Source organism: Falco rusticolus, chromosome 18, assembly GCF_015220075.1.
Source record: "Falco rusticolus isolate bFalRus1 chromosome 18, bFalRus1.pri, whole genome shotgun sequence".
Taxonomy (NCBI): domain Eukaryota; kingdom Metazoa; phylum Chordata; class Aves; order Falconiformes; family Falconidae; genus Falco; species Falco rusticolus.
The window spans coordinates 4,845,630-4,908,567 of NC_051204.1; the positions used below are offsets into that span (position 1 = coordinate 4,845,630).

General features: G+C 66.1%; 9 protein-coding genes across 19 annotated transcripts in view; 5 read left to right on the forward strand and 4 right to left on the reverse strand.

The window, feature by feature from the left end:
* Positions 1-1,023: 1,023 nt before the first annotated feature.
* Positions 1,024-10,214, forward strand: TBX21 (T-box transcription factor 21). The gene is made up of 6 exons (XM_037410867.1): positions 1,024-1,789; positions 8,130-8,284; positions 8,376-8,494; positions 8,578-8,736; positions 9,304-9,365; positions 9,465-10,214. The coding sequence occupies exons 1-6, from the start codon at positions 1,338-1,340 to the stop codon at positions 10,111-10,113; spliced, it is 1,596 nt and encodes a 531-aa protein (XP_037266764.1). The 5' UTR covers positions 1,024-1,337; the 3' UTR covers positions 10,114-10,214.
* Positions 10,215-10,629: 415 nt separating this feature from the next.
* Positions 10,630-18,546, reverse strand: OSBPL7 (oxysterol binding protein like 7). Its single transcript, XM_037411443.1, is given in 24 exon segments — positions 10,630-11,129; positions 11,234-11,356; positions 11,436-11,562; positions 11,638-11,779; positions 12,407-12,551; positions 12,643-12,721; positions 12,816-12,879; positions 12,964-13,101; positions 13,657-13,934; positions 14,018-14,108; positions 14,683-14,814; positions 14,892-14,972; positions 15,188-15,312; positions 15,425-15,554; positions 15,654-15,746; positions 15,839-15,942; positions 16,029-16,149; positions 16,242-16,274; positions 16,276-16,362; positions 16,435-16,548; positions 16,669-16,722; positions 16,874-16,996; positions 17,221-17,421; positions 18,470-18,546. Coding segments are annotated over 23 exon segments (2,586 nt in total). The 5' UTR covers positions 17,314-17,421; positions 18,470-18,546; the 3' UTR covers positions 10,630-11,020.
* Positions 18,547-19,045: 499 nt separating this feature from the next.
* On the reverse strand, positions 19,046-21,254 carry MRPL10 (mitochondrial ribosomal protein L10). The gene is made up of 5 exons (XM_037411454.1): positions 21,198-21,254; positions 20,841-21,010; positions 20,278-20,442; positions 20,003-20,147; positions 19,046-19,738 (listed from the first exon to the last, which is right to left on the reverse strand). Exons 1-5 carry the CDS (start codon positions 21,232-21,234, stop codon positions 19,488-19,490), a joined length of 768 nt encoding a protein of 255 aa, XP_037267351.1. The 5' UTR covers positions 21,235-21,254; the 3' UTR covers positions 19,046-19,487.
* Positions 21,255-22,260, forward strand: LOC119158964. The gene is made up of 3 exons (XM_037411455.1): positions 21,255-21,682; positions 21,772-21,868; positions 21,944-22,260. The coding sequence occupies exons 1-3, from the start codon at positions 21,424-21,426 to the stop codon at positions 22,197-22,199; spliced, it is 612 nt and encodes a 203-aa protein (XP_037267352.1). The 5' UTR covers positions 21,255-21,423; the 3' UTR covers positions 22,200-22,260.
* Positions 22,261-22,707: 447 nt separating this feature from the next.
* LRRC46 (leucine rich repeat containing 46) lies at positions 22,708-24,808 on the forward strand. 2 transcript variants are annotated; one of them, XM_037411452.1, is made up of 5 exons: positions 22,708-22,835; positions 23,024-23,133; positions 23,851-23,920; positions 24,209-24,369; positions 24,503-24,808. In XM_037411452.1, exons 2-5 carry the CDS (start codon positions 23,121-23,123, stop codon positions 24,784-24,786), a joined length of 528 nt encoding a protein of 175 aa, XP_037267349.1. In that variant the 5' UTR covers positions 22,708-22,835; positions 23,024-23,120; the 3' UTR covers positions 24,787-24,808. The 2 variants fall into 2 exon arrangements, with proteins under 2 accessions (XP_037267349.1, XP_037267350.1); XM_037411453.1 differs by lacking the exon at positions 22,708-22,835 and having other exon boundaries at positions 22,879-23,133.
* Positions 24,809-24,899: 91 nt separating this feature from the next.
* Positions 24,900-27,712, reverse strand: SCRN2 (secernin 2). 3 transcript variants are annotated; one of them, XM_037411449.1, is made up of 9 exons: positions 27,670-27,712; positions 27,086-27,257; positions 26,806-26,987; positions 26,517-26,716; positions 26,218-26,433; positions 25,931-26,096; positions 25,613-25,790; positions 25,317-25,486; positions 24,900-25,199 (listed from the first exon to the last, which is right to left on the reverse strand). In XM_037411449.1, exons 2-8 carry the CDS (start codon positions 27,254-27,256, stop codon positions 25,328-25,330), a joined length of 1,272 nt encoding a protein of 423 aa, XP_037267346.1. In that variant the 5' UTR covers position 27,257; positions 27,670-27,712; the 3' UTR covers positions 24,900-25,199; positions 25,317-25,327. The 3 variants fall into 3 exon arrangements, with proteins under 3 accessions (XP_037267346.1, XP_037267344.1, XP_037267345.1); XM_037411447.1 differs by having other exon boundaries at positions 24,900-25,486; XM_037411448.1 differs by lacking the exon at positions 27,670-27,712 and adding an exon at positions 27,629-27,647 and having other exon boundaries at positions 24,900-25,486.
* Positions 27,713-32,769: 5,057 nt separating this feature from the next.
* On the reverse strand, positions 32,770-33,870 carry SP6 (Sp6 transcription factor). The gene has a single exon (XM_037411451.1). The coding sequence runs from the start codon at positions 33,868-33,870 to the stop codon at positions 32,770-32,772; it is 1,101 nt and encodes a 366-aa protein (XP_037267348.1).
* An 11,686-nt stretch (positions 33,871-45,556) lies between these two features.
* Positions 45,557-58,219, forward strand: SP2 (Sp2 transcription factor). Of its 8 annotated transcripts, none has more exons than XM_037411115.1 (7): positions 45,557-45,811; positions 46,615-51,638; positions 52,241-53,194; positions 53,785-54,088; positions 56,257-56,431; positions 56,510-56,703; positions 57,155-58,219. In XM_037411115.1, the coding sequence occupies exons 2-7, from the start codon at positions 51,576-51,578 to the stop codon at positions 57,253-57,255; spliced, it is 1,791 nt and encodes a 596-aa protein (XP_037267012.1). In that variant the 5' UTR covers positions 45,557-45,811; positions 46,615-51,575; the 3' UTR covers positions 57,256-58,219. The 8 variants fall into 8 exon arrangements, with proteins under 8 accessions (XP_037267012.1, XP_037267017.1, XP_037267020.1 ...); XM_037411120.1 differs by having other exon boundaries at positions 45,558-45,811; positions 51,563-51,638; XM_037411123.1 differs by lacking the exon at positions 45,557-45,811 and adding an exon at positions 46,040-46,080 and having other exon boundaries at positions 51,563-51,638.
* A 3,225-nt stretch (positions 58,220-61,444) lies between these two features.
* PNPO (pyridoxamine 5'-phosphate oxidase) overlaps positions 61,445-62,938 on the forward strand; it is a 2,638-nt gene continuing 1,144 nt past the window's right edge. The window contains exons 1-4 of the mRNA XM_037411124.1: positions 61,445-61,577; positions 62,237-62,361; positions 62,457-62,556; positions 62,750-62,803. Coding sequence (XP_037267021.1) covers positions 61,533-61,577; positions 62,237-62,361; positions 62,457-62,556; positions 62,750-62,803 — 324 coding nt within the window. The 5' untranslated portion in view covers positions 61,445-61,532. The remainder of the gene's footprint in view (positions 61,578-62,236; positions 62,362-62,456; positions 62,557-62,749; positions 62,804-62,938) is intronic.

Genomic DNA, 62,938 nt, shown 5'->3' on the forward strand with positions numbered 1-62,938 from the left:
GACAGGCGGGGGGTGGCACCCAGCCGTCCCCCACCCCTCCACAGCACTGCCCCACTGGGAATGGAAAGTATTGACAGGCGCTGAGCTGGGGAGCTGCCAAGGGAAGCGGCCCCTCCAGAGCAAAATGCCACCATGATGGCTCCAGGGGACATGGGGACTCCCCCCGGCACAGAGGGGTCAAGGGCAGGTGCCGGGAAGGCCTGGCCTCAGGGTGGGCACAGGAGAGGGCACGGCTTGTTTGAGCTCCCTGGGGAACTCGGACCCCCCCCCAAATCCAGCAGAAGGGGAGGAGGCCAGGAACCGGACGAGCCCCCAGCCCTGGTTCCCAGGGGCTCGACCGGCCCAAGCCACCCCCTGTGTGACACCCCCTTACTGTGACACTGGGGGGGTGTCCCAAAATATCCACGTGTGGTGGTGTGGGGGGCTGTGGCGACACCCAAGACCCACACAGAGGCTGCCCCAGTCACCCCAGGGAGGGAAGCCCCCCACCTGCCCCTCCCCAGGCCCGGGCAGCACCTCTGGGCAAACAAGCTAATTAATGGATTAATTAAGGGTCCTGGGAGGAGGGGGGGCAGGGTGTTAAGTGGCCCTGTATCATCCCAGAGCTCCAAAAGATGGGCAGGAGCCCAACCCAACCTCATGGCCACTCCATGCTCTGTTGCCCCACAGTGTCCCTGTCCCCTCCTGTGTCCCCACCCCTGCCACTGTCCCATGCCCCCCCCCTCCCCTCCCACCTCCCCACTCCCCCAGTTTCCCATGTCCCCGCGTGTCCCCCAGCCCCTCACACGCCCCGTGTCCCCCCACCCCTCCCATGCTCCGTGTCCCCTGCGTGTCCCCCCGCCCCCCGTGTGTGTCCCGCTCCCCCCGTGTCCCGCTCCCCCGTGTCCCGCTCCCCGCCCCGTGCCCCTCCCCGCCCCGGTGGGGGCCGCCCCCGGGGGGGGGGCGGAGCTCCCGGCGCGGAGCCGCTTCTTTGGATAAGAGGCGCGGGGCCACGGCGATGGGCAGGTGGAGCGTGTGAGGGCACCGGCAAGCGGCACCGGCGGGGCAGCTCCCCCCCGCCCCCCCCCCCCCCCCCGACGGCACTTTTGGGGGCTTTCCGGGTGTTTGGGGATTTTTTTTGTCGGGGTGTTTTTTTTTCGCCCCTCTTTCCCTTGGCTTTCCCCGGGCCGCCACGGCTGGTCCCCCGCCCCGCACCCTCCCCGGGGCCGCCGGGCATGGAGGGGGCGGCGGGAGCCCGGCGAGGTGGGCACCGCTGAAGGGCGCCGGGCTCCGCGTCCCGGGGCCGCCGGGGGGGCCCGCATGAGCGGCTGAGCGGGGCCGGTGCCCCCCGCCCGTCCATGGGCGCGCTGGAGCCGGGCACCGGAGCCCCCCGCCCCGCCGTCCCCATGCTCAGCGCCGCCGCCAGCTTCGCCAAGGAGCCGCCGGGCCCCCGGGACGCCGCCGCCGCCTACTACGGTGATGGGGGGGGACCGGAGCAAGGAGCACCCCCTCTCCCTTACGGCACCGCCGGTGGCTTCGGCGCTCGGTTCCTGGGGCCGTGCCCGCCTTACCGGGCTCCGCCGCCCCCCGCCGCAGCCCCGGTGGAGGGTTACGCGGGCGCGGAGCTGTATGCGGGGGCAGAGGGGGCGTACGGCGCCGGGACCGGGCCGCTGTGCCCCCGCACCGGGCCGCTCTGCGCCCTGCCCGGGTACCGGGCGGCCGGTAAGGTGCAGGTGATGCTCAACAACTACCCGCTCTGGGCCAAGTTCCACAAGCACCAGACCGAGATGATCATCACCAAGCAGGGCAGGTGAGCCGGGGGGGGGGTGGGTGGGGGGCACCGGGGGGGGAGGGTGTCCGGGCGGGGGGGTTCTTTGCGGGGGGGCACCGGGACAGACCGGCAGCAGCACTGGGACCCGTACAGGCAGTGGGGAGGGGAGGGTGGGGGTCCGGGGTGGGCAGGGGAATAGGGGGTGCTGGGGTGGGTGCGCTGGCAGTGGGGGTGCGGGACAAGCCGGGGGGGCTGCGGGGTGGGGGGTGATCAGCACGGTGGGGGGCTGGAGGTTCCTGCCTTGTCACCCCAAAGTGCTGGAGGTGTTTGTGAGGCTGGGGGTCCCCATCTGCCCGTGCAAGGGGGGGGGGGGGGGGCTGTGTGTGCAAGAGGGGATCCCCATACCTGTGGGTTTGGGGGTGATGTCTTTCTGTGGGGGTGAAGCAAAAAGGTGGGGGAGCAAAGTGGACCAGACTCCCCCCCAGGTCTTGTTTTCTAGGGGAGTTGAGGCTTGTTGGAAGCAGAAGGGGGTCTGGGGGTGTCCCCACCTGCGTCGGGGTGGAGCAGGGGGGGCTGGACCTCCCGTGCCCAGGCAGGGTCTGTTGTGCCAGGAAGCTCACGGAGATGGGGCCGGGCGGCAGCGGTTACCCAGCCCCGACCCACGGGCCGGATCCAGCTCAGCGCTGCAACAAGTAGTGACGGTGCGGTGCCTGCCACCCCACGAACACGGCGGGGGGTGGGGTGGGGGGGTGGCACCCCCTCTACCTGCTGCCCTCCCCCTCCAGGATGGAAATCTCCCCCTGCTCTGTGGGGCAGGCAGAGGCCGGGTGCCCCCCATGTGCCTGGGGAAGGGGTTCGGCAACATCCCGGGTGCCAAAACAGGCGTTGGTGACACCGCAGCCGGGCACCTGCTGTCCCCTCCGTGCTGCCTCTTGCTCACAGGCTGTGGGTTCCAGGGCTTGCGGCAGGGTAGGGGGATATATGGGGGGCTAAAGTCTACCCCACCTCTGCCAACACTCCTGCTTATGGAGTCGGGGGGGTGGGGGGCTGTGATACAGGCTGGAGGGGCTGTGGAGTTGCCCCGACTTGGAGCAAGGGGAGCCCAGAGTGCTGGTGCCCACCCTGCGCCTGTCCTTCGGCCCCACGCTGGGGTGATGGGGGGGTGTGTGTGCTGCGCTTTGGGGGGTCTCAGTGGGATCATGCAGGGGTGAGGAGGGGAGTGTGAGCATGGGGGGGCATGGGGGGCTCAGCCCCCTCTGGATCAGGGGCTGTGCTGTAGCTCCTAAAAATCCATGGTAAGGGGGAGAGAGGGCAGCCGGCAGAGACCCCCCAGCTCCTCCTGCTGCAGCGACTGCCCCCCAGCCCCCCCACCCCCACCCCCCGTTGCCATTCCTTGGCTTAGGGGTTCTCCTTCTGCACGGTGCCGGGGCTCGGCACGGGGGCTGCCGGCAGCGATGCTCTGTGCCCTCTCCCCTTCTCTCCCTTGGCCGAGACAGACGATGTCACTTCGATGCTGAGACCAACCTGCTTAATGTGTTGGAAGTCTAAACACGTTAGGGCCGCTTGGTTTGCCACGGCCGTTCCCAGGCCTGCTCCCCCCGCCGGGCTTGGGGCCGCTCAGCAGCGAACCAGCACCGTCACGGGTGGGCTGATGTGTCCCCAGCATCGGCCAAGGGGCTGGCAGGGGCATCGGACCCTCCAAATGGTTCTTTCTCACCCACCATCATTTAGGTCCCACTGAAATCTGCCCCGTTGCTTTCCTTCTCGCTTTGCCCAGCCCTTACAGCTGATGCTGGGGCAATGCCCGTCCCCGCTGTGTCAGAGCAGCTCAGGATTTGGCGCTGAGGGTCTGGAAACCGGGGTGCTGCCCTCTCTGCCCTGCTGCCCATCTGGGCTCTGTCACCCACTTCCAGCCTGAAGCCAGGCGATGTTGGGGCTCTTCTGCCAGCTCCACCCCCCATGGCGACTCTGCAGAGGGGCTGGGGGGGGGGTGTGCTCTGTGCTGGGGTTGGGGGCTCATGGCAAAGCCAGCCTGGGAAGACGTCAAACTCAGAGCCACAAAACATCCGTTTCCCCCGACCCCGAGCTGCTTTTGCAAAAATCTGTGTGCAGGGCCAGGCTGCAGCTCTGCTGAGACACAGGAAAAACCACAAAGCAGGGGCTTGGGGGGCACGTGTGCCTCAAAGCGGGCACCCCCCGGGCTGGGGGGCTCTGGGACAGAGCAGGGGACGTGTTCCATCGGCAGTGCCCGTGCCCCGTCTCATCGGGCTCTGCCAGTCCCTCGGTGCCGGCGTCCCTGGGTTGCAGCCCCCCGTGTCCCCATGGAGAGGGGCTGAGGCCAGGTCGGAGATGGCAGCACCCGGTCAGGTGTTGGGGTTGACCCCCGCTGGCACCTTCCCTGCCCACTCCCACCTCTCTGTCGCGGCTCTGACACCATTCCGTGCCATCACACGCCGTCCTGTGCCATCCCACGCCACCCCACACCCACTCATCCCAGGCAAAAATAATTTCCTGCTGGTTTCCCACGCGGGTCCCTCTCCCTCCACCCCGCAGGGCGCTCGGGGCTCAGCCAGGGCAGGATTTCTGCGGAAACCCCCAAGGACTCGCCATCGCCCCGGGGAATTCCTGCCACAGGGTTCTGCTGCAAAGCCAGGGCTGGCTTTGCTTTTTGGGGGGACACGGGGGTGGCTTTGCCTTTCGGGGGGACACAGAGGCTGGCTTTGCATTTGGGGGGGACTCGGTGCTGTCTCTGGGGGTGCAGGGGCTGTTTTTGCATTTGTGGACACGGAGGATGGCATTGCCGTTGGGGAGGATGCTGGGGGTGGTTTGCGCTTGGGGGATACGGGCTGGCGTTGCCTTTGCAGGGGACATGGAGGACAGCTTTGGGGACATAAGAGCTGGGTTTGCATTTGGCAAACACAAGAATTAGCTTTGGTTTGAGGGGTGCCAGGGGTGGCCGTGCAGTTGCGAGGAGACAAGGGCCGGCATCGCCTTTCCAGGGGGACTTGAGGACAGTTTGCCCAGGCCAGCAGCGGCTCTCCCGGTGCACGCCGGGCTGGGGGGACCCGGTGCCCAGCTGGCAGCTCTGTGGGGCTGGAGGCAGTGGTGTGGCAGTGCCACTATGTAGCTATGCCACCATGTACCTGTGCCGTGCCGCACAATGCAGCCACGTAGCACCGTGCAGCCGTGCCATGTCACCGTGCCGAGGAGCCTCACCATGCAACCACGCAGCTGTGCACTGCAGCCGCTGTGCCATGCATTGCCGTGCAGCCGTGCCATGTCCCCGTGCCGTGCTGAGCAGCCGTGCCATACAGCTGTGCCATGCAGCTGTGCGGCGGGGGCGGCGGGCAGGTGGAGCACAGTGGGGGCTGTGCCGATCTCCCACACGACCGTGGTTCTTGCAGCTGCTTGGGCTGGGGCGCGCTGGGTTGCCAGTGGGAGAGGAGGCAGCTCAGGAAGCTGGCAGCCCCCCCGTTGTGCTTGCAGGGGTGCAGGGGGGCATTTCTGGCTGGGGGCGCGGTGGCACTTCTGGCCCCACGCAGGTTTGCAGGCAGTTGACCCCCAGATTTCTTTCTGCCTGGGTTCATCCCGGACCCCCTGTCCCTGCTCCTGGTGTCCCCATGACCCCGGGTTCCCATGTCAACCTTGACACCCACGTCCCTTGGATGTGCGTCCAGCTCCCCCTGGCTCCCCTGCCCCATGGCCTCACGTGCCCTGTCCCCACCAGCCCCCTGAGTCAGGGGGTTCAAGCAGGGACAAACCTGGGGGCAGCCTGAGGGCCGGGAACCCCTTCTGGAGCTCCAGAAACGAACGTGCAAAGGGAGGGAAACCAGAAGTGGCCACTGGCTTTTGGGGTGCACGGGGAGGTGGCAGGGGCATCCTGCACCCCACCACAGCACCTCCCAAACCGCAGGGACCAGACCCAGGGGAACCAAGTCCTGCCAGAGCAGCAGCCCCGGGAGCTCAAGCACCGGGGGATTTAAAAATAAACTCGAAGCATGCATGGTTTCGGGTCTTACCCCCCACCCTCCCATGCCCCGGCCGAGCCCTGCGGTTTGCACCGCGGCAGCGGCTGAGCTGTGACTCTCTCTCGGCTCCGGCAGCAGTGCGAGGCTTGGGGAGCCGGGGAGCCAGCGGTGTGGGAGCAAGCAAGGTGCAAAAAAAAAAAAAAAAAACAAAACCCAAACCCAGAAAAAGGCTGTTTTCTTCCTCCCTGCTCCTTGCAGCAGCTTGAAGCTGGTGCAACGCTCAGCCTGGCTGCTTGCCCCTTGGCCAGCCGTCACCCTGGCTGATGGTGTGCTGCGAGCTGGTGCTGGTGAGGGTTTTGGCACGTGGAGCACGGTGGTGGCAAGGCAGTGCCGTGCAAGAGCTTGGCAGGGGCTTGAAGGCAGCACAGCCCCTCGCTGCTGCCCTTTGATGTGGCTGCAATTTTTATCGGTGGCAGGAACCACCTTCCCATGACAGGGCCAGGTCTCGCTACGGAGGAGGTGTGAGCCCCCCGGGCTGCCCGCTTTCGGCACACCAGTGGTAGGACGGGGTCTGCGCGGGCTTGGCCGGACCCTGGGGTACCCGGGATGCTCGGGGTCCCCATCCATCCCGGCCCCGGGGAGCACATGTGCAGCTCCTCACCGTCAGCGCTGCTTTCTTTTTCTTTTCCCCTCTCTTTTGCAAGGGCAATTTTGAGTCAGCGCTGCCTGGTGCGGGTTGCATGCACTCTTTCCACCGCTCTTTGCATGTTGCTTCCCCGGTGCTGTGGCATTGCCCGAGCCACGCTTCCTGCAGGGGCCACGGCTGGTGCCCCCCGCTCCTGCCCCAGCCCCTTGCTTTGCTCCTTGTCCGTGTTTTGGCCCTCTCGGCCCCCCCGGCTGGGGCGCAGGGGCAGAATGGGGCTCAGCGGGGCTCTCTGGTGTGTGCTGCCATCCCTGTCATGAGCTTCCAGGTCTCTGCCTTGAGGTTGGTGGGAAACCCTGGTGAGCTGGGGCCTGGGTGGCTGGGAGCTGCCGGGGGAGGGGGCAAGGTACCCCCTTCCCATGCTGCTGGGGAGGTAAAGTACCCCCCCCCCCCCCCAGCCCCCTGCCAGGGGTGAATGGTGCTGGTGGGCAGCCCCGCTGGCTCCATCCCTCGCTCCTGCTGGGATGATGGCTGGGCTGAGGGTGGCTCCAGGGAGCAGCCCCCCCTCCCTGCCCCAGCCCGGCCACCCGGGGCCCCTTCTGGCACAGGGGAAGGTGGAAGCCCCCAGCCACACACGGGACCCCTCGGCTGGGTACGGTTTTCCGGGCCCTTTTTGGAGAAGCCCCAGCACCATTTTATGAGAAACATCGATGCTTTGAGGAGGTGGGGAGTGGGGGGAAAATGCAGTCCCCTCCCCCTGTCGGTTGTCCCCCTTCTCACCCACCAGGTACCAGCAGATGGGAAGTGGCACAGCCCGAGAGAGGGAGGGGGCTGGGGGGGTGCGGAGCTGCAGTCCCCCCAGCCCTCTTCCCCAGGGTGGGGGGGTCAGGATGAATTCCCGCATCACCCCATGTGTATCTTACCCTTGCAAAGCTGGGAGGAGGGCTGAGGGCCCCCACATCAGTCTGTGCCGGGGCAGGGGTGGGGTCTGTCCTGTTCCGTGCCAGCGATGGTTTGGTAGCGTGGGTGACACTAACGGGGTAGCCGGGCAGTGGGGCTGCTGCTGGTGGTGCCGGGGGGGCTGCTGGTGGTGCTGGGGCTGGTTTCCAGCTCCAGCTGCCAAGAGCCAAAACTCCAGCGGGTACCAAAATGCTGCAGTGGAGGAGCCGTACTCTGCTTGGGGGACAGGGGGCTGAACCAGTGACCCCAGCCATGGCTTGAGGCCCCACTGTGATGGCAACTGGGGCTACTGGGGCTATGGGAGCCAGTGACGGAAAGAGAGGGACTACACTTGGAGTGTGAAGTGTCAGATCTCCCACCCCAGAGCTGAGATTTGTGGTACCCCCAGCCCCACCGGTGCGTGGGGACAGCGGGGTGCAGCCCCACAGGGGGTGGCAGCTGCAGCCCTGTGGCCACAGGGTCCCCCCCGTCTGTCCCGTCCTGTCCCCTTCCTGCCCTTGGCACAGGCTGGCGCCCAGCCCGAAATAGCAGCGGTGTTGGTTTCCGATCCGGAAGGTGCTTGGGGAGGGGGAGGAAGATGCCGGTGGGGGGGGATCGGCCCAAGAGCATCCCCCAGCTGCCAGGGTCAGTCAGCTCCTCACGGGCACCCAGCCGGGCATGGGGGGGGGGGGGGGGGCAGGCATCACACTGCCTCAGTTTCCCCATTGCCACTCGGCAAGACAGAGCCACCCCCCCTCCCAGTGCAGCCCCTTGCAGCAGGGGTTGAGCAGGGGGGTGACAAGTGCCTGCACCTCTGTCCCCTCCCCAGGCGCATGTTCCCGTTCCTCAGCTTCAACCTCTCGGGGCTCAACCCCGTGGCCCACTACAACGTCTGCGTGGACGTGGTGCTGGTGGACCAGCATCACTGGCGCTACCAGGGCGGCAAGTGGGTGCAGTGCGGCAAAGCCGAGGGCAACATGCCAGGTAAGGCCACCCCCGCCATTCCTTCCTCATCCCCCTCTTCACCATGCTGGGCAGGGAATAACCCTGTCCCTGCTGCCCCCCCCCAACCCAGGGAACCGCCTGTACCTGCACCCCGACTCACCCAACACGGGTGCCCACTGGATGCGGCAGGAGGTCTCCTTCGGGAAGCTGAAGCTCACCAACAACAAGGGCGCATCCAATGTCGGCCAGGTAAGGGTCCCACCACTGTGCCAGGCTGTGCCAGGTCTCCACATGCCCCCCATGACCACCTGCTGCCCCCCCCCCCCCCCCAGATGATCGTGCTGCAGTCGCTGCACAAGTACCAGCCCCGGCTGCACGTGACGGAGGTGAAGGAGGGCGAGGGCGAGGAGGCGTACCCCTCCCCACACACCCACACCTTCGCCTTCCCCGAGACCCAGTTCATTGCTGTCACAGCCTACCAGAACGCCGATGTGAGTATGAGACACCCCCTCCTCCAGTTCCCAGCATGGGCTTACCCCCCTCCAAACAGACCCCAGCAGCACAGGACCCCCAGCATCCTCCCACGGCCACAGAAACCACTGATACACCCCAGTATTGCCCCAGCATCACAGCAACCCTGGTAACCCACCCAGAGCAGCCCCTGGTGCCCCCACCCCCCAGTATCCTTTAAGGTCCCCACCATCAGGGAAACCCCAATGGCATCCCCCCAGACCCCCCCATGCCCCCGCCAACACTCTGTCCACAGCATCTCCCTAACCCCTGGTACCCCCCACATCCCTTCAGTATCCCAGTAGCCCCACCAGTGCCCCCTGCATCCCCCCAGCATCCCAGCACCCTGCAATGCCCCGCCACCAGCATCCCAGCAATTGCCCCCTGGCCCCCCCAGCTGAGGCTGAGCCCCATGGGTGCTGGGGTGGGCGTCCTGGGGCAGGCAAGGGTGGGGACCACTTGAGGGAAAAGAAATGGAGGGAACATCCCTGGGCAGGGGGGAGGCTGCCATCAGCCCCAGCACCCCCCAGCTCTGTGTCCCCCCCAAGATCACGCAGCTGAAGATCGACCACAACCCCTTCGCCAAAGGCTTTCGGGACAACTTTGACTCGTGAGTGTCCCCCCGCTCTCCCACCAGCCCCCCCCCCCCAGCCCTGGCTGGCAGGAGGGCATCCCCCTGACTCCTACCCTGTGTGTCCCCCCCCCCCAGGATGTACACGGCCTCGGAGGGTGACCGCCTCACCCCATCTCCGCCCGAGGGTCCCGGCTGCCAGCAGCTCCTGCCAGCCCCCCGCTTCCAGCCCTTCCTGCCCGAGCAGTACCCGCTGCCCCCCGGGCGCTTCTTCAGTGGGGAGCGGGGGGCTGCGCTGCCCCTGCCCCCCAAGGACCCCCCGTGCTGGTACTTCACCCCCCAGCAGCCGCCTGCCGCTGGGGCTCTGGAATATGGTGGCTACGAGGGGGGGTATGGGGGGGGCAAGCTGGTGCCCTACGGGGTGAAGCCCTTCGCCCTGTCACCTGCCCCACATCCCCCCCTGCCCTACTACCCCGAGGGGCCGGGGGGGTTCGGGGTGGCGGGGGGCTGGAGCCCCGGGCAGTACGGCCCCAAGGGCAGCCCCGGGGCTCTGGGCTGGTACCGGGAGCCCCGGGAGGAGAAGGGGAAGGAGGCGGAGGGCTGGCCCCCCGAGCCCCCCGCCGCCACCTCGGGGGACTCCTCAGACTCGGGGCTGTACGAGTGCAAGCGGCGGCGGGTGTCCCCGTACCCCTCCAGCGCCGAGAGCTCCCCCCCACCCCGAAACGGGGACCTCTACGACAAGGACCTGGGTGCCGACAGTGGCTACTATGGCTTCTACAGCAACTGAGCCGCACCAGGGGGCTCAGACCCCCACCCCGGGCACCCCAAGGCCACAGGAGCTGGGTGCAAGGGGTCCTGCGAGTGCGTCCCCCTATTTAACACCCATATCCTGGGAAGACTTGAGTGGAGGGGGGCTGCAGCCAGACAATCAGCCCCCAGTGCCACCCCGGTGGGGGCGCGGGGGCGAGTGGGGAGGGGATGGGGGGGGGACAGTGCATTTTTTTTGTCGTCGGTGGTTTTTAAGCGGGGGGGGAGGTTAATGCTGAAGTATTTATTGAGCCCCCACGTGCCCGGCGTGGGGCTGGGGGCAGCAGCATATCTTGCAATAAAGGGAATGCTGTGGGGCACGGCTCTTTGCTCTGTGCACATGGAGGAGGTAAACTGAGGCACCAGGGGGGGTAAGGGACTTGTGGCCCCCCCACCTTGCTGGGGGGCCCCAGCCATCCTGGCCTGGGATGGGGGTCCTGAGCCCCGGGGGTGGTGGCAGGGAGAAGGAAGCTCTCTGCACACTCCAGCACTTTGCAGCCTTTATTAGAGCAGCCCCTGTGCACAGCTTGGGGGGCCAGAGGGGTCTGCCCGCCCGCGGGCACCCCACAACCCCCTGCTCCCCCCACCCCACTGCGAGCCAGGGACCCAAGCATCCTGTGCCCCCAAGGCAGGGGGGCCCCGCCAGCCCCTGCCCCAAAGTTCCCCAGCCAGCCCCAAGGCTCTGCCCCGGGTCGGGGGGGAAGCACCACCTGTGCCCCCCCACCCCCTTCATTTTTATATCACAGTTTTGCTTGAACACCAGCAAAACGGCTTGGGGGGGGCCGGGACGACGCACTGCACCCCCAGTGCTGGGGGGGACCAGCCCCACCGCTGAGTGCCACTGCTGTAATGAGCTGGGGGGGCTCAGCACCCGGGGGGGGGGGTTGCTACCAGAGCACCGCGCTGTCCAGGTGGGCGAAGCCGGGGTCCAGGCGCAGCTTCCAGTAGGTGTTGTTGGTGACCCAGGACTCCTTGCCGTTGGCATCCGTCAGCCGCCTGGGGGTGGCGGAGGGGGGGCTTGTGTCACACCCAGGGGGGTCTCCCCATTCCCTGAGAGATCCCACATCCCCCTGCGCCTCACGCAATGCCCCCGGCCCCACCTGAAGAAGCGAGCCTGGTGCGTGATATTGTTCTCCTCCATGACGCGGCGTCGGTCCCGCTGCAGCTGCTCAATCTGGCGCTTCTGCGTCTCGGCCGCCGGCACGTTGCCTTCCTCCAGGTAGCTGGGGGGGGGGGGCACACGGCTGTAACGAGCTGGGCAGCCCCAGCCACCCCCCACCCCGGTGCTGGGGGGCTGCTCACCGCTGGTCGGGGCGCAGGCGGGTGTCGGTGGAGGGCAGGACCCGCCGCAGCTCAGGCGTGAGCTCGTTCAGCTCCAGGGCGAACTGGGTGAAGCCATAGTTCCTCTCGTGGTCACGGGGCATGGGGTCTGCGGGGGGGCACCGTGCTGAGACCCCCAGGCAGGGGACCCCCCGCTCAGCACAGCCCCCTCCCCGGTCCTTACTGGCTCTCCAGATGCACTGTCCGGGGGCAGGCCCGCGGTGCAGCCCCTCGTGCCACTTGCCGGCCAGGCGCTCCACCACCGTCCCGCTGCGGCTCAGCACGGCCCCCTGCACCTCGTTGGCCCCCGCGCCCCAGTACCGCGCCTGTGGCCACGGGGATGGGGGGCAGGAAGGGGGGGCCCAGAGTGAGGGGGGGGCACTGGGAAACGGGGGGGCACTGGGAAAGGGGGGACACTGGGAAAGGGGGGGGCCATGTGGTGGCTGGGTTCATTGGGAAAGAGGGGGCCACTGGGAAAGGGGGGGGCCACTGGGAAGTGGGGGCTCTAAGTGAGAGGGTGGAGTCATTGGGAAAGGGCGGGGCCATGAGTGATGGGAGGGGCCATCAGGAAAGGGCAGGGCCATGAGGGGTGGGAGGAGTCATCAGGAAAGGGCAGGGCCATGAGGGGTGGGTGGGGTCGCTGGGAAAGGGTGGGGCCATTGAGAAGGAGGGCCATGAGCGATGGGTGGGGCCATTGGGAAAGGGGGGGTTTCTAAGTGCGGTGGTGGAGTCATTGGGATGGGGCGTGGCCATGAAGGGTGTGGCTACTGGGAAGGGGCAGGGCCATTAGGAAAGGGCGGGGCAACAACAACACATTAAGTTGTGCATGGGGTGAAGGGGGCGGGGACACAGCCCAAGAGGCGGGGCCAGGCAACGAGGATGCAATGGGGAGTGGGGTCAGGGACACGTGGAAGGGCGTGGCTGGGGCGGGGCCGGGGTGGGGCAGGGCACACCTTGCAGAAGGTGATCTTGCAGTGGTAGGAGGCGTCACGGGTGTTGCGGATCAGCACCTCTCCGTAGTGCTCGATCCAGCGCGGGCCGCTAAGGACGTTGTGGATGCACGTCGTCACCTTGTTCCACTCAAAGTGGTCCCCAGTCCTGCAGGCACCGCCACACCGTCGGCCGGGGGACACCCGGCAGGGGGCCACCAGGGGGGCAGGGGGCCACCTGCCTGGGCTGGGGGTCTCACCTGGGCAGCTGGACGTTGACGGTGCCCACGGGGACAATCTCCAGGGACTTGCCCCAGAATTTGTTCTTCCACCTCATGTCTGGGGGGGGGGGGGGGGGGGGGGGGGGGGGCGGGGAGGATGTGAGACCCCCCTTGTCCCCTCCTGTGTCCCCAACACCCCCCTCAGCACCCACCTTGCCAGAAGATGAAGTTGTCAGACTCGGCGTGGCAGGCGGAGATGGGAGGGTGGTGGCAGACCTGGAGGAAGAGGGACATGCCACCGCCCTGTCCAGCTCCTCCACGTCCCCGTCCCTGCGTCCCTGTCCCCAGCCCCGTCCCCACCTGCTCGCTGATGAAGCGGAAGCCGCGGTCGGGCCGCACGCACTCGTAGGTCTCGCCCAGCACCGGGTTGAAGGGCTTGCTGCCCGCCCGGTAGTAGGTGGAGGCGTAGGCGGACACGGCGAAGGCGGCGACGTAGACCTGCCACCGCAGCCACCGACCGCTGTCACCTCGCCCCTGCCACCGCGCCCGGGCGGGGCACCGACGGTCCCGCCCCACCCCGGGTGTGGTTTTCCCGAGGCTCCGCCCATAAAGGGCGTGGCATCTCCGAGCTCATGCAGCCCCCTGCCCCTTGTCCGTCCCGCTGTGGATGGGGAGCCCCCCCTGTCCCCCGAGCCCCCCCACGTCCCAGGAGCCCCCCATGTCCCCTGTCCCCTCCCGCTCCCCCATGTCCCAGGAGCCCCCCTTGTCCCCCGAGCCCCCTAAATCCATCAATTCCCCAAGTCCTCCCGCGTCCCCCAAACCCCCAAACCTTCCGGAGCCCCCTGTGTCCCCCCCCGCCCTCCGTGCCCTCAGCCTCCCCCGTTCTCCCCCTGCCTCCTGAAGCCCCCCAGGCCCCTGAACCCCCCCGTCTCCGCAGCCCCCCGTGCCCCCGAAGCCCCCCCGCCCCCAAAACCCCCGGAAGACCCCTTGCCCCCGGAGCCCCCCGAGCCTCCCCCCGCCCCAAACCCCCTGCAGCCCCCCGCGCCCCCCCACCATGCGCTGCCGGGGGTCGCGGGCGCGGCTGGCGCGGTCCAGCAGCGCGCTGTACTCCAGCTCCTCGCAGAGGCGCTGCAGCGTGTTGAGCGGCTCGTTGAGCTGCACCGGCAGCGCCACGCGTGACAGGTCCTTGCCCACGCTGCTCCGCAGCAGCCCCCACAGGCTCACGTCCCCCGGCGGCGCCGGGGGGGCCGGCAGGCAGCTCCGCCGCCGCGGGTCCGGCCCCGGCAGCTCCAGCGGCGGCGGTTCCACGGGCACCCCCGGACCCTCCGCTCCTGCCGGCAACCGGGCGGTGGGGGGACGGCTCCGCTCCACCGCCCCCCCCGCGGTGCCAGCCCCGGTGCCCACCTCCCTGTACCTGTCGGGGGGCGGCCCGGCCCCCCCGGCTCGGCAGCATCCTCGCAGACGCTGGTGGTGACCTCGCTGATGCACGACTCGTCGTCCGAGGGCTGAGGAGGCGCAGGGGACCGTCGGGGGTCGCGGGGGGGGTGGGTGGGAGGGGTGGGTCTGGGGGTTACCCCACCGACACGGGGCAGCACAGGAGGGGCTGTACCGGGAAGGGCCCCCTCGGGAGGATGGGATGAGACCTGGGTACCTGGGATGGGGGCGACGGGCAGGATGGGGAGGGGGTGGCGGCTACCAGTGGGGCCGCAGAAGGGCAGAGCAGAGAGGTGGGGGGGGGGCACCGGGAGCACCTGGCCCCCACCACCAGGCTCAGAGCCTGCGGAGACCCCAAGGGCCCACAGGGGGGTGAGGGGGTGGGGGCTGCAGGGGTCACGGGGCCACGGGGGGGGGGGGAGGAGAGGGGCTGGGGGAGACATGGGGCCCAGGGGGGAACAGGGGCTGGGGGGGACGTGAGGGGCGGCTCATGGGCCAGCTACTGGGGAGGGGACGGAGGAGAGAGAAGGGAGAAATGAAGGGAGAAACAGCAGCAGAGTGATGGCAGGGGGGTCTGCAGAGCCCCCCCAAGCCAGTAGAAACACACACACCCCATAGCCCCGCCCCCAGCCGAAGACCCCCCACCTCGTTCTCCGAGGAGCTGGCAGAGAGGAAGACTTCGCAGGCGTCGAAGAATTCAGTGTGCGAGTCGGCCAGCGAGACGATGCTGCGGTTGGAAAGCTGCTGCTCCCGGCCCTTGGCCAGCAGCGCGTCCGGCTGCAGGGACAGCCACCACCTCAGCCCCCCTGCTCAGGGGGGGCAGCCAGCCCCTCCACCCCCCAGCCCCTCCTGACCTCGTCGGGGTGCAGCGAGGCAAAGGAGTCCAGCGTGGTGTCGGAGGAGACGGAAAGCGAGTGGAAGCGGCGCAGGGTGGCCTGTGGGGGCAGGGGGAGGCTGAGCCAAGCCCCCCTGGCCTGTCCCCTCCAGCCAGCATAGGGCTGACAAGGAGGGGGGGGCACTGCCGCACTGCTGCCTGGGCTCCCAGCACCAGGCTGAGACCCGGCCAACTCGCTGCACCCACCAGCACCAATCCCTGGGTGCCGGTGGGACCCAAAGCTGGGGGCAGCCCTGGCCCCCTGCGATCCCTCACCCCGGCATTGCCAGCACTGCCCGGGCGCGGGGCTGAGTGTCGCCGGTCCAGCGCCTGCTGCATCTCCTCCAGACGCGCCCTCTCAGCCATCAGCGCAGCCACCACGCTGCTGAGCGAGCCGTGCACTGCCAGGAGACAGGGGCAGGCGGTCAGGCTGTGGCACAGCACCTCAGTGCCCCCCTTGCTGCCACTGAGACCCCCAGTGGGGCTCAGTCCCCCCCCCCCGCCCCATCCCACCTTTCTGGGCCAGGATCCAGAAGCTCCTCTGCAGCTGGCTGTACTCTGGGGGGAGGCTGAAGGGCAGCTGGCTCTGGGACGGCTCCAGGTAGCGCGAGAGGTTGGGGACGGAGCCGTGCAGGCGGCCCACCTGGGGTGGACAACGTGGGGGTCAGTGGGGCTCTGGGGGGCTCCGTCTCAGGGCAGCGGCCCAGCCGGCGGCAGGCAGAGCTCGCCGGGATTCCCTCACCCTGCCGATGGTGTCGTCCTTGGCAAAGCTCTGGGTGCACCAGATCTTGGTGGTCCTCCTGCCCTTCTTCGGCCTCTCCGCAGCGGCCGAGGGCTGCGAATAAGAGGAGGGGGCTGGACGCAGACCCTCCCCAGGAAGGGGGGGGGAGGGGGGGGGCTGCTCGATGATGCTGCTGTCCCGCTCACCTGGCTGCCAGAGATGAGGGGGGCCGAGGGGATGCGGTGCAGGGCCTCCAGGCTCTGCAGCATGCCCGTCAGCTCCTGCAGCTTCGCCTGGCACTCCGACAGCTCTGCGGCGGGCACCGAGCGAGTCCGGTCAGGGAGGGGGGACAGGGCACACCCCCCCCACCCTGCACCCCCCTCCCACCCCGCTCACCGGCCGAGCAGCGCTCCAGCCCCTCGCTGTCCTTCAGCCAGGCGTTCACCTTGTCCCGGGAGCTGGCGAGGGTGGAGAGGGCAGGGGCACTGCCCGAGGGCAGGATCCGTGTCCACTGGCCCTGCAGCGGGGGGAAGGGGCAACACCGGGGCTGCTCTCAGGACCCCCGCGCCCGACCACTGCCTCGCATCGCCACCCCGAGGTGTCACCCACCTGTGCGGTGGTGGGGGTCCTCCCCACAGGCCCCCCCCCTGGGGCAGGGCTCGGGCCTCTCGCCCTGGTGGTGGGAGCAGAGGCTGCTCACCCAGCTAGCGAAGAGCTCTGGGGACTTGATCTGTGGGACAGGGGCAAGTTCAGGGGGACACGACCCAACGCCCCCAGCCCCGGCTCCAGCCCCCACCGGCACCTTGAGGTGGTAGATGTTCTCCTCCGTGTCCAGGTCGACCCGCTGCGCCTTCTTGTTGACGGACATGACGGACTGACGGACGTCGATGGCACCATGCAGTTTGCCCTTGAGGACCTGGGGGAGCCCGGGGACACCTGTCAGGGGGAAGACCCCCTTCCTCATGGGGCCCATGGGGTCTCCCCTGCCCTGAGCCCACGGGGAGGCTGCATGGACGCAGCCCGGCCCCACACTCACATCCTGGCGCGTGGTGGCATATTTCAGGATGCCGTTTTCCAGCACAAAGTACCGCTGGGGGACAGAGAGGATGATTGTTTTGAGGGGGGGGGGTGCAGAGACCGGTCCCTGCCGCTCCCCCATCCAGGGGCCCAAATTGCCCGGGGCTGGGCACGGCACCCAGGACCAGCCGGGTGATGGCTCCCGGTGCCAGCTCTGCCGTTACCTTGTGCCAGCCCTTCAAGGGCCATTTTCTCTTCTTGAGCAGGTAGCCCTCGTGCCGTGGCGGCTCCTGGCCCGGGCTGCCCTGCGCGTGCGGCTCCTCCACCACCTCCCAGCTCTCCGAGCCCTGCGGGGACAGGGGTCAGCGCAGGGGTCCCTTGGCACCGCAGGCAGACTGGGTGCTCCCTACCTAGTCCCCAGGGTCAGGGACAGTTGGTACCTCCGGGGGACCTCTGTATCACCCTTCCTAAAGTGGGGTGAAGCCCCCCAAAGCCCCATGGCACCCCTGGGCAAGCCCTCATGCGCCACTGGGGTCCTGCTGAGTGCTCCCCAAGCCCGGAGTCCCCTAACCTGCTGAATGCTGCTGTGCTTGGAAGACACGGTGCTGTTGGAGCGCGACAGGGCCCTTTTTGGAGAGGACAGGTCCTTCTCGTGGCTGCCCATGGCCGGCGAGCAGACAGAACAGGGGGACCGGGCAAAGCCCCCCCTCCCATCCACGCTGAGGGGCTGGGGGTCCAAACTCAGCTGTCACGGCCTGAGTGGTGGGAGCTGCTGCAAAGAAGGGACACCCCATCAGAGAGCCCGGAGAGGGCATCTCCCACCCTGCCCACAGGTTTCCTGCCCTGCCGGACACCTCGTTCCTTCCCTCATGGGGACAAGGGGTGGAGGGGATCCCCCTGCCCCCCAGGAGCCTTGTGGATGACTGTGGTTGGGACCCAGAAGCTTCTGCGTGAGCTGGAGCCTTCGACCCACCCAGCCTTATCTTGCCTCTGCCGTCTGGCCCTCGCCTGCTGGCGGGTCCAGAGTCCGACTGTGCCACGCTGCTCCCGCTCCGTCATCCCGTAGACTCGGTGCCATGGGGCAACGCCACGGCGGGCACAGCCAGGAGAGTGACCCGGGGCACAGAATCCAGGATCAGCCCCGGTCCTCCCAGCACCCCCGAGCCAGGACATGACCCCCCAGAACCCCAACCTGGCCATGCTCCCTCCCGGCAAGCTGTTCCCTTTGCCCTTCTCAATTACAGGAAGGGGAAACTGAGGCACAGGGAAGCTGCCCACCCCCCCCACCATACCAGTCCCCCCCAGCACTACTCTGGTGTCCTGGCCACTGTTGTAGGACAGGTCCTGGGATAACCCTGGAGCAGCAGCCAAGCCCTGGCACCGGTAACCGATAGCCATGCCACCACGCACCCCTTCTCACAGGGGAGGAGAATGGGGGGCCCCTCCGCAGCCCAAACCCCCCCACCCTGCCCGGCTTGACAGCTAAGGGACAGCCCCCGTGGGCGCTGCCAGGGGGCAGGACTGACCCCCCCCCACGGGGCCGATGCCCCCGGGGGGTCTCCAGCCGCCCCCTCTGCCTGCAGCCCCTACCGGGGGGTGGGGGCACAGCTCCTGCCTGCTCCGGGCAGGGCACGACCCCCGGTACGACCCCCGGCAGCGCGGGGTAAAGCCCAGCCCCGTGTCCCCCCGTCTGCCCCTCGCAGTGTCAGCCCCCCCCGGGGCAGCGGGGGCCCGATCCGGATGCCGGGGGGGAGGGGGGGGCTGACATCGCGGGGGGGCACGGGGCTGGCCACCCCCCGCCCCCGGTTCCCGGTGCTTACCCGGGCGGGCGGCGGGCGGGCAGCTGGGGCCGGGGCCGGTCGCATCCTGCCCGGCGGCTGCAGGAACCGGAACACGGAAGGAGGCGGAGGCGCCGGGCCGGAGCCGCTCGGCTCTGCCCCCTGCACCGTGGAGGACCGGAGCCGCCAGCGCCGGGTGCCCACCGGGTCCCGGTACCCCCCCCGTCCTGCTGCCGCACCGAGCCGGACCCCCCCGCCCGGTAACGGCGACAGCTCCAGCCGCGGAGCCCCGCCGGGGGGAACGACTCCTTCCCGGTACCGGGGCTCACCTTAACCATGCTGCGCCCCACCCCCCTCCACCAGCCCAGGGGAAAAGAGACGACCCCCCCAGCTCTGCCCACGCGCGGGAGGGGGGCAGGCAGTACCCCACAGGGCTCCCGCCCCCACATTCTGCTTTACCCACTGCCCCCCCCCCGCATTTCCTTCACCCACCCCACAGCACCGCTCTGCCCTCTGCACCACAACCCCCAAGCAGTGCCCGATCTCTCCCCATGGTATCAGGGGGGGGGCAGGAACCCCCCACCCGTCCCCCAAATCCAAGACGAGGCCTCCAGCATCTTCAGCACCACACAGCTGACTTTAATGGACAGGACAGCGAGCCCACCGACATGGCTAGCTCCACCACCCATGTGGCTAGCTCCGCGTTACAGCACACTCGCCCTTGCTGTCCCCGCTCCAGGGGGCTCGGAGCACCCACCACCCTCCCCACCAGCACCACTGTGGGTCCCCACCACGCTCTGCCTCCTCTGGCCGATCCCGGCGACCCTCTGACTGCAGCCCCTGGAACGCAGCCGGGTTGTTCCCAAGTGCCACCTGTGGCAGGAGCGAAGGGAAAGGCTGGGGCTCCCCAACAAGACGGCAGTGCCACTGGACCCAAAGTCCCACCACTAGCTGCCCACCCGGCACAAATCCTTCCATCCCTGACCCCCCAAACCGCAGCCGGTGAAGGAGTCAACTCCCAGCCAAGACACGGGGCCCGGCTGGGGGCCAGGGGCCAGAGTCAGTGAGCCCCCGAGCTCTGGGCAGGGGCAGGCTCAGCTGGGCTCCCCGTCTCCCCAGCCTGCAGCTGGCGGATGTGCTGATCCAGCAGAGCCGTGAGGTGCGCGGAGCCGCACTGGAGCAGGGAGGACGTCTGGGAGGGCAGGAGGCCCAGGGCACCCACTGTCTGCCCCTGGGCAGCCTCCAGAGGAGGCAGCTTGGCAAAGTTCTCCACTCCCTGCCTGCTCAGGATGGTGTCATCGATGCAGGCGGCTGGAAGAGAGGAACAGAGCTGAGGACAGGAGATGGGGGTGCCAGGGACCTTTCATCTTCCACAGGCACACAAGGGAAGGTTTGCTCCTGCAGGCAGGGCTCCCACCCCTCGCCATCCATCCTCTCATTTTAACAGACAGGGCAGTGATCCCGCAGACCCAGCTCCATTAGCGTGCACTCTGCTGGAGGCCGCAACTCTCCCCAGCGCCAGATGAGAGCCCTGAGCCTGATGCCAGCAGATGGGGACACAGGGAAGGCTCTCACCCAGGAGGTTGACCTGTGGCACTCCCTTCAGCACCCGTAGCATCTCCCTCGCCTTCGTTTCCGGGCTCACCAGCAGGATATTGCGTGCCACAAAGAGAGGAAGGAGATTCTTGTACTTGGACTGTGACAGCACAGGTCTGACAATCTGGGGGAGACAGCTCTCAGAATAAAGCAGGGGAGCAGAGGCCACTTTTCACCCCAGCAGGCAACACACAGCCATTCCACCCCTCCTCCACCTTCCTTCCCCCTGCAACTCTACCAGGATCTGCCCCTACCTCATTCAGGACGAACTTGACCTCAATGTTGTACTTTCGGAGGTAGTGCCTCATCAGCACCATGTCCTCATCGGGCATGGAATTGTACTGACACACAGCAATCATCCGACTGTCCCGGAACACCTCCTCCACCTGCCGCTGTAACAGCCGGGCGTAACCATTGTCCTGAGGGAAGCGAGCAGTGATGGGCCACAGGGAAGGGGCAATGCCTGCTGCCCCCTGCCACTCCAGCTGCAGCTGGACCTGCTGCCGGGAGATGCTGCCATGGATCGGGAGATGCTGCCACAGCTCAGGACTCGCTTTGTTTCCAGCACCTGATGACCAGCCGGGCACCTCCCAGCCACCCACAACATGATGAAAAGGGGCTTTAAACCCCCCCAAAAAGCTCTCGTACAGGTGTCCGGCCCAGCTAACCCTGGGGCAGGGCTGTCCTGGTGGTCTGTACCGCACCCGGTGGGTGCTGCGGACCCTGTGTTAAATCCCCGGAGCAAAGCACACACACGGGGCGTGCAAAGCCACTCGGACTCCTCAGACACCGAGACCCCACAGCGCCAGAAAATTACCTCCTGGCTCGCCTCCTTCCTGGGGGCCAGGCAGTGCGGTGGGACGGCGGGCCGCGGGGCCAGGTACTCGGTGACGGCCATCAGCTTCTGGCGCTGGAAGTGCATGGCCTTCCAGTGGCGGGTGACCGCCTTGGAGCCGCGGCGGACGAGCTGCAGGGCGGGCAGCCAGCCTGCGGAGAGAGGCACAGTGGCAAGGGCGCAGCGGGCCGCGCTCAGGGCCGCCGCCAGGCCCCCGCGGGCCTCAGGGACACGCCGGGCCGCCCGCACGCCCTCCCCCGCTCACCCACCGCCCGGCCTCGCCGCTCGCCCCTGCCCGAGCCTGCGGGAGACGCGCAGCCCCGGGGAGGAGCCGCTCACCCCGCCGCCATGGCACGCCGCCGCTCAGCGCCGCCATCTTTGCCGCGGGGGCGCAAAGGCTGCTGGGAACGCGGAGCAGCGGCGGCGCGCGGGGGGGGCGGGGCGCGCGACTTCCGCCCTGCCCCTTCCGGGGCCGCCCGTCTCCTAGCAACGGGCACGCTGCGGCCTGCGCTCCCCCGGCATCCCCGGGGGTCTCCGTGCCCCCCAGCCCGGGAACCCCGGCCCCATGATCCCCTCAGGCCCTGCGGTCTCTCTGCCCCACCTGGGGGGCCCAGCGCTGCTCCCCCCCAGCCCGGCAGCCGTGTCCTCGCCGACCCTCCCAGCCTGCAGGTTTCTGCCCCCCATCACCTCAGCACCCTTCCCTTCGCAGAGAGCAGCGGAGGCAGGCCAGCCCTCACAGCACACCCACTCAAGGGCCCAAGGAAGAAACAAGGACCCCAGGAAGCCCCCTACCATAGCTGGGCAGGGTGAGACCTTGCTTGGGGGTGAGTGAGCCATTGCGGGGCTTGCTCACAGCTCAGCGGGGGGGCTGGACCCTGCTGGCCTGGACTGCATCACTTGGGGTTTCCCACAGGCCGTAAGCAGCCATTCGCCGGGGTGACCCTCACTGACAGCTTCATTGCCATGAAGAACCTGCCTTGGCCAGTGGAGCCCCTGTGCGCAGGGAGCCGGTGAGGATCTGCCCAGAGCCCATCTTTGCCACCCAGGCTGGCAGGGAGGGGTCCCTGAGCACCCCCTTCCTCTAGATCTGTGGAGCTGCTGTCCCCCTCAACTCTCCGCTTGGACCGGGAGAACATCTGTGCTATTGGGAGGCTCCAGAGCCTGCAGGAGATTCACAGCCTCTACCTGCAGCAGGTAAGGCCCTATGGCAGGTGCAGGCAGCAGAGATCAGGCCTGGTCCCGCGGCTAAGTCCTCCTCGGGGAGACTGCAAACATCCCCAGCTCTGCTCCAGGGTTTTGACTTGCTACATGGCCAGAGGGTCTGGCAGTACTCCCCTCTGATGACAATGCTACTGATAGAACTCAAGCAAGGGTCTGGCATCAGCCATTCAGTGCTTTTTAAGCCCACACAAGGAGCCTTAGTGTCCTCCTGAATGCTTCTAGGCTTTCCATGCCATCACAGCCCCATACTTATAGAGGAATGAAGGCAGTGGGTTGATTAGCATTGATAATATGCAGCAGTGGCCTTGCCTCGAAGGCAGCGGGTTGGTTGATATGGACGATGTGCAGCTGTAGCTTGTTCCTGCTAAGTAGTTAAATAGCCCTGAGGAGTGTGGGAGAGGTCTTCTGACAGAGGAGTGTGGTCTGACCTCTGCAGGAAGGTGAAACCTGCAGGGACAGTAGAATCTGATTTATAGTAAAAGCCTTGTTGCAGCCAGCCAGCTAGTTTGTGCTACAACAATTGGTGCCCCATGTGAGGCTCACTGAGTTGAACTCCAGCTGCAATGCATACTCTCTTCATAAAGCTCCTCTGGTGGGTCATTGTGTTGCCCCTGTGAGACTGGGGCAGTCCTGGGGTGCTCCTGAAGTCTGGTTTTTTTTCATGTAGCAGAAAAATGTGTTGCTTTTTTGTTGTTTTTTTTTTTTTCAGAACCGAATTGAGAAGATTGAGAATCTAGACTGCTTTCCCAACCTGCGGTACAGGCAGCTCCTCTCCCCACAGAAGTCATTTTTCCATGATCAGAGGAGTATGGGGCTCCCCACTTCCCCTGGCAGAGCCAGGGGGGACTGTGTTGCAGCCCCTGACAGCCTGGTGCTGCTGGCTCTGACCCTGGGGGCTGTGGCATCCCCCCACCTCACATCACTTCTCTCTCTGTGCTCTGCAGGTTCCTCTGCCTGGCTGGAAACCACATCCCTAGAGTGGAGAACCTGCGGCCCCTGCGACACCTGCGTGTTCTGGACTTGTCCCACAACCAGATCCAGATGCTGGACCCAGGTGGGAAGCAGGAACAGGTCCAGGCATGGCCTGGGTCTGCCCAAGAGGTGCCTCAGGTTACCGGGGAAATGCGAACAGGCCCCTGGTCCAGGCTCTGCTAGGGCCTTTGGCCTCAGCTCCCAGCCAGAGCCCCAGCAGAGCATCCCTGGGTCTGGCCCGCACATTCCAGCGTGACACCAGAGGAGCCCTGTGGCCAGGTTTGAGCCGTCAGCTCTGCTGGCAGACTCCAGGTGTCTGCTTCCACCTTGTGTCCCACTTCAGCAGAACATTCTAGCAGCTTAGATCAGACTTTGGGATTTCAACCTCATAGCAAAGCTGCTCCAGCCCTGAGAACCCTTAGTGTACCTTCCAGCCAGCTCCTCCTGTGTGTGAATTTTGGCAGAAGAGGGAAGGACAGAGGGATGTCTCCCTCCCTTCCTCTGTAGCGTTACTGTTGTGGCCAGGCCTTCCGCTTGCAGACTTGAGTGAGAAAGGGAGCAGCGAGGGCCTGGGAAGGGGAAAACCCCAGTTCTCACATAGGAGTATGCGCAATACACATTCCTGCCCTCTCTGCCTCACTTTCCCCAGCTGTGAGGTAAGAGACTGCTTCCCACAACAGGGCTGTCACCTCGGGAGTGGGTGAAGAGCTGTGGGAGATGGAAGGGTGCAGGGGTTTGGGGTGGGGTAGGGCTCAGGTCCCATCTCAGCACCTTTCTGCCTTCCCTTTGATCTCTGCAGATGAGCTGCCCCGCTGCCTCCGACTCCTGGACTTAAGGGGAAACGAATGCACCCACCAGCACGGATACAGGTGGGTCAGGGGGGCCTGCTGGGGAGAGCAGAGGGGGACAGCAAGTCCCCCAAACCATGCGAGCCCCTCAGCAGGCTACAGCCATTCCCCCCCCCCATTATAAAACACAGCCTAACCCCCCTACCCAAACCCTAGAAAGCTGAATCTCTGCTTTCTGCCTGGGCCAGGCTGTGGGGTGGGCTGGGCAGAGTGGTGCTGGGGAGGGGTCGGTGCCACTCCATCGTGCTCCCAGCCCCGAGGCGATGCCACGTGGCAGCGGAATGTCTGCTCTTCCTCTCCTGCTTGCAGAGAGCTGGTGGTGGGAGCCCTGCCACACCTCCTGCAGCTGGATGCCCAGCCCGTCTGTGCCAGCGTGGGTGAGGAAGAGGAGGAAGGAGGCTCTTCCAGCAGTGAGGATGAAGATGATGAGTTGCTTTCTGAGCCGAGTGACCCTTTCACTACAGGCAAAGGTGCCCAGACTGAAGGACACATTACACACTTGGGGGTTAAGCAGGCCTGTCCCCAAGGGTGACAGGAATGGCAGGGAGCCTGGGGGGGGCCTGCCAGGTCTGCTATAATTCTCCCTCCCTCTGTCCCTGGCAGATTTCTTTGCGGATCTGCACTGGGAGCTGGCTGGGCACTCACGGCAGAGGCAGAGGGAGGCTCTGGAGGAGCACCGGACCCGTCTGGAAGAGCTGGAGGAGCTGCGGGAGCGTCAGGGTCTGCTGCTACCCCCTGCACCGCTGAGCCCAGGCCGGGAGGGAGCAGCCTGCGTCACAGCCCCAGCACCCAGGTGGTCTCAGCCTTGTCCCCAAGCAAAGCTGGGGACACAGCTGCCACCTCTGCCAGGACCCAGCAGGCAGCACGCCTGCCTGAAGCCCCAGTGAGCTACTGGTGGGAGCCAGCCCCAGACCAACGCTCTGGAGGAGGAGACGTGCGTCGAAGGAGAGAGAAACAGGCAGTTACCCCAGCTAACCCGCAGCAGCACAGCACCGCGCAGTTGGGATTAAAGCCTCTTTATTCCTACAGCAATTTGCCTGTCTGCGATGGAGCCCCCAGCCCCGCAGCCAGCCCCAGAGGGGCCAGGCACAGGCAGCTCTGCCTGATGGTGGGAAAAGACACAGGGCTGCAGGCAGGACCCCAAATCCTGCTCCACGTCCCTTGTCCTTCTCCTTCCCCCGGCACCTGCGTTCCCGGCCATGGCTGCCTCTCAAACTGCTGATTCCTCCAGGGCAAGTTAGGGGGCTGGAGGCTCTGCACCCCCCAGGCAGGGCTGGAGATGCCAGTTGAGCTGTTCCAGCTGTGCTGGCACATTTGTGGTGGGAGGAGGTGAGAAGCCAGGGCTGGGCACAGGGAGGGTTTTCTCCATACCCTATCCAGGAGCAATTCCACAGGGAGGGGGCGCGAGCCCACCCACCTGCGCAAGGTTTACATGTAAAACTTCATCTCTGCCTCCACGCAGTCGAAGAAGAGGTCGGCCAGCTCTTCTGAGCTGGGGGTCACCTTCCCTCCCAGCAGCGCGTTCATCCCCTCCAGACCCTGCTTCTCCAGGTCCCGCAGCGTCTGCAGGAGCTTCTGGCCCTGCTCCTGGCAGGATTGGGGAGGGAGGAGAGCTAAGACCACGCGCTCTCAGGACATCTCGCTGCCTCCCACATCACCGGGGGCGATGTGAGGGTCTGGGGGCAATGGCAGCCGCAGAAGGGTCTGCGGTACCTGGTCCCTCTCCATCAGCTCCAGGGCTGCCTGGTGCCGGCAGTAGAGCTCATGCCGCCGATCGACTGTGCTCTGGAACCGTGGGATTTGCTTGGCAGGGTCGTCGCGGAAGGTGGGAGATCTCACCTGTGGTGCGGGCTTGAGGCCGGCCACAAAGACGAAGGGCTTGAAGACGGACCTGCCAGAGAGGAGCACCGGGGCCCTGGGACCGGCCAGCACGAGGACGGATGCTGCTCCCCAGGGATGCTCAGCCTGGGGCATGGCTCTGCCTCATCCCTGTCACCCCCAGCGTGGGGCTGTCCCCACCGGCGTCCTCACCTGGAGGGGTCAGGGGTGGCTGTGAAGAAGTGCACACAGGGCAAGGCGGGGTCCTGGGGCAGCACGGACACCATGCTGCCTGCCGTGTGGAACCCCTCCGAGTCCACGCAGATCCCACTTTCCTTGTCCCGCAGGATGGCCATGAACGTCTCTGCCGTGATGTGACCTGTGGGCGAGGCACAGCCACGTCACTGCCTGCAGCGCAGCCATGGCCACGGCTGCTGCGGCCGCGGGGGGGTGGGGAGATGCTGGGGTGAGCCGTGGGTGGCCCCTGTCCCTGTCCCCACCTGCGTGCTGCCGCAGCAGCTCCTTGCCGGCGCAGTAGCGGGCCTTGGCAGCCTCCATGCGAGCGGGCTGGTGCGGCAGGGAGAAGACCTCGGCGAAGTTGAACTCGGCAGCCCCGCTCCACCAGCCCTGGCTGTGCGCTCGCTGCCGCAGCCCCGCGTGCTCGGCCGTGATCTCCCTCCCGATGCTGAGCTGGTTGGAGATGTTGCGGCTGCCCTCTGCAAAGTCCGGGGTGGGGGGGGGGGTCAGGGGCAAGGAGACAGGGTGCCCCATCCCCCCAGGACAACCAACACCTGCTCACCTCTGATCTGCTGGGCTGCCCAGTACCGGCCGGCCGTCTCCAGCACCCAGGCCTCGGTGCGGTCAGCCAGCAGGAAGGTGTTGTGGTAGACAAAGGGCACCGGCTCCTCCTTGCAGCTCCCACCCTGGCCGTAGCGTTCCAGCAACGCCGCCATCACCTGCAGAGCCTCCCAGGCAGAGCTGCCCCGCTCCAAACCCAGCCTGCCCCGCCGGCAGCAACCCCGTCACCGTCAGCCAGCGGTGGGGGACAGCGGGGCGGCTGGGATGGGACAGGGACACGCGGTCCTCACCTCACCAGGTCCATCCCCAGCAGCGCCTCATCCTCCCCGATGGGCTCACGGGTCCAGACGCCCTCATTGCCCACACAGACACCGTGTTCATTGGCGCCCATCTCGGCACCCCACAGCCAGGCGGGACGGCTCAGCACCACCGCATGGGTCTTCTCCACCTGCTCGATCTCCAGGTAGGTGCACTGGGAGGGGGGGGCAGGGGGGACAGAGAGTGGGGCTGAGACCTGGCGCACTTGCTGCACCGTCCCCTGGAGCCACCCTGGTCACAGCGTGGTCTCACCTGGACTTTGTCCCCGGGATGGTGGGTGGCGGCGGGGATGTAGACAACCTCCTGGACTTCGTGCCGCGGCCGGTCGGCGTTCTTGCCGAAGATGACGGCGGGCGTCGCAGTGTGCGGCGGCAGTGCCACGAAGCAGTCGCAGGATGAGGGTGCAGAATCCTGCCCCACCATGCTAAACCCGGGGGGGAGGGGGTGGGGGGGTGTATGTCACCGAGGGGGGTGTCACCCCGTCACCCCCTCGTCCCTGGCGTGGATGTGTCCCCAGGGTCCCTTTGGGGCTGGCAGATGTGGGGACACGGAGGGTCTTCAGGGGGTGGCTAGGGGATGACGTGGTCCGTGGACCTGGGGGAACATCACGGACCGCGGCCGGGGGTGGCCCGGGGGGCATCCCCTGCCCCGGGACCCCGCAGCTCTGCACCGGCCGGGGACGCCCACCCACCCGCGCAGCCCCGGTTCCTGGGACCCCCCGCACCGAGCGCGGACAGGACCCCTCCCGCACAGCCCCGGTTCCCGGGACACTCCCCGCCTCCCCCCGCCACGAACCCCCTCTCGGGACCCCGCCGGGATGCCCCGGTCCTACGGACCTGCCGCCGCTCTCGCCCCGCCGCCGCCGCCCGGTCCCGCCCCCCCCGGCCCGCCCCGTCTGGGCGACGGCGGCGCCCCGTGGCCGGAGGCCGCACGGCGGCAGCGGGCGGGGACCGGCCCCGCCCCCCCCCGGGGGACATGGGGGGACCAGACCCCGAGGGAGTCCGGGGGGGCGGGCGCCAGGTCCCTCCCGTGGGTCTGGGGAGGTCCCGTGGGGCAGCACCCGCTATAGGTAGCACCCCGTCTTGGCAGAACCCCCGTGGGCAGAACCCCCTATAGGTAGCACCCCCTGTAGATAGCACCCCCTATAGATAGCACCCCGTCTTGGCAGACCCCCCTATAGATAGCACCCCCTATAGGTAGCACCCCGTCTTGGCAGAAGCCCCTATAGGTAGCACCCCGTCTTGGCAGAACCCCCTATAGATAGCACCCCCTATAGATAGCACCCCGTCTTGGCAGAACCCCCTGTAGATAGCACCCCCTACAGATAGCACCCCGTCTTGGCAGAACCCCCTGTAGATAGCACCCCCTATAGGTAGCACCCCGTCTTGGCAGAACCCCCTGTAGATAGCACCCCCTATAGATAGCACCCCGTCTTGGCAGAACCCCCTGTAGATAGCACCCCCTACAGATAGCACCCCGTCTTGGCAGAACCCCCTATAGATAGCACCCCCTATAGATAGCACCCCGTCTTGGCAGAACCCCCTATAGATAGCACCCCCTATAGATAGCACCCCGTCTTGGCAGAACCCCCTGTAGATAGCACCCCCTACAGATAGCACCCCGTCTTGGCAGAACCCCCTATAGATAGCACCCCCTACAGGTAGCACCCCGTCTTGGCAGAACCCCCTGTAGATAGCACCCCCTACAGATAGCACCCCGTCTTGGCAGAACCCCCTATAGATAGCACCCCCTATAGATAGCACCCCGTCTTGGCAGAACCCCCTGTAGATAGCACCCCCTATAGGTAGCACCCCGTCTTGGCAGAACCCCCTGTAGATAGCACCCCCTATAGGTAGCACCCCGTGGGCAGAACCCCCTGTAGATAGCACCCCCTATAGGTAGCACCCCGTCTTGGCAGAAGCCCCTATAGACAGCACCCCCTATAGGTAGCACCCCGTCTTGGCAGAACCCCCTATAGGTAGCACCCCGTCTTGGCAGAACCCCCTATAGACAGCACCCCCTATAGGTAGCACCCCGTCTTGGCAGAACCCCCTATAGGTAGCACCCCGTCTTGGCAGAACCCCCTATAGGTAGCACCCCCTATAGATAGCACCCCCTACAGGTAGCACCCGGTCTTGGCAGAAGCCCCTACAGACAGCCCCCCCGTGGGCAGTACCCCACTTGCGCAGCACCCCCGTGGGCAGCACCCCGCACGGCACGCCCGCCCAGCGGTATGCAGGCAGACCTGCCGGGCAGCACCCTGCCCGCAGGGGGGACCCTGGGCGCCCGCCCGGCGCGTCCCGGTGTGGGAGGCTGGACCGGAGGGTGCAGGATGGGGCCCTCCTGGCAGGGGAGCAGCTGGTCCTCAGCCGGCTCACCCCCACCCACCCAGGACCCTCCTGCATCCCCACCCACCCAGGACCCTCCTGCATCCCCATCCCCAGCAGCCCTGGAGGCCCCAGGCCAGGGTGGGGGTCGGGGTGCAGGACCCCCTGGTCACTTGGCAGGGACAGATTGGGAGTCAGGGTGCTGGACCCCCACGTCCCTTGGCAGGGATGGGGGGGGGTCAGGATGTCAGACCCCGGGTCTTTTGGCTCCAGGCCAGGGTGGGGGTCAGCGTGCAGGACCCCCGGGTCCCTTGGCAGGGACAAATTGGGGGTCAGGGTGCCAGACCCCCGGGCCCTTTGGCAGGGATGGGTGGGGGTCAGGGTACAGGACCCCCGGGTCCCTTGGCAGGGATGGGTGGGGGTCAGGGTGCCAGACCCCCGGGTCCCTTGGCAGGGATGGGTGGGGGTCAGGGTGCCAGACCCCCGGGTCCCTTGGCAGGGATGGGTGGGGGTCAGGGTACAGGACCCCCGGGTCCCTTGGCAGGGATGGGTGGGGGTCAGGGTGCCAGACCCCCGGGTCCCTTGGCAGGGACGGGTGGGGGTCAGGGTACAGGACCCCCGGGTCCCTTGGCACAGACGGAGCCGGAGAGCCGGGGCATGGAAAACACGCGGCGTTTATTCCAGTACAAAACCCAAACCCACAGCCCTGCAGCCTCTTCACAGCACAAATGCTCCCCTTGCCGGGTGGGGGGCACCCCTCGTCCCCAGCCACAGCACCCCGCGGGCCACCCCGCTCCCCTTCACCCCCTGCAGCCGCCCTCCACCTGCTCGGTGGGGGACACCCAGGGACCCCGGCTGGGCCGGTTCCTCCCTGCCCCGGGGAGGTGGCTTGGGGGTGGGAGACGCGGCGGTTCGGGGCGCAGGGCCGGGATCCCCACGCCGCAGCAGGCTGGACTGGTTTCGGCGGGTGGGAGCCGGCCTCCATCCTTCCCCACCCGGTTTTACAGCCTTCATTGCCCCATCGCGGCAGGCAGGGCCCGGGGGGGGGTGTGGGGGCAGAGCACACCTGGGGCCCCTCCTCACAGCCCCCCAGCTCTGAGCCAGGCAGGTGGCAGCTCGGTGAGGCTGAGCCCCAGCGTCGCTGTGGGACAACCCCCCCGCCCGGCTCGGCGGTTCCCTCTCCAGCCCACCCTTGGGGTGCCCCCCGTGCAGCCTCCCCCCAAAAAACTTCCCCCCAGCCACTGCAGCACAGGGTCCCCGTCACACCAAAGCCCCCGGCCGCTGCTGGAGCTGGGTTCAGCTACTAAAAATCCGATGGGCCACCAGCACGATGCTGTGGCAACCTGGGGAGGGTCTTGAGCATCCCCCCCCGGGGTCCCCTCAGAGATAAAATCCTGGTCAGGGGCACCGAGGGGGAATTTTGTGCTGGAAAAGGCAAATGCCGGAGTCGGGGACGTCCTTCAAGAGCTGAGGGCAGCCCAGGTCACCCGAGTCCTGTGGAGGGACGGTGGTGGCCGTGCTGGGGCCGGGGCCACATCCTCGCAGACCCCCCAGTGAGACTTCACCTCACGCTGGGTTTCTCCAGCCCCGTGGCCCATCCCTGGCCCCATCAGCACCTCCGTACTAATGGGGACAGGGACAGGGATGGGGACAGTACCCTTTGAGGGGTCCTACCCCCCCTCCCCAACCATAAGGCCCATGGCCACAGCTTTGGCCCAAGACGTCCACTCTGCCCGAGTGGCAAAGTCTGGCTTCACCTTAATAAAATAATAATAATTAATAATAATAATAATTAATAATAATAATAAAACAATCAAAACCGAAGGTTTCGGGGCGCCCTCTGGGCACGGACCCCACTCGACTTCACCTCTACCCCTTCCCCCCAGACCCTGGGGTGCTCCGAGCCCGGGCAGCCCCCACAGCCCCAGACATGACCCCCCCCCCAAGCCCCCAGGATGGGGCCATGCCAGGAGATCAGCCCCCCCCAAATCTCCCCCCATCCCCACTTTCCCAACTGGTGTGAACTGATGCCAGTTTGGGGGGCACAGAAGTCAGGGGAACCTTGGGTGCCCCCTGCAGCCTCTGAGCCCCATCCCACCCGACCCCAGCGCTGCCCCCCAACACCCCCCCCAGGTCCCAGGTTCAGCATCTCCTGTGTCCAAGGGGTTCTGCCAAAATTGGAGGGGTAAGACCCAAAAGGTCTAAAAACCAAGATTCATGGACCACCAGCCAGGGGTGAAGGACAGATACAGGATCCCCCCGGGCAAGGGGGACAGCCCCAGGGGAGGAAAGATATGGGGGGGGGGGGGTGTCCCTGGGAGATACAGGGACCTGGGAAGGGACAGCTATGTGGTCCCCGGGGGGGACAGGCAGCATGCACGGGGGGGACATGCAGAGGTTCCCTGGAGATATGGGACCCGGGGAGGGACGGCTACGGGGCCACAGGGGGACAGGCAGCATGCACGGGGGGACAGCAGGGGTCCCCTGGAGATAGGGGGTCCCTGAGGGACCCATAGCACACACAGGGGGATGGCTGCAGTCCCCAGGGGGGTGCCCGGGGAGGGACTGCAATGGGGTCTGTGGGGGACAGGCAGCATGCCCGGGGGGGGGGATCCCGGGTCCCCGGGGAGGGACGGCCACAGGGCGCCAGGGGGGCAGGCGGGGGTCGCGGGGCGGCGGGCAGCATGGCCATGCCAGGCCAGAGGAATGTGGCCATCCCGGCTCTCCCGGGACCGCGGCCGCCCGTGTGCTTCCCGCCCGGGGCCGCGGCGGTGGGTGTGGGAAAGCTGCAGGTGTGTGCTTGGGCAACCGCCCCCGCCACGCCACGCGCCCGCCGCCCCCACGCCCCCCACGGCCCCCAGCTCACAGGCGAGCAGCGCTTCATTTTTCCCCATTTTAACCTCGGTGTGGGCCCAAAATGGGATTCACAGCCCCCAGCCCAAGTGGGGCTCCAGGGGGTGGGGGACCCCTGCCAGCCCGGCATCCCCAGCCGAGGCGGGGCGGCCGTTGGCTCCCCCAAACCCCCGTGTCCCCCCCGTGGGACAGGGTGACCGGTGCCAACGCCCCGTGAGTGGTGACAGAAGAGGGCTGGTGCTGGGGGGCTGAGCCTGGGACGCCAACAGTTTGGAGGGGGCCATGGGGAGGGGGCCGGGGGGCTGCAGCCACCCTCCCCGAGCGAAGGCTCCCGGGTTTCTCCTCTCTCCCTTTCTCCTCCTTCCTCCCCTTTGGGCTGGACGTGCCCAGGCAGCGCCTGCTCCTTCGGCTCCCATTGATGTTCCTCCCACACAGCCCTGCCGCCTGCCAGCAGCCTCCCGAAAAAAAGATTTGGGAAGCTGGGGGAGGACGGGGGGGAACCGGGGCGGGAGAGCGGGAGCGGGACAAGTGAAACTGCCGCGGGGCAGCTCCGGCGCTCCCCAACCAGCACCGCCACAGCGGGACCGGGCTGTGCCACCGGCGTGGTCCCCCCGCCTTGCCACCGCTTTGAGCACAAGGTGCCAGCCCTGTGCCCCCCACCCCAACATCCTTCGGAGACCGGCCCCAAAGGGTCCCCCTGACCCCCGCCCGGGGTCCTCCCCACCTCCATCCATGTCCCCCCCGGGGCTCAGCAGCTCAGTTTGTGGGGGCGGTGTTACCCCCCTCGGACTCCCTCTTGCCTCCCTTGCTGGCCGACGGGTCCCCAGCGCCCTTGACCTCAGGTTCGCCCCCGTCCTTGCCCCCATCGTGTGTCTTCATGTGCTTGCCCAGGTGGTCACTGCGCATGAAGACGCGGCCGCAGACGGGGCAGGCAAATTTCTTGGCGCCGGTGTGGGTCTGGAGGTGCCGCTGCAGCTCGTCGGAGCGGGTGAAGCGTTTGCCGCAGAAGAGCCAGTTGCAGACGAAGGGTCGGTCGCCGCTGTGCCAGCGCAGGTGGGCTTTCAGGTGGGACGTCTTGGCGTACGCCTTGCCGCAGCCGGGGATGTGGCAGTTGTGTAGGTGTTTGCGTTTCGCCCCCTCGGGGCAGGGACCCCCCCTTTCCGCCTCCTGGCAGTTGGGGCAGCGACACGCCGCCTGCCCCCCGCCCCGCGGCACGGCACGACGGGCACCTTTCGGCCGCCCACCGCCCTCCGTCTCCGGCCCCCGGGGCTCGGGGGGTCCCTCCAGTGCCTTCGTCCCCTCCGGTCCCAGGAGATGCTGGGTGGGTGGGGGCAGCAGGTGGGCAGGGGGGGCGCAGAGCTGGTGCTCCCCCCCGCCATACCCCCCCAGGGCCGGTGGCAGCCCGGGGTGCCCAGGCACCTGCAGCCCCCCACCCTGCCCAGGGGGCAGCTCCATCCAGCTGGCTCCAGCGTGGAGGTCCCACCAGTTGACACCTCCCTCCTCACCGGGGGCACCAGGGGGGGGGGGCCGAAACCAGGGCTCGTAGGGATGCGCCATGTCCGGGGCAGCCGGCAGCAGCTTGGCGTAGGCGCCGGGGGCGGTGGGGCCGTCGGTGGGCAGCTCTAACCTCGGGGGGCCATGGGGCTCGTAGGTGCCGGGGTTGGCGAACGTGGTGTCGTCGGGACCCGCCAGGGACAGCTCCGGGGGGGGCAGCGGGGAGGTGAAGTCGGCGGCACCGGCCGCGGCGCTGCCGTGGGGCTGGAAGGGCTGCAGCGGCTGCAGGTCCAGGTGGCTCGGGGAGGCACGGGGTGCGTCGGAGGGCTGGGTCCCCAGGGTGCTGCAGACGGCTGTGAGCATTGCCGAGGCGCGGGGCGGTGGCACAGACAGACCTGCAGGGCCAAGGAGGGACGGGCGGGGAGGTGGGGGGGGAGAGAAGAGCTGTGAGAAGATGGGGGGGCTCATCAGGTAACCCCCAGCACCTCTTAACCCCCCTGCTCTTGTGCACACCGGCACAGTGTGGGGGTTTGGCACCAGCAACCGCCCTGACACCGATTCCTGTCCCACACCGTCGTGGTCCCACCATGCCACACAGGCGGCAGCGTCCCCAGCACCCATCACCCCATCACCCAAAATCTGGGCGACACCCCTGCCCCACCAAGGGGGTTTCTCTGCTCTGCAGCCTGGTGTGGCACCAGGTAGAGGGGACACCCCTTAGCACCCATCCCTGTGCCCATGTGGACCCTGTGCCAGCCCCTGGCGCAGACCCGGTGCTAGTGGGTGACGTCTGTGCCTAATTCCAAAATCTGAGGGAGTCACCGGTATCTGCCTCGTCACCTCCCTGGCCATGTCCCTCCAACACAGCCAGGGTCCCAAAGGGACCTCAGTGGCATCCCCAAGCCCCAGCCACCAGCCACGGGGGGACACGGCACCCACAAGGCCACCCTGGCTCTCCTGTGACCCAGCCAGGCTGGGAAACCATCGCCCCCATCTCTGCCCCTGCCCCAAGCCCCTGGTCCAGCTGGGAGCCCCCAGACTGCCAGGGGGGCAAAGCGCAGCCAGGGGGTGGGGGGCTGCACCCCCGGGCTGGTTGGCAGCAGGATGGGGGAGCAGAGCCAGCCGCGGGGAGACCACGGAGCCCCAGGGCTGAGCTGCCGGCAACCCTTTGAAGCCAGGCTCTGGGCTGCCATCACCCGCAGCCCTGGACCCCCGGGGCACCCGTTGCGCCCCCAGACCCCGAGGCACCCGCTGCCTCCCCGGCATGGCGGCCGTGACTCACCGGGAGCTGTGCAAACCCCACTGGAGATCGGCCCCACCCTGGTGTCGAAATCCACCTGCCGCCACCGGCTCCCGCCCCCCGACTTCCCACCGGCGCCACGGCGGGAGGAGGCCGAGACCCCCTCCCCACAAACACCCACTGTCCTCTCCTGTCACCGTCACCCACTCCCGGCCACCCCCTTGCTATCCCCCGCCAGCTCCCTGCCACCCACAGCCCCTGTGGGACAGGGGCAGACCCCCATGGAGACACCCAGGGGGTGCTGAACGCTTTGGGGTGGGGGGATCCCCTGGGCAAAGGGGCTGGACCCCCAGAGCCCCCTGATGCACAGCACTATGAGCGCTAGGCAGGGAGGGAGTCTCCGATGCTGAAGACCCCCCCCCAGCTGCACTGGGACACCGCCTTCCCCTGCCAGTCAGCACCAGGGAGGGCAGGGGGACCCCAAGGAAAGGGGCAAGAGCTGGGGGGTGCCAAAATCCCCCCAACGGACCCCACCTCCACTACCAACACCCGTGGGGGCTTGGCCTCGAGCCAGTGCTGGGGCAGTTATGGGTGGGATGAGCCCCCCAGAGCTGGCAGCCCGAGTGGGTTTTGGGGTGCTGCTCCCCAGGGGGGGCTCAGCTCTGCCCACACCAGCCCTTGGGGGGGCTTGGCACCAATTTCAGGGCTGGCTCGTGGGAACTGTCCCCGTCTCCTGGGGCTGCCAGCAGGGTAGGAGAGGGCCGGCACCGGAGTCCATCGCTCCCACCCAGCAGTGGTCCCCAGCGGGGTCCTGAGCCCTGCCAGCCCCCTGCGCCCCGTGGGTGTGAGATAGGGGTCAAAACCCTGAACCCCCATAGTGACAGCCCATCATGGGGCTTTGGGGGGGCAGCTGGCCCTGCACAGGGCCCCCCCTGGATGTGGGGACAGAGGTGACCCGTCAGAGATGTCCCCCCGACCCCCAACCCTGAGGGGAGAAAGGACCCTCTGTGGGGTCCCGGGCAGGTCCCACCCGACGCAGACCCGGCACAGCCACATCCCAGTGGGCTCTGAGCCGCGACGGCCACAGCTCCCCCGATGCACCCCGCTCCCAAATGTCCCCCCCGGCTCGGGGGGTCCTACCGGGGCTCCAGCTGCAGCCCCACCGCAGGCACTGAGCCCCACCACCCGGTCCTGAGCACCACTGAGCACCATCACCGCGGCTACACGCTTCCCAGCTCTGAAGCCAGGGAACGGGGGACCGGTGCTGGGCTGGGGGGGAACTGGGAGGACCCCCTGCCATAGCCCTGCCCTGCCTGCCCCAGCCACGCGTGGAGTCTCCTAGGGCATTTTTCCATCCGGGAATGATGACAAAAATCCCCAGGGGGCCCCCAGCGTCCCCCTCCCTGGCGGGGCTCGACGACGCGTTGGCCATTTCACCGCAGGGAAACTGAGGCACCGGCGAGTGATGCGTCCCGTGAGTCACGGTCCAGGCTGGGCAGAGGCGGCTCTGCCCGTCTCCCAGCCCCAGCCGGTGCCTCGCCCCGCGGCGGGGCTGGGCGGGCGGCTGCCCTCAGCCCCGGCTCCGGCCCCCCCGGGGAGCCCCGACGGGTGGGTCGGAACCCGTGGTGGGGCCGGGGATTGCGGCTGTGGGGTGATGCTGCGGTTTCGGGGTGACGCGGTGGGGTTTGAGAGTGATGCTGCGGGTTCGGGGGTGATGCCGTGGGGTCGGGGGTGATGGGGGTGTGAGGTCGGGGAGATGCCGTCGGTTCCCTGCGCTCAACCCACCGTCCAGCCCACAGCAACGCTCCGCGGGGCCGCAGAGAAACTCCCCGGGGCTTTGGGGCGGGGGGGGGGGCCCAGCCTGCCCGGCCCCCCGCCTCGCACCCGGGGCTGGGCACCGGCGCGGGTCGCAGCCCCACGGGAGGGGGCTCCGCGCTGTAAATGGCGGCGAGGGGTGGGGGACACCCAGCAGGGGCGTCGCGGGAGGCGAAGGGGCCGGGAGCCTCGGGGCTCGGTGGCCAGTGGACGCGGCGGGGTGGCAAGCAAAGACTTGCCGGGGCTGGGCTGGGCCGGGCGGCGGAGCCAAGCGCAGCGCGTTCCCAGCCGCCGCTCGGGGCGGCGCGGCGCACCGGGCCCGTCGGGGGTCCCCGCCGGGGGTCCCGCGGCCGCCCCCCCTCCCGCCGCGCCGGGGCGATGGAGGCGGGCGGCGCCGGGGGGTACGTACGGGTCTAGCGGCAGCGAGCTCCCGGCGGCTCCGTCCTCATCGGCGTGGCGTGGGCGCTGGCTCCCGACGGGACCCCGAGGGACCCGCGCGGCTCCCCAGGGACCGGGCACCCACTGGGCCGGGCGAGCAGGAATGGCTGGGTCCCAGCCCGGCTCCCGGCTCTTCCCTCCTCCCCGGCGCCCAGCTCCTCCCCTCCCCGGCCCAGGTGATTTTAACCCTTGGAGGCAGAGCCCCAGCCCCGCCGCTTGACAGGAGCCGGCTCCCGGTCCCAGGATCCGGCGCATGAAAGCGGAGGGAGGGGACGGGAAGTTCGCAGCAGACACCGCAAACAGGGGGGTAATTAAAGAAGAAAGAAACAACCGCCTCCCTCCCGCGCCCGTGGCCGCCCTCCTCCTGCCATCCTCCTGCCAAGCCCCCCCGGGGACCCCCAGGCACCCCACGGACCCCAGGCACCTGTCCCCCCACTCCAGGGATGCCATGCAGAGGTGGCCGTCTGCTCCCACCCCCCGGGGATGTCGCCCGTGGGTGAGGGGCTTGGTGTGTCCCCCCGCGTTGTGGCTTGGCCCTGTGCCATGGGGCAAAAGGGACGGGGACGGGTGCAGGGGACAAGTTTTGGGGCCAGAGCTGGACCCACAGTGGGGGGGAGAGGGATGGTGATGGCAGGATGCACCATGACCCAGATGGATTTGGGGCAGCCCAAAAGGGTCCAGGGGGTCCCGGCTGGGGCTGTCCCCACTCGGCCAGGAGCATCCCACCCTCCCCGTTCCAGTGCCCCCGCCACCAAGGCTGCCAGCGTGGGGGGCTGCCGGGAGGGAGAACCCCTGGGATCTGCCAGACAGCAACTCCGAGGCCAGAGGAGCCATTTAATCACCGGGCGTCATGTCCCCATTTCCACAGCCAAAATCCCTGGGCCAGCACGGGCCTGGCTGCTGGTGGCCACAGCCCTACAGGGACCCTCATGGCCCCAGGGGAAGCCCACGCCACCAAAGCCCATGGGAAAAGGTGCTGGTGCCTCGCTGGAGCCTGGACCTCGGCCGGCAGCACGCTGGCGCGTGGGAGCCCGCATCTCCCCGCTGAGCTTGCCAAGCGCCCGGCCGGGCGGAGGGCGCGGGGAACTCCTTCGCCCTGGGGAAAACTCTCCTGGTTTTCGTCATCCCAGGGATGGCTCCACCACTGCTGCCGAAACGCGGCTGCCTGTGGGCTGAGCGTGGCCCCATGGCTTGGCCAGGCACCGGGATGGGCACTCCGGGCTGGGGACCCCCGGCCAGTGACCCTGGGATGGGCAGGAGCAGGGCAGGCAGCAGGGCTTGGATGTACATGGATGGCGGTGAACACACGCTCTGGTGCTCAAGTGCTCTGCAGGGCACTTGCAGGATGTGGGGGGATGTGGGGGGACCCCAGCCCCAGGGTCTTGCCACTGCTCCTCCCCTGTGTCTGCCCACAAGGTGCCAGGGGCCATCCCTGTGGCCACGGGGAAGGGGGATGCTCCTGCTGGAGGACGCCCGAGCGGTGTTTGGGCTGGGATGGTGGCCCTGGGCTCCCCGGCTGCCTCCCAGGCGCCGTATTGCGGCCGCCAGCAGCTCTCCAGGGCAGGGAGCAGTTCGCAGACTTTGCATGGACAGCTTCAGGTACCGGCCAGCCTGATCCCCAGCCTGATCCCAATCCCCATCCCAGCTGTGCTATCACGGGGAGCGGGACACACTGGCCTCCATTTCCCCCAGCCCTGATCTCCCCTTCCACCAGGAAGGTTGCGCCTTTCCCAGTGAACCGTGCACATGTGGCACATCCCGTGTCCCTTCGCTCTGGGGTCTCCTCCCAGTTTCCCCAGTGCTTCAGGGACTGGTGGTGCAGGAGGGAGATGGGTCTCTGGCCAGGGGTCCCACATGCTGGCTGCCATGGCTCCTTTCCCACCTGTTCCCAGGGCCCAGCCTGGGGTCATGGAGGGGCTGCAGGGCAGCAGGACACTGTGTGACTCCTCTGGGGACAAGGACGAAGACCTAGGAAAGCCCTGACCCACTCGTGCCACCAGCACGGGGCCGCAAGACCTCCCCTGGGATCCTCCAGATCCATCCCAAAGCACCGCTCCTGGGCTGGGGGGAAGAAGCTGCCGGGACGTGGCCGGGGGCAGCGGGGGGCTGAGAGCCTGCAGCTGGATGGGGCAGTGGCACAGGGCTGGGGGCACCGGGAGGGTCGGGGGGGATCAGGGGTCTAGGGGGGCCGCGAGCTCCTGGAGCCACCTCAAGCGGAGCTGGAGCTCCATCTGGGACCACACATGGGGAGGAATCCCGCTGATACTGGAGGATTCCAGGGGGTGCATCTCCTTGACACGAGCATCTGAAACCCCAAGCTGTGCCTTGAAATTACAGCTAATTACAGAGCCCATTTGCATAAATTACAAGGCAAGAGGCAAATACCTCCGATCCCCCGATCCTTCCCCGGTGCTCAGGCAGCAGCAGCTGCTCCAGCCGCTCAGGGGGGCACAGAGGGGTGGCTGGGGGGTCCTGGGTCCCATGCGGAGGCAGGGTGGGAGCAGGAGGGGTTGGTGCCCCCTGAAACTGCAGCTGGGACCCTGGTGGGCAGGTGTGCAGGAGGCAGCAGCCACCCCCGGTGCCCCCAGCCCCTGCCCCACCGCTGTGGCACAGCCTGGCCCTGCTGGGGGGGGACATGTGGCCCTCACTGCACCCCGGTGGGTGATGGGGGGAGAGAAGGGCTGGCACGGGGCACGGGCAGCGCGGGGCTGGAGGGCACAGCCCTACAGTGTGTGGGGGTTGGGGGCACCCCTGTCCCCAGGGGGAAATGGGGAGGGGGGAGTGGAGGGATGGATGGACAGAGGGGATGGACGGACAGAGGGGATGGATGGACAGAGGGACAGAGGGAGGGATGGACAGAGGGACAGAGGGGATGGATGGACAGAGGGGATGGATGGACAGAGGGACAGAGGGAGGGATGGACAGAGGGGATGGATGGACAGAGGGGATGGATGGACAGAGGGACAGAGGGGATGGACGGACAGAGGGGATGGATGGACAGAGGGGATGGACGGACAGAGGGGATGGATGGACAGAGGGACAGAGGGGATGGATGGACAGAGGGACAGAGGGGATGGACGGACAGAGGGGATGGATGGACAGAGGGGATGGACGGACAGAGGGGATGGATGGACAGAGGGACAGAGGGGATGGACGGACAGAGGGGACGGACGGACAGAGGGACAGAGGGAATGGATGGACAGAGGGGATGGATGGACAGAGGGACAGAGGGGATGGACGGACAGAGGGGTGGAATGACAGATGGACAGAGGAGTAGAGGGATGGATGGACACAGCAGTGGAGGGATGGGTGGACAGAGGGGTAGATGGACAGAGAGGTGGATGGACAGAGGGGTGGAAGGACAGATGGACGGAGGGATAGAGCGATAGATGGACAAAGGGATGGAAGAATGGAGGAGAGGTGCCTCCTGGGCCCCCCTAGGAGCAGGGGGATGGAGGGACACAGGAGGGATGTCCCCTGAGGCCCCAGCAGGATGTTGGGGGACAGAGGGACGGCCAAGGTCCCTCCCAGCCCCGGGGCCACACTTCAAAGGCCTCCTGGCTCCGGGGAACGGCCGGCAATTTCCTCCGCTGCCATAAAACAAATTGGTGTCTGTGGGGGGAGTGGGGCTGGCTCCGTGCTGGGAGCGTGTGCGTGTGCATGCGTGTGCATGCCCGTGTATGTGTGTGTGCAGGGAGTGTCACAGCCACGCGTGTGCCCACGTGTGCGGGGGGGTGTGAGCCCCCAGTGCTGTGCCAGGTCCCTGCGTGTGTGCACGTCCGTGTGCGTGTGCGCCGCTGCCTGCATGCACCCCCCCACATGCTCCACGGAGGCTGGGTGCCCAGGAGCGGGGTGCCCGGGGGGGTGCCTGGGGGGGGTCTGCAGCGGGTGCCACGGGGCTGCGCCGTCTGGGTGGCTCCAGCCTAGGGGGAGTCTCAGGAGCGGCCGTGGGGCCTCAGACGGGGAGAGAAGCTCCCCGATCCTCCCCCGAGGCTTCGGGGGTGCTGCCCCCGGCCCCGCACCCAGACAGCCCCCGGGGGGTGACGCTGAGCTGACGCTGAAACCCCTGCGGGGTGCAGCCGGGGGTGCTGGCAGGGACCCCGTGCCTGCTGGGGCTGGCATGGTGCGGACGATGCCAGGTGGGTCAGGGAGCAGGGTGGCCTTGGGTGCTCACAGCCCCACAGGGGGTCACGGTCCCCGTGGGAGCGTCACAGCCCCGTGCGCCCTTGGCTGAGCAAACCTGGAGACCGGCACCCAGTATGGGGTCCCTCAGCCCAGACTTGGACCCAGTGGGACCTCCATCACCCCCAGCACGGGGTCCCAAATCCCCACACCTGGGGGGCACAGCCCCCATCGCTCTCACAGCCCTTCGGCCACTAAAGCAAACAGGGGGGAGATGCTCCCGTCCCCGTCCCCAAGCCGTGCCATCACAGGAACGAGGGTGCAGCACCCATGCCAGCTGCCATGCCCCCGGGGATGCAGCGGCATGAGGGCTGGCACGGGGCTGCTTGCCCGGTCCCCGGGGACAGGCTGAAGGCAGGGCACCCGCCTGCCTGGCAGAGATATCTACCGGGATTATCGCGACGGGCTTCCCCTGCCCGCGGTGCGTGCCAGGTCGTGGCGTGCCCCGAGGGAACATTTCTCACCGGGAGCACGAATTACTGTCGGGACTCGACCTCTGCGACTTGGCGATGGAGTTGACGGCTCGGTGTAGTTTTTAAATATGACTTTTAATTAGCCCCGTGTAATCTCCCTGCCTATCTGCGCCCAACCGGCCCGGCTGTCAGTCACCGGGTGGGGAAACCTGCCTGGCACGGTGGTGGGAGCGCCCGGCATCACACGCCGGGGACGGGGCACGTGGGTGCACCAGGGATGGGACATGTGGATACACTGGGGACGGGGACACATGGCTGCAGCAGGGATGGGACACTGGGCTGTACCGGGGATGGGGACACATGGCTGCACTGGGGACGCGGACACACAGTGGCATTGGGAACAGGGACACACAGTGGCACCGAGAACAGGGACACAGGGCTGCAGCGGGGATGGGGACATGCAGTGGCACTGGGAACAGGGACACAGGGCTGCAGCGGGGATGGGGACACACAGTGGCACTGGGAACAGGGACACACAGTGGCACCAGGGTTGGGGACACATGGCTACACTGAGGACAGGGCCACGTGGCTGCTATGGGGACAGGACCACACCACCACACCAGGGACAGGGGCCACCCCACCGGGCCACCACTGCCTTCCCCTGGTGCAGGGCTGTGCCAGGACCCCCAGTGGGGTCGGGGCTGACAGGGGTGACCTGGCCACCCCCCAGCCTGTGGGGCTCCGCGCCAGCCCGTCCCCATCCCCGGTGCCCCGTGGGCCCTGGGAGCTGGTGCGGGAGCAGCTTTGCTCCCGGCAGGACCAAGGCAGTGGGAGGCAGCGCCCGGTGGACGCCAGGCCCGCAGGCAGCGGTGACAGCATCGTCCCCTCTTGCTCGCTACGCCCCAGGAAGAACCTCCGCAAAACCACTTTCTAATTCTCTGAAGAACCCATTAGGAACGGTTAACGACCTCAGCTGGGCACGGGGACAGGCTGGCGGCTGAGGAGGTGCCGTAATTGCTGTAATTGAGCGTGGGCTTGGGCGCGCTTCCCGTGCCAGGGCGCATCCAGCTGGCACAGGTGATGGGGTGGGTGGCAGGGGACTTGGGGATGGGACCGTGGCGATGGGGACTGCGGGGGATGGCGTGATCTCGCCCCGCGTCTTGCCTCCAGGTCCTCTGGGTCCTCCAGGTCCCCCTGGTGCTGGCTGGCTCTGCAGGGGTCCCTGCCTCAGTGTGTGGACCTGCGTGCCCATGTCCCCATGTCCCTGTGTTCCCGTGTCCCTGTGTCCCCATGTCCCCATCTCAGTCTTGCTGTGCCAACTTGTGTGTCCCTGTCCCCTGCCTCTCTGTGCAGACCCTTGTCCCTGCATCCCCATGTCCCCATCACAGCCTTGCTGTGTCAGCCTGTGTCCCTGTCCCCTGCCTCACTGCCCAGACCCTTGTCCCTGTGTCCCCATGTCCCTATCCCAGGCTTGCTGTGCCAACCAGTGTGTCCCTGTCCCTTGCCTCTCTGTGCAGACCTGAGCCTCCATCCCAACCTCGCTGCATGCCCTGTGTTCCTTTGTCCCCATGTCCCCATTGCAGCCTTGCTGTGCCAACCTGAGTCCCCATCCCCCGTCACACTGCACAGACCCTTGTCCCTGTGTCCCCATGTCCCTATCCCAGGCTTGCTGTGCCAACCAGTGCGTCCCTATCCCGTGTCGCACTGCACAAACCCTTGTCTCCATCCCAGCCTCGCTGCATGGAGGTGGCATGGCCGAGGCCACAGGGGTGGCCCTTTCCCAGGGACGATGACAGCGATCGTGCCCGCACTCGCGTCCGCACCAGGCTCACAGCCGAGAGCCGGCGTCACTGCCCGCCTGGGGAAACTGAGGCAGGGAGCAGCAGGCTGGGACTTGTCCCGGCAGTCGGGGCGGGAGCGCCGGGAGCGGAGCCGGGGCTGCGCAGGCGCCCGGCCAGGCAGTAGCCCTCGGGCACCGCTGCCTCCCGCCAACCTACTGCCCGCGGCCACTCGCCCCGGCATGGCTGGGGCGGCCCGTGAGGACCCCTGTACCGCAGTCCCCTCCCCAGAGATTGATGCTGGACAGGGTGTTCCCCTGCAGTGCTGGGCTGTGGGGTCCCATCCTGGGGTGCGGGGTCAGGGAAGGGGTATGGGGCAGGCAGCACCACACCATGGCCGCGTCCCACACGTGTGTGTCCCCGTGCCCCCAGCACGTGGAAGGCGACGCCAGCGCGGCGTCGGAAGCGTCAGCGGCTGCGGTGCCTCCTGCAGCATTTATGAGCTTGGCCAGAGCCGGGTCCCGGGGGTGGCCCCCATGCAGGGGGACCCTGCTGGGCACCCAGCCCCAGCCCTCCCCTTCCACCTGCCGCACCAGGGCCGGACCCCCACCCGCCTTCACCCCGCAGCGCGATGAGAACTCAAGGGTGCACCCATCCAAGCACAGCACCAGCACCCCAAGCCCTGCCGCCGGGACCCCCACATAAGGCTGGGGTGGCGGGGGGCCGGGCCGGGGGTCGAAGGCGCCGGTGCCAGGCGGTGAGTAAGCAGGAGCATGGGGAGGGGAGGTAATTAAAAGGGAGGCACTCGCCACAGCAAGTTCCCACAAATGGAGGCCCCGGGGCCATAGACACTGCACAACAAAGCACCGAGCAATTATTTGGCTCCAGTGGGAGGTGCTGGTCCCGTGGGGGCTGGAGCCAGCTGGGCACCCCGGGGCCCTGGCAAGGCCTGGCACCCACCGGCGACCGGGAGCCACTGAGACCCCCGCCCCTGCAGCTAGTTATGGGGTGGCTGGTGGCCCCTTGGCTGTGGGGCTCTGGTGGGGTGTGTGGTCCTGGAGCTGGGAGGTGGGGGGTTGGTGTGGGGATGGGTGACAGCTGCTGGGCACCCTGATGCCTGCAAGGGGGCTGGACACCCCAACAACCTCCAAGCACCATGAACCCCCTCCTCCCCCCAAGGACCCCAACCCTGTAAGGGGACTGGGAGCACCCTGACGACCCCCAGCACCCCAACCCCTGTGAGGGGACTGGGGAGCCTCCTGAGCCCCCCCCCAGAGACCCCAACCCCTGTGAGGGGACAGGGGCAGCCCCCTGAGCCCCCCGATCCCTGCAGGCAGATGGGGCACCCCAACCTCTCTGAGCACCCCAGCTCCTGCATGGGACTGGGGCACCCCAAACCCCTCGGCACCCCCAGTGTGGGGTGAGGGTACAGGGTCCTTTGGCAGCAGCAGGGCTGGGCCCCCTCGCCCCCCGCCCAGGCCTCCCCATTGACCCCGGGCCTAGCAGGTGGGGGGCAGCCCTGAGGGACCGGTGGTGGGCACCAGGCCAGCCGGCAGGCCAGGGGGGTGGGCCCCTCCCCTGTGCCTCAGTTTCCCCATCCGTGGCGGGGGGTGAAGCCCGGCCTGGGCTCCACCACGGGGCCACGCAAGGCCCTGGCCCCCCCCGGGACTGGGGGCCGCTGGGGGGCAGCACCGGCGACACCCCCGGCCCCGCGGGCGCTGTTCCCCCCGATACACAGCGGGGAGGGCGGGTTCCATCCTGGAGGGTCCCAGCAGCGGCCGGAGGGGTCTGTGGGGGGAGAGTCCGCGGCCTGCGGGAGGGGCCGAGACCCCCCCGGGGATCCCCGGGACTCCCCGCCCCCGCGGGGACCCCGCTGCCGTCACCAGGCTTCAGCGTTTCAGACCCGCCCGCCAGGCGCGCGGCCAATCACAAGCAGAGCTCGGCTGCCTCCCATCTCCCATTGCTTTCTTTGCCTGTCAATCATTATGAGGACGACCAACCGAGAGACGGATTTTGAGTTACTCCCGCCCACGAGGAAGTCTGCCTCCCCGCCTCGAAGGCTTGTCAATCAATCAGCGGACCGCGGCAGGATGAGCTTGTTCCCATTAGCTAGCCGAGCTGTCAATCAGAGATCTGCCCTCCCGTTGGGTCTCCGCTTCCGTCCGTCACCTCGGGGGTCCGCGCCCATTGGCGGAGCTGTCACTCCATCATGGGTCCTATTGCTCGGCGGAGCTGCCCGTCAAGGGGCAAGCCGCGGCGGATTGGCTGTCGATAAAGCATCTCGCCGTTTGTTGGCTAGAGCGGCGGAAAATCGAGTAGGGATTGGTCAAGAAGCCGCCGAGGGGCGGGTCACTCAGGGCGGTGCCCGGGCGGCCCCGGAGGAGGAAGATGGCGCCGTGAGGGGGTCGGAGCCGCCGCTGCCGCCGCCGCTCCGGCCGGTCTGTGCGGGCCCGCGGCGGGGGCGGGCGCGATGGAGCGGGGGGCGGCAGCGCCAGCGGGGCCGGGCCCGGAAGGGGCGTGCGGCCTCCCCGGCCCGCCCTCCCCGAGCGCCGGGCGGGCGGGCGGCGCTTCCGGGGCCGAGGCCCGGTCGGGGGCGGGCTCGCTACCTCGGCCCGCCTCCCCGGGGACCGCTGCCGCCGCCGGGAGGGGCCGGGCGGGGCGGCCCCGCGGCCGGGGGGGGGCCGGGCCGTGTGCGGGGGGTGCCCCGGTACGTGGTGGCGGGGAGCCGGGGGGGCCCGGCCGGTGGTAGGGGTCCCCCGAGGCCGCCCTGCGTTCCGGTGGGGGAGCCCGGCTCGGGGGGCGGAGGTGTGTCCTGCCGGGGGGGCCGGGCTGCTGCGGGGGTCCCTGGGGGGGGGGGGGGGGGGAAGTGGCCGTGCTGGGGTCGCGGGGAGCGGGCGCAGGGGGGGGCCGGGCCTGGGAGCCCCCCCGCGTTGCCCAGGGGCTGGGGGGCTGCGGCTGGGGGCGAAGCTGCCCCGGTGTGTGTGGGGTGCGTGGGGCTGGGGGCAGTGTGCTGGCAGGCGGGGCTGGGGGGCGCTGGTGTGTGTCTGGGGGGCTCTGCGGCCGCATCCTCTTCTGGCCCCTGGGACGTGGAGGGGGGCTCCGGGCCCGTTCCCCTCGGGCATTGGCGGTCCAGGGGGGGTCTGCAGGGCAGAGCTGGGGGCAGCTACCCGGGGCTGGGGGTGCAGCAGGGGGTACGGGCTGAGGAAGCGTCTGCGGGCCCTGGCGATGTGCTGTCCAACAGGGGCTGGGCCGCCCCGGGAGCCACAGGTGCTCCTGATGCTGCTGGAAGTTTCCACCGGGGTCTGGCATCACTCTGGGGGAGCCGCCGCTCGAGGGTGCCCTGTGATCCGCTCGCTCCCGAGGCTCGAAACCTCCCGACCTCGTATGTGCAGAGCGAGGAGCTGCTCCCTCCTCTCCCAGGCCGGCCCAGCCGCGGAGTGCCTGTGCATCCTTGGCAGCACAGCCGGCCTGGCTCGCTTTACTTCAGCTGCTTCTCCTCTTACTCCTCCTTAAACACAGCCAAAACACCAGGGAATTTCCCCCCAGCATCAGGGAAGGAGAAAACAAACTCAGATGTTGGCAAGTGGCTGTAACGCCTGCGCTGGCAGAGGCGTGTCGGAGTCAGACCAAGAGTTAAAACAGCAACAACAGAAATCCTGGCCAGGTTATTCTAATGCATTGCTTGATTTCCTGCTGTTAATATGTAAATACACAGGTGTTTGAGCTCCTTTACACCCGACTTTGAATACTTGCTTACAGCCCTGACAAACAAATGGGGCTGCTACCACTGGCATGGTTTTCTCCCCGATGACTGTGCTTAGCTTCATAATCCTGAGTGGTTTTTTGCAGTTGCTGAGGTCGTTCGTGGATTTTAGGGAACTCTGATTCACCTTCATGCTTAAGGTGCTAATTAAAACCGTGGTAACTCAGATCAGGTGTGTCAATTGGTTTAAACCGAGTGCTGTGAGTTAGGATTGTGTTCACCCTGCTGTACCCCCGAAAAATCCGTCAGGCAGGTGGGAAGGGTATTTTGGGGAGCAGGGACTCCCCTGCAACTGGAATACCTGGACTGGTGGTGTGCACTTTGTAAGTTGGTGTGGTATTTCCTCTCTCAGCGGGGCTGTGAGAAGATAACGAGGATATCGCAGTGACAGGGCTTGAAATCGTTGTCTAAAATTTACAAAACTTTTCCAGACTCCTCCGAAAGGGAGTTTTGTAGCTGTTCAAAAGTGCTTGTGCTGCTCGAGCTGCAGGATGGGGTGTTGGTTGTGGCTTTGAGGACTGGCAGGTACCTTCTTGTCAGCGTTTTTCTCTGTCCCGGGCTCCTCAGCTGAGCTGGAAGCCGTAGATCTTGTGGAGGACTGCCTGGCAGCTCCCCGAGGAGAAGCGCTTGTCCTGGTTAGGAAGGAAAAAAAAAATCTCTCCCCTTTATGTCTCTTGTAGAATATTGAAGATAATGGCACGGTTTCCAAAATAGATAAATTCTTGTGAGAAGCGAAGGAGCAACCTCTGAGCAAACCTACCAATCGTGCCGGTGTGAGCGGTCCAGCTGGCTGCTAGCAGGCGTTTCCTCCGGCTGGACATGGGGTCTCACGGGCTGGCGCGGTTGGTAAGTTTTCTCTTCCTATGGCTCCATCACTTGAGTCCTGTGGACTTTTTTTTTTCCCTGCGCTGTGAACTCACGGCGGACTCGGAGAGCTCCTTGAAGCGCTGTCAGGCAGACCTCGGAGTATCTGGATAGTTGGCTGGGACATGAGGCGCTTGGTCTGTGTGTCCTGGGGCAGGAATGAGTCCTGGTTGGTTGTTCTCGTTTGAGGAACATAATAAAAATTAAAAAAAGAGTTCTCCAGCCAGAAATCACTGAGTTTTAGGTTGCTTTGTCCTTTTACGGGGGTGAAGGCAGGCAAGGGGTGAGGAGGTTGTTGTTTCCAGTCTGTGGGGAGACAGTTTCCATACAAAAGCTGAGGAAGAGGAGGATGGCCAAGAAAAAAAAATTAATTTTATGAATCAGTGCTCCTTAATTGCCATAAGGGAGACTCCTCTTCCGCTTGAGGCTTGGCTGGGGGTTTACAGAAGGGCAAACTGGACCTGAACTGCTCAGCACATTCTTCCTGGGGCGGGAATAAGCGTGTAACACAGAGTGGGTGATGATTTCCTGCTGCTCATCTGTGAGAGGGTCTGTATCCCCCAGGGCCTTTCCAGAAACCTTCCCCACAGGCAGCGACAGTCCCACTCTCAGATCTGTCCTGGGCAAATGTGCAGAGAGTGAAGCCCTGTGCTTTGGTACCTGCTGGATTTCACCACGTTGCGAGTAGCTTTATGCCGCATTACACCCTCAGGATGTGAAACTGTCACTGCTGGACTCGGACGTAAATTGTACAAGTGAGAAACTCACGGAGGGATTACACTGCAACTGCAGCGACACAGGGCTTCTCCCCCAGTCATTATCCTTATTTATTTGTTCGGGCTAATGGGATCTCTCCTGGTATGTGTCTCTCTCTCTGGCCAGCTCAGCGTTGCTCTTATTTGTAGTCAGGGCTGTTAATCCTCAGCAGTGCCCTAATTCTGCTGAAAGGGAGGGTGCAGCCATTGAACTCGGGCAGCCGTACAAGCTCCCAGCTTTCTGGGAAGAAAGCGTCCTTTTATCGCAGGCCAGCTTGCTGGGTGCGAGCGTCTGATGCTTTCATCTCCGTGAGGTTGCCACAGTGAGCAGCAGCGAGTGGCTTCAAGGGAATGGATGCCCTTCGCTGTGGAACGGGGCGAGTCATTTCCATGCGATGCCATCCCAGGCGCCTGGGACTCTGACCTGACTCTTCCTGGGGATTTATGCCCTCGGACACAGCAGGGCTGTGAAAGAGCCTTCGTGGAGCCTGTGCTGGCGAGGGGCGAGCTGCCTGCCTTTGGGAAGCGGGCTCCTTGGTGACTTGGCCCAGGGCCCGATCGCTCGGTTTCTTAGGGGCTTTCTGTTTGGCAAAAGGCTTCGTGTTCCCAGGGAGGGGATGTCTGGCTCGGTTTGTGCCGTGCAGGCCGGCCGAGGGGCGCGGGGGGAGCTGAGGGCCCTCACCTCTATAGTTCTAGGCGAGCGCTGACGGCATCTCAATTACTTAGAAGACTTTTCTCCCAGCCTTAAGCTGTATTAAGACGTGACGTCCGGCCCTTGCGTTGGGCAGCAACGTGCGCACCTCCTGTGCCGTCCCTGCTAGCTGATGGCCTCAAAATGAAAGAACCTCCTTATTTTCCCACTGTAGAACGTGCCTTTTGCCCGGGGCTCCTGCACCCACGTGCTGGCAGCACCTGCTGCTTCGAGCAAGGTCGAGTTTGCCCTTCCTGAGGCTGGGTGCTGGCCATGCCACCCTCAGCCGGCCGGTGCTGGTGCCTCCTGCCCCCGCTGCGCGTGTTGCTGCCGAGCCTGTGCCGTGCTGAGCTGTGGAGCATGAAGTTTGCTCCCTTTGAAGCAAACCCCATGCCTACTTTTCTCCACACGTGTAGTCCATCTTCCTACCCTGGATCTCCCGCAGCTCCCCCGGCAGGAGTGCCGGGTTGGCAAATGGTGACTCTGCTTGGGCCTGGAGCCAGAGACCGACACTGCCGCAGTCCTGGGACGTGGTTCTTGCCTGCTCCCTGCAAGCAGCAAAAAGCCACTCGCTGTGCTCACACAACAATTAATTTTTGGCTGGTATGATGTGTTATAAGCCATCCGGGACTTCATATCGTGCTACTTGTCCTCTGCCAGCATTTCCCATCACTCCTGCCATCCAAGCATGCCTGTAAATACCACGGCGCTGGCTTCCTATCGGCTCTCCCACCCTGGGGCTGTGTTTCAGAGACTCCCTGAGTAAACCTGAAGCATCCGTATTCCTCAGACAGCCGTAATTCCCCACTTGAAGTCAGGACGTTGTCAGCAGCAGTAATAGAGAGTGTTTGAGCTCAGACAAGTTTTCCCTGGCACCTTATCTAGGCAAATGTTATCAAGCTAGCGAGCCATACAGCAACTGCTGGATGGGGATGTCTGGGGAATTTGCCGAAGGAAATGTCAAGGATGAAATGTCTTTCCAGTCCAGAACAAAAGATTTAGCAAATTGTAAGGATTTAGGAGTCCCTTTCCCTGGTTTTGCTGTCTTAAACCTTTAAAAAGAAACTGCTGTAGCTGCCCCAGTGGCAAGAAAAGCCCCAGCCTCGGTGTTACGGCTTCTGCGGCGATGTGTGTCAGAGATTCCAAACTCCAGAGGAAAGTGTTGAGAGGAAGGCAGCAAAGCCTCAGGGCAGTGAGTGGTCCCCATCCTTGCAGGTGGCCCTGCCCCATCCCACTCTCGCTCTTCACCATCCGAGGAGCCGCGGCCACTTGCCTTGCACCCTCCCTGCCTGCCTGCGTCTGCTGAGGCCCTTGAGCAACTGGCTCCTCCACCGTAACTTTGCCCCTCTCCTCTCCCCGGTGCGCAGACCCCACTGAAGCTGTAGGCTCTGTGGGCACCTCCTCATCTTCGTGTGCTGCCCACTGCTGATCTCTCCTCCCCGCTCGCCGATGGCTTTTCTCGACCTCCCCAGGTCCCGCTGCCAGCCAGCACCAGCAGCTTTATTTTATTCCCTGAAGTGACCCTTTAATTACATAATGACTTACAAACACAGCCCCAACAACATACCAAAAATAATTGAAACAATGTTCTTTCCAGCCTTCAAAAACACGACTCTATACCAAAACTCTGTCCTTTTTCATTCCCAAAGTTAAAAAAACCAGGCAGCAGGGAGATGGCATGGGCTGGAAACTGGGAAGCTGTAGGCTCACTGGGCATGTCTGCCTCTGCTTTGAAGTGGGGGCTCCTCAGGGCAGCAGTGGTCTCTGTCAGCCCTGGGGGGGGACGGACGACTTCGGGTCACAGCTGTGCTGGGATGCAGCAAATAAGTGAGGGCTGCAGCGGGTTGCTCACCGTAATTGGCATTTCCCTTTGGTGGCAAGCAAAGGTCAAAGGAAAGTGCAGGGAGAAAGTGGAGAGGCGGTGAGATTTCTCTAGCCCCTTTGCAACCCCCCCTGCTGAAGGTGTGTGTGTGAGGTGTGACATTTTGGGTGATGCAGGGAGACACCAGGAGAGTCCCCCCCGAGCACTGGGGCCTTGGGCTGGGCGCACCGAGGAGCTGCGGTCTCGGCTCTTGCTGCTGATCTTATTCCTTTTCTCTCTGCTTCCTCCTCGTAGATCAAGAGACAGCATGGCTGCGACTGCTGCCGTCAGCCCCAGTGAATACCTGCAGCCAGCTGCCTCCACTGCCCAGGTGAGTACAGGGGCATCGCCGGGGTGGAGGGACATGTCCCGGGCTGCAGGACAGCAAACGCTGCATCGTTCGGCCCCTCCTGCCTCCGCTGTAGCCAGCGTTGCTGCGTCAGGAGGAGGGCTGGTTGCAGGACAGGCTGGGGAGCTGTGCTCTGGACCTGTTCCCAGCCCCAACGCCAACTCTTCTGGAGTGTTCTTTCTCCTCCCTGCGGTGTGTTTTTCTGAAGGACCTCTTGGATTGCGTTAGCAGCTGACATCACAAGGTGGTCTTGGAATTAAAACTGTGTGACACTCCAGGGTGTGTGTAATGGGTGTAAATACCAGCAGACTTACAGGGTATTTGCAGCTTTATAGAGGTTGTAAGAGCACAGGCACACAATTAAAAGGCAGTCACCATCCTGATGGCTAAAAGTAGTGTGACGAGGGTTGGCTAAAGGCACACGTGGTGTGGGTAATTAAGCAATTCCTTTAATAAGGGGTGTCTCATTGGCATGGACTGGATTGCCTTTGATAGCATGTGCCCTTTCCTTCACTGACTTGATCTCTAGGTGTGTAGCACAAGCCCCTGTCTCTAACGAACCTGTCTTCCTCCTGGCTCCCCAGGACTCCCAGCCATCTCCTCTAGCCCTCCTTGCAGCGACATGTAGCAAAATCGGTCCCCCTGCAGTGGAAGCTGCCGTGACTCCTCCTGCCCCTCCTCAGCCAACGCCTCGCAAACTCGTCCCCATCAAACCTGCTCCGCTTCCTCTTGGCTCCGGTAAGAACAGCTTTGGGATCCTGTCGTCAAAAGGGAACCTCTTCCAGATCCAGGGCTCTCAGGTCGGCACCTCCTACGCTGGGGGGCAGCTGGTTTTTGCCATTCAGAACCCAACTGTCATCAACAAGGGCACCCGCTCGTCCGCCAACATCCAGTACCAGGCAGTGCCCCAGATCCAGGCCGCGAGGGGACAGACCATCCAGGTCCAGCCCAACCTCACCAACCAGATCCAGATTATTCCAGGCACGAATCAAGCCATCCTCACCCCTTCCTCTTCCTCTCACAAGCCCGTGCCCATCAAACCAGCTCCAGTGCAGAAGGGTGGAGCGTCACCGGTGCAGGGCACAAGCAACGTGGTCAAGTTAGCTGGTGGCGGCAACGTGACTCTTACCCTGCCCGTGAACAACCTGGTGAACGCCGCTGAGCCAGGCACGCAGGCTCAGATCCTTGCGGAGAGCTCCTTGAAGCCCTGCAAAAAGACTCGAAAGAAAGCCATGTCGCCCGCCCAGCCCACTGCCATGGCTGTGGCCGAGCAGGTGGAGACGGTGTTAATAGAGACCACGGCAGAGAACATCATCCAGGCGGGCAACAATCTGCTCATCGTGCAGAGCCCAGGCTCCGGCCAGCCGGCCGTGGTGCAGCAGGTACAGGTGGTGCAGCCCAAGCAGGAGCCGCAGGTGGTGCAGATCCCGCAGCAGGCCCTGCGCGTGGTCCAGGCTGCCTCCGCCACGCTCCCCACTGTCCCTCAAAAATCCTCCCAGAACTTCCAGATCCAGACGACGGAACCCACTCCTACCCAGGTACCATCTCCTGCATTCTGCGAGGTCTCTCTGCCCTGTTTCTCCTCTCAGCCCTCACCCAGGCTTTAGAAAGCTGAAGGGGTTTGTGAGCCGCCAGACATTCCCAACTTGTTCAGCCATCGCTCGTGTGGATTCTCTGATGTCTAAGAAGGGTTGGGAGCACAGCTGTTCCTTCGGTGGGGGTTTATTAAGTCTCCCTTTTTGGCCACCTGCTTTTGTAGGACCTGTAGAAATGCAGTGTCCTCAAAACCTCTGCTGTGCCACCAGCTGGGCGTGGGATGAGCCAGCCTGCTCAGGAGCTCCTGGGGGGTAGAGGGAGGTGGGGGAGTGGGGCTCACAGCCTGGAGGACTGTATCTTTAGTGTTGCCTTTGGAAACCAGGCCGCAAGGCCAGAGCAGCCCTTTGGCCCCAGGGAAGGCCAGGACCTTCCTTCAGGAGGTTGCCAAGAAGATGCTCGGGCAACTTCTCCTGCTCTTTGGCTCATCGCAGGCTCAGATTCCTGGGTTGCGTGGGGAGGGTGACCATTGCGCTGGAGAGGGGTCTGCACGGTGGCAGTACCCGGTCTCATTCCTCTTCTCTCCTCCCATCAGGTCTACTTCAAAACGCCATCGGGCGAGCTGCAGACAGTGGTGCTCCAGGAAGCCCCAGCCATGACGGTGGCTCCGTCTGGGACCTCTTGCACCTGCCCCGTGTCCCGCAGCTCCGGCACGGGGGGCAGCAGCAGCAAGAAGCCAGCCACGCGCAAGGAACGCACCCTGCCGAAGATCGCTCCCGCCGGAGGCATCATCAGCTTGAACGCGGCTCAGCTGGCGGCCGCGGCGCAGGCCATGCAGACCATCAACATCAACGGCGTGCAAGTCCAGGGCGTGCCTGTCACCATCACCAACACTGGAGGTGGGCTGCGCCCCGCTCTGCGTGGGTCGGGTGGGAGGTGGGCTGCGCCCCGCTCTGCGTCGGGGGAGGAGGGACAGCAAGACACAGGCAGCTGCCTGACCCGGAGGACAGAAAGCCCCCCCCCCCCCCTTGCTAGCAGCACACTTCGCTTTGCCCGGGGTGTTGCAGCTTTGCAAAGAGATCCCTTGCACCCTGAGGCTGAATGTTGCTGACTGTTCAGCGCCACCCGCTTCTCTGGCTTCTCTTGCTCCAGGAATTGTGTAGAGTTTTGTAGAGTGTCTCTTTGCTGGTTCCCCTGCATGTTCCTGAGCCCGTCCCGCTCAGCTGTGTCAGGGAGGTGGTTAGTGGAGGTGGCTGCCTACGGGGGCAGGCTTTGTGGAGCGCAGGGACTGAGGCCGCCCGAGAGCCCAGAGCAGCTCTGCCATCTCCGCAGCTCTGGGCAGGCAGCAGGCTGAGCTGTGCCCAGGCCCCTGGGGCGAGATGGGTGTCTTTTTTTTTCCAGAGAGCTGGGACCCAGGCAGGCGGAGGGACGTGATGCACCGGGGTTTTCCCTCCTGCAGCCCCTACCACAGAGCACACTGCCAGGTCCCAGTCCCAGGGCTGGGACATCTCCTTGCATCTGCTGGGTGCGGTGGGTGCTGGTTTGGGCTTCCAGGAGTCAAACCAGGAGACGTGCCTTCACACACACGCTTGTATGTTCCTCCGAGCATACAAGGGATTACAATCTGAGGGATTACTGTTCCCTCAGAGCGAACCCAGCCCCTCATCTCCCCACTTGTCACATGGGACAAGTGTCTTCCTTAAGCCAAAAATAGCCAGACATGGCCCTGGCTAGTGGCTGGAGCGGTCCGTGAGCCGCAGACAGCCCGGTGCATGCCTGCCCCCGCGCCGCCGGCTCATCTCCCCGCTGCCAGGAGAGACACGTCCTGGCAGCCGCTCTGTCCTCCCGTCCTGCCAGCAAACCTTCCCCAGCCCGGTCCCGGCGGTGTGGGCTGCCACCAGGGAGCCGCGGGGAGGAAGCTGTGTCTGAGGGAAGTTTATCTGCTTTCTGATCCAGAAAGACCTGCTGCCATGCGGTGGTTTCTCTCTCAGCAAGAACCGGCAGGAGTCCAGGCTCAGTTTTGCAGTCAGAAGCTGTTCTTTCTTGCTTGACTAAATGATGTCAGCATAAAACACGGGCCAGCGTGGTTTCGTGCTCTGCAGCAGGCCACTGTCCTCACTGGGGTTGCTTTTAAGGGGGTTTTTAATTGCTGCTTTGCGTGTAAATGTGGAGCCAGCCGCGAGCGAGCGTCAGGGAGATGCCACAGGCAGATGTTGCTGCTGTCTGCGCTGCTGCCCGCAACGTGCCACAAGGCTGGCGGGGGCCCGGTAGGACCTGCTGGCTGCTGCCCCGTGAATGAAATGAATTCAGTCGGGTCTCAGCCTGGTTTCAGCTAGGACATGGCCACCTCCCAAGGGCTGCCCCGACCCTGGGCTTCGTGCTTTCCCTCCCAGTGTGTCTGTTGGCACCTTTGCTCTGCCTGCGCCCCCAAACCCATCCTTCCTCTCTACAGTCACCCCTTCTTTGCTCTGCTGTCAGATCCCACTCCTCCTCCTCCTCCTCCTTTTCTGCTGCCCTGAGAGCAGCCATCCTGCTTGCTGACGCTGACCCCATCTTCTTCTTTCCAGCCCCCGTCACGGCTGCTGGGTGCTGTGCAAGGCCCAGGCTGCCGCCTCCGTGAGCGCCCGAGCGTGGAGCGGCCCTTAGGGTCTGGGGTAAGTCCCGTTTTTTTGGTCAATATATTGCACGTTTTTTCAAAGTTTCTTTTTTGTTTCCTCTTTGGTCATTTCCCCACCCCGAAGGGTCAAACCAAAAACTTTGAAAAACCGCACAGTATATTCAGAAAAAAGGGACTTACCGGCCCCGCTTGGGGACCAGCACGTGGCAGGGCAGGGGGGCCGTGGCGGTGCTGCATGCGGGGCTGGGGCCTTCGAGACCCAGGGTGTCCCGTCCCACACGCCGGGGGGGGGGGGCAGGGCGCGGCTTTCCTCCAGCCAACTGCCTCCGGAGGGTTCCGGCAGGATCCGCGCGTGGAGCATGGACGGCCACGTTGGGCACCGGTGCGCGGGCGCAGCGCGGCCCCCCGGGAGCGGAGGGGCAGAGCCTGACTCCCCCTTTTCCCCTCCAGGCCAGCAACAGCTGACTGTGCAGAACGTGTCCGGCAACAACCTGACCATCAGCGGCCTGAGCCCGACCCAGATCCAGCTCCAGATGGAGCAAGCGCTGTCCGGAGAGATTCAGCCGGGGGAGAAGAGGCGGCGGATGGCGTGTACCTGCCCCAACTGCAAGGACGGGGAGAAGAGGTGAGCACGGAGGGGGAGAGGGGCAGCCCCACGGAACCGGCACCCATCTCCAAGGCTAACGGTGGCTTTCCTCGCCAGGCTGGGGGACCCAGGGAAGAAGAAGCACATCTGCCACATCCCCGAGTGCGGGAGGACCTTCCGCAAGACCTCGCTGCTGCGTGCTCACGTGCGCTTGCACACGGGCGAGCGCCCCTTTGTCTGCAACTGGGTCTTCTGCGGGAAGCGCTTCACACGCAGCGACGAGCTGCAGCGGCACGCTCGCACGCACACAGGTCTGCAGCCCCACGGGGCACGGCTGGGCGCCGTGGCGTGGCCCCCTCCCTCCCAGGGCAGCCCCCAAATCATGGCCCAGCCCCTGTGGGGTCCTGAGCCTTGCAAGGGCCGAGGGCATGTGCTGAGCTGAGGACTGGGATGATCTTGGGCCGCGGCACGTTGTCCTTGTGATTTGCCTGAGTTAGCGGGAGGGACTGGAGAACCTGGGGCGGGGGTCTCTGCTGCTTTGGGGCTCTCCGGGTGATGGTGGTGACAGAGGGGAAGGGGCTGGTGTGGAGCGGCTGCGAAGGGGACCTGTCATGGGGCTGTCACTGCCACCCCGGGAGGTCCCCGCTGCCCTGACATGGCTGGTTTAGGGGAACACGGGGACAAAAGCAGGTGGGTGACGGTGGTACTGGGGCCGCGGCCCACTGGCTGCCACCCCCTGACCGCCACCTCTCTTCCCCACAGGTGACAAGCGGTTTGAGTGCGCCCAGTGCCAGAAACGCTTCATGCGGAGCGACCACCTGACGAAGCACTATAAAACCCACCTGGTCACCAAGAACTTGTAGGGCCAGGAGCTGCCCCACGGCTCCCTGGCTGTGCAGACAGACCCTGCGAGGGCACCAGCCTGCGACGCCGCAGCACTCCAGCATCCCCGGCCGCGGCCGCCTGCGGACGGGAGCCCTCGGGGACATCCTCCTGCCCTTCCTCCTGTGCCGCCTGGGCCCCCACGCAGAAGCCGCCCTTGCCGAAGGGGGCGAGGGGCCGATCCTCCCTGCACACCCCTGGGGCCGCGGGGTGGCCCCGCAGAGGCCCAGAGCCCGGTGAGACGTGTCACGGCCGCGCGGGAGCCGGGCATGGAGGTGACTGTACGCTCCGGTGCGCAAGGGCTGGGAGAGGCTCCACAGCACATTCCTACTTTATATTTAAAGTCTATAAATAGCTATAAATATCTATATAACCCCCTTTGGAAGGTCCCTTTTTTCTATGGAGATCGTTGCCTTATGCTCCCCGCTCCCGATTACGAACACTGTGTATTGTGAGTGCTTTTTTAAATCTTTATTTAATATCTCTCTTAAGATGCTGCCCATCTTCTCGACCCTTTTTTCTCTCCTAACATTTCTTTTCCAATACTGAAGAGATATTTTTTTTTTTTCTCCCCCCTTTCTGATGATTTTTCTCTTCCCCCCTTTTCTGTTTCCAAGTGACGTGGCATTTCCTTTTGAATTCTGGGACTGCAGCCCCCTTTCCTGCCCCGTGTGCTGCTCGCCATCCCCACTGTGTATAGTGTACATTGTATCATAGATTATATTGCTTTTGTGTTTACTACATGTTTAAAAAAAAAACACATGGCTTGTTATTTTTGAGCTTTTAAATTAAACAAATCCACTTTATTTTTTAGTTGTAACTGCCCAAGGTTGTTTTCTGGATTACGTGACAGATCTGTTATACTTTAACAACTGTAACTGGCTGGCCGGTGTGGAGTCAGCCGGGAGCTTTCCTTGCTAAATAAATTTAGCTGCCAGAGGCAAATCCAGTGCAGCGTGTGCCACCAAGGGTCCTTTCTCTCTGGAGCCGGCCCGGTGCGAGCCGTGGTGCTGGGCTGGGCACCGCCGCGAAGGGTGAAGAGCTGAAGGCGGAACGCTCGGCGTGGCCGCGGGGAGGGCGAGCTGCCGGCCTTCTCGGGCAGAAAGCAAGCGGGGTTTATTTAGGGGAATCCCAAACATCACTGGAAATGGACTTATTTACAGGAAAATGGTCCCAAGCCGTGGCTGGATGCGTGGAGCCGCTGCTGTGTGCAGGAGCAGCTCTGCTGCCGGGGGTGGCTGTGGCCGCTGGCTCTGCCCCTGGTGCTGGTGGACACTGGCACCACGATGCCAACGGTGGCACCGGTGTGGCACCAGCATCTCCCTGCTCCAAGCGGCCCTTGCCCCTGCCAGCACCCACTCCCCGCTGCTGGGGGGAGCGGGACACGTGGCTGTGGACCCTCGGGCCGTGGCGCCGTGGGGCTGAGCCAGCCGGTCTCTGTAGGGCGCCTCCAGCTGCAGCCCCTCTGTGAGCACAGGGGTATGATCCCACCGCACCGGAGGGCTCAGGGCTTGTCCCCCCGCACGGTCGGTGGGCCATGGCCGTCCCGTGGGGCTCAGCTCACTCCACGACCACCTTCCTGACGGCCCACCAGGACCTGCCGCACTTGCTGTTGATGACGGCGTTGAAGTTGCAGCCGTGGCCACACAGCTTGGTGCCATGCTCTGCGGGGTGGAGGGGGACCGGACCTCACTCGTGGGTGGCACCGTGGCCTGTCCTCACCTACCGCAGCACCGGCAGGGGACAAGGGACCCTGTCCCACCCCCCTGTCCCCTACCTTTGATGGCGTTGACCATGGCCATGGGCAGGCGGAGGGGACGCTCCATGGTGGCGTTGTGGGCGATGTGCTGCCCCGTGGCTGAGGACCGGGCCAGCGTCTCCCGCCAGAAGTAATCGAGCAGCCGCTGGGTCATGAGCTTGGGCTTGTCGGTGGAGACCTGCGAGACGCTGTCCAGCTGCAGGTGGGTGACGTAGACCCCCGAGTTGGGGACCAGTTCCAGTTTGGGCCTCCCATTCTCCTGCAGCGAAGGGGAGAGCTCTCTTCTGGCTCCTAGACGGAGCCTGGGGACCCCCTGCCCTGTGCCCAGGCTCTCCCGGGGTACCCTGACACCCTCTGTCCCTTGGAGACCCCTGGGTCACCTCTCCTGTGCCTTGGGGTAACCCTGTTGTCCCCTATGCTCCAAGCACAGCAATGTGCCCAGTGGCACCCCAGGAGCTCCAGCCAGCCCCCACACACCTCGATGGGTGATGCCCAGAGCGGGGTGCCATCAGCGTGTCCCCCCCGCTCTCCTCCCAGAGGCAGGCAGTATCGGTGAGCGCAGCGGGGCTGCCAGCCCCCTCCTTCGTGCCCGGGCAGGGGGGGAAGCCACTGGGCAGCCCTGCCCACAGCCTCCAGGCTGGGGGGCTCCGGGGGACATCGGCCAGGGCACAGCCCTGCTCCCCGGGGCTGGGAGCGGAGAAGGGCTGAAGCCCCCCAGCCTGTGGGGACAGAGGGGTGCTGGCTGCACAGGGCTGTCCCGCTCGCCCCAGCGCTGCCGGGGGCCGGGGCAAGGCTGGTCCTCAGCCTCCGTAGGGTGAGGAGCTGTGTGGGTTGGGGACACAGGGGCAGAGCTGTCCCCAGACCCCCATGCTGTGAGGACAGAGACCCACCTGCACAGTGGCATTGCTCTCCAGCAGCCCCACCAGCCCCTTGAGGGATGTTGCTGTCACTGATGCCTGTGGGGACACCGGGGGGTGGGGGGTGGGGGGGGTGGATGACACCCATGGGATACACCTTGTCCCTGGGCAGCTCCCCTCCATCCCCCACAGCCCTGCCAGCCTGTCCCTGTCCCCTTCTACCTCTGTCTGTCCCAGTGCCACCCCACAAACCGGGTCCCCTCCCCATCACCCTGTGCGCCCACCGCCCTTACCAATGCAGCTGGTGCCAGAGGCCAGCAGGGTCCCGGTGGTGGTGGCAGCGGTAGCCAAGGGTCCCCCGCGGCCACCTCCGGAGGACAGCAGGTCATTCTCCTCCAGGCTGCGGCCTTGGCTCCGGAGCTGCCGGTTTTCCAGCTCCAGCTGCCGGATCCAGCGGTCACGGTGCAGGACGACCTCGTCCCGGGCTGCCAGCGCCTGCTGCAGCTCCTGCACCTCCAGCTCCCGCAGCAGCTGGGGGTACAGCCCTGCCACCCTGCCTGCCCGCGGCCCCCAGCCCCCCCCGGACCCCCCCGGCTCCCAGGGGCTCTCGGGTCCCCGGGGCTGGCCTGAGTGCCCAGGCTCAGCCAGCGTCTCTTCGTGGCTGTGATGTCCTCGGCGAGCAGGAGGGCTCTGGGGATGGCGAGGGCACGGGGTCAGTGCTGGCCCTCTGGGGGTCACAGCCCCCTTGGCCAGTTTGGGGACACGGGCGTGGCACTGGTGCTGGCACAGGGATGTGTCCCTGCTCCGTACCTGTTGTGGCTTGGGCTGGGGGGCAGGGGGCCGGGGGGTCCTGCCCCCCCAGGTGCTCGTCCTGGGGCTCGGCCCCGCCGTCAGCCATCAGTGCCAGTGTTGGGGTGCAGCAGCCCCCAGGTGCCTCGCCGGGGTGGTGGGACCCCCGTCCTGCTCAGAGGGGACCTGGCAGGGGGACACAGGGTGGCCCCCCAGCACCCCCTGCTCTCTGCCCCACCCCCAGCCCCCTCCCCACGTTCCTGCCGTGTCCCCTTGCTGTCCCCACTGCCCCGCTCCCCAGGGCCCTACATGTCCCCAGTGTCCCCTCCGGGCCCCCGGCAGCTCCCCTGCCCACCGCTCACCTGCCCAGCCCTGTCCCTAAGTCTCTGCCCCACAGGACCCCCCGCCGTGTCCCCCAGACCCATGTCTTGCCCCCCCTTCCCTGTCCCCAGTGTCCCCATATACCTGTCCTCCCCCGTCTCGCAGCCCTTGTCCTTTGTCACCACCCCCACTGTTTCCCCCAGGCTCAACTACCCCGCCCCCACCCTCTCTGTGACCCCTGTCCCCAGGTCGCTGCCCGCTGCCCCCCGCCCCGACGGACGCTGTACCTTTAAGGTCCCTCCATGTGGCTGTTTACAGCCCTGACCCCACTTCCGGGTCCGCGCGTCCCGCCCCCGCCGCCCCTCCAATTGGCTGGCGTCTCTCCTCTCCCCTCCCCGCGGTGGGCGCGCTTAGCCGCTTCCTATTGGCTGTCTGGTGGGGGCGGGCCCGACGTGGACCCCGCCCCGCGGGGGCGGGGCTGCGCTACGCTGCGCGGTTGGGTCCCGCCGGGTGCCCGTCGGCCGCGGCCGGGATGGACCTGGGCCCGCTGCGGAGCCCCTACCGGGGGGACGCGGAGGTGGGGACAGGGGCGCCGGGGGGGGGGCCGGCCGGCTGGCTGGCTGGCTCCTGGGGGCGAGTGGGGGCGAGTGGGGGCACGGGGCCCGCGGCCTGGCTGCGTTCTGGGGCACCCGGCTGTCCCAAGGCCCAGGGTGACACCCCGCCCCCCCCGGGCTGTCCCCAAGGCCCGGCGTGACCCCCCAGACTGTCCCCAAGGCCTGGGGTGACCCCCTAGGCCGTCCCTAAGGCCCAGGGTGACCCTTCCCTCAGGCTGTCCCCAGGGTCCGGGGTGACCCCCCCAGGCTGTCCCCGAGGCCTGAGTGACCCTCCCCACCCCATACTGCTATTGACCCTGGAACCAGGGTGACACCCCTCCTGCCAGTTGTGCCTTGGGAATTGGGGTGAGGTCACCCAGGCTGTCCCCAAGGCCTGAGGGATCCCCCCGCGCACGCTGCTAGTGACCTGGAACCAAGGTGGCTCCCCTCAAGCTGTCCCCAAGACCTGGGGTGACACCCCCCCTCCTTGCATTGCTGCACCCCTGGGGCTGGGGCCACCCCGTCCCCTGCACTGCCTGTGCCCTTGAGGCTGGTGTGACGCCCCCCCAGCCCAGTGCTGGCTGTGTCCCCAAAGGCCAAGTTGCCCCCCGCCCCCATTTCAGTGTCCCCCCCATGTCCCCAGGCCTTCGAAGAGCAGCACCTGACCTCCCGTGACCCCATCCAGCAGTTCCAAGCGTGGTTCGAGGAGGCCGTGGGCTGCCCAGCCGTCGGAGAGGCGAACGCCATGTGCTTGGCCACCTGCACCAGGTGAGGCTGGGGGGGGGGGGCACCGTGGGGACAGTGGGGGTCCCCTAGCTGCTGCAGGGGGGACATGTCGTCACCTGCCCTCTCACCCCCGGCAGGGACGGGAGGCCCTCGGCCCGCATGGTGCTGCTGAAGGGCTTTGGGCAGGATGGCTTCCGCTTCTTCACCAACCACGAGAGCCGTAAGGGGAAGGAGCTGGTGAGGGCTGCGGCCACGCTGGGGCTGGCGGGGGCTCTGGGAGGGCATCCCCAGCAGGGGGGCGGCTTCCCAGCCCCTTGGCACCAGGGCTGGGGCCTTTGGAGAAGCAAAGCAGCTGGGGTTTGGGTCGAGGCTGTGCCGGGAGCGATGCTGGTCAGCTGACAGTCTCGTCTCTCCCCTCTCTGCATCCCAGGACGCCAACCCCTTCGCTGCGCTCGTCTTCTACTGGGAGCCCCTCAACCGGCAGGTGAGTCGTGGTCCCCTGGGGTTGGGGAGGGGGGCTGGGGGGGGGCAGAGATGGCCCCTTGGTAAGGTGCCAGGCAGCGGGGGCTCCCCGCTTCAGGGTGCAGTGCTGGGAGTGACATATTTGGCTGGGGGTCAC

Excerpts from the sequence above, each read along its gene's own strand:
- TBX21 (XM_037410867.1), top strand. The coding sequence starts at position 1,338 with ATGGGCGCGCTGGAGCCGGGCACCGGAGCCCCCCGCCCCGCCGTCCCC. Across the intron at positions 1,790-8,129 it reads ATCATCACCAAGCAGGGCAG|GCGCATGTTCCCGTTCCTCA; the intron begins GTGAGCCGGGGG and ends TCCCCTCCCCAG. Across the intron at positions 8,495-8,577 it reads GCGCATCCAATGTCGGCCAG|ATGATCGTGCTGCAGTCGCT; the intron begins GTAAGGGTCCCA and ends CCCCCCCCCCAG.
- MRPL10 (XM_037411454.1), bottom strand. The coding sequence starts at position 21,234 with ATGGCGGCGCTGAGCGGCGGCGTGCCATGGCGGCGGG. Across the intron at positions 21,011-21,197 it reads CGGCGTGCCATGGCGGCGGG|GCTGGCTGCCCGCCCTGCAG; the intron begins GTGAGCGGCTCC and ends CTCTCTCCGCAG. Across the intron at positions 19,739-20,002 it reads GCCACAGGTCAACCTCCTGG|CCGCCTGCATCGATGACACC; the intron begins GTGAGAGCCTTC and ends CCTCTCTTCCAG.
- LOC119158964 (XM_037411455.1), top strand. The coding sequence starts at position 21,424 with ATGATCCCCTCAGGCCCTGCGGTCTCTCTGCCCCACCTGGGGGGCCCA. Across the intron at positions 21,683-21,771 it reads GGGTGAGACCTTGCTTGGGG|GCCGTAAGCAGCCATTCGCC; the intron begins GTGAGTGAGCCA and ends GGTTTCCCACAG. Across the intron at positions 21,869-21,943 it reads CCCCTGTGCGCAGGGAGCCG|ATCTGTGGAGCTGCTGTCCC; the intron begins GTGAGGATCTGC and ends CCCTTCCTCTAG.
- LRRC46 (XM_037411452.1), top strand. Across the intron at positions 23,921-24,208 it reads ACCCACCAGCACGGATACAG|AGAGCTGGTGGTGGGAGCCC; the intron begins GTGGGTCAGGGG and ends TCCTGCTTGCAG. Across the intron at positions 24,370-24,502 it reads CCCTTTCACTACAGGCAAAG|ATTTCTTTGCGGATCTGCAC; the intron begins GTGCCCAGACTG and ends TGTCCCTGGCAG.
- SCRN2 (XM_037411449.1), bottom strand. The coding sequence starts at position 27,256 with ATGGTGGGGCAGGATTCTGCACCCTCATCCTGCGACTGCTTCGTGGCA. Across the intron at positions 26,434-26,516 it reads GGCAGCCCAGCAGATCAGAG|AGGGCAGCCGCAACATCTCC; the intron begins GTGAGCAGGTGT and ends CGGACTTTGCAG. Across the intron at positions 25,791-25,930 it reads GCCACCCCTGACCCCTCCAG|GTCCGTCTTCAAGCCCTTCG; the intron begins GTGAGGACGCCG and ends CCTCTCTGGCAG.
- SP6 (XM_037411451.1), bottom strand. The coding sequence starts at position 33,870 with ATGCTCACAGCCGTCTGCAGCACCCTGGGGACCCAGCCCTCCGACGCA.
- SP2 (XM_037411115.1), top strand. The coding sequence starts at position 51,576 with ATGGCTGCGACTGCTGCCGTCAGCCCCAGTGAATACCTGCAGCCAGCT. Across the intron at positions 51,639-52,240 it reads CAGCTGCCTCCACTGCCCAG|GACTCCCAGCCATCTCCTCT; the intron begins GTGAGTACAGGG and ends CTGGCTCCCCAG. Across the intron at positions 56,704-57,154 it reads GCACGCTCGCACGCACACAG|GTGACAAGCGGTTTGAGTGC; the intron begins GTCTGCAGCCCC and ends TCTTCCCCACAG.